The 72,089-nt window shown below is 36.7% G+C and overlaps 1 long non-coding RNA gene across 1 annotated transcript; it reads right to left on the bottom strand.

Moving 5' to 3' along the window:
- Window positions 1–28,056: 28,056 nt before the first annotated feature.
- LOC116569411 lies at window positions 28,057–41,945 on the bottom strand. Its single transcript, XR_004277014.1, has 3 exons — window positions 41,865–41,945; window positions 28,266–28,413; window positions 28,057–28,183 (listed from the first exon to the last, which is right to left on the bottom strand). It is a non-coding gene; the product is annotated as an uncharacterized LOC116569411 (long non-coding RNA).
- Between the last annotated feature and the right edge of the window lie 30,144 nt (window positions 41,946–72,089).

The following is a 72,089-nucleotide window of genomic DNA, read 5'->3' as shown; positions in this document are numbered from 1 at the left end:
TTCTCATAAATTACAATATTGCAGAGGTCAATTTAAAATATGTTAAATTTAATATGTCACATGACATATGCAAGACTTAAAATATGCAAAAGCGCTCAAAGGGTAGTTATATTTTCATAGCTATAGATAGTGTTATTAACTACTATATAGGGGCAAGTTAAACTTGACAATGTGAAGTAATGGTAAAGCACAAAGAATAATAATGGGTGTTGATTTTACAATATTCTTGATTTTAATAACAGAGACTGACAATAAATTGAGTGAAGTTTTTATTGGTGGTAATATAAAGATAACTTTGCATTTAGACTCAGTTGCATTCCAGATTTAAAGTAATCTAGTATTTCATGTATTGGAACTGATACCTCCAGTGATCTCTACACATAAGAGAAAATCTTTGGGTTTAAACATAGCCTTTATGGTTATTTCCTGACTTTAGATTGAATACACATGCAGTTGTGTTTGACTTCTTAGCTTATAATTATTATGTTATATCTTCTTTCCCAGAAAATCATGTAAAAATATTCTGGCTAGGATGACTCAGGAGGTAAGGACTGTTGTAGGGATGAAAAACCAACCATTCCATCTAATGATGTTTCTGTATATAAGTTCCCTGTATCCCTAAAAATCAAACTACCACACAAAATTTAACTTCTTAAATATTCTACATTCCTCTATTTTTCAGAATTGCATATTCTGCCTAGTAGGAAAAGGGTGGGAAGCTTAGATGACTATCTACTAACTAAATAGTTACTCTCTAGTATGACTGGGTTTAGATGGTGAGTGAGGATATATGTTAAGATGACAGCGGAACAAAACACTTGTGAATGCATGGATCGTGCATCTCTTCTTTCTCTTTATAAGTAAGTGCTTTAAATATATAAAACTGAAAAATTGTATCTCCATACTTTCCTTCTTACTGGTTATACTGTTTGCAAATTTGATTTATTAAGAAGATTCCCCAAGAGATATAGGAAAGTGGGAAAAATAAGCATTTATTATATTGAAATAACATGCACTAAATCTTCTGACATCAAATCCGGAAGCAAACTTAGCAGAGGAACAATTTAGAGTCTAACTGTGGTCAGTTAGCTGTTGTTACAAATTGCAGCAACACAAACCATGCTCAAACTTAGTAGCTCACAACATTTGATTTTGATCTTACATTGGCAAAATAGCTGTGTTTCCATCGATCTAGTCTGGGTGTGAATGTGTAGCTCTGTTTTAGGTTGTGGTGGCAGAGATGTCTGGGTCCCACCTCATTCTCCTTCTCTTATTTTTTCTGTGAACACAAACCTATGTGCTTCCTATTGCAATGCTAGAGAGCAAGAGTGGGTATAAACGCACGAGGGCTTTTAGCTAGGCTTGTAACCAGCCTACTGGTGTTTTTGCCCACCTGCCCTTGGTTAAAGAAGCCACAGGCTACTACGGGTTGAATTGCATCTTTCCAAAACACGTCAATATCCTAACTCTCAGGACCTAAAATATGACCTTAATTAGAAATGGGGTGTTTGCACATGATCCCGTTAAGCTGAAGTCATTAGGATGGGCCTTAATCCAATATAAAGCACTTAATTCTTACAAATTAAGAAAAACCTGAAGGTATCAGAAGCAAGGAGAGAGGCATACAACTAATTCTCCCTCACGGCCTCAGAAGGAACCAGCTCTCCCAACTTTTTGACTTCAGAATTCTGGATTCTAGCCTTGTGAGAAAATCATGTTTCTTTGGGATTTAGCAGGACATATTTTCTGTGTGTATATGCTCACATACAGATAAATTATTTCTATTTCCCTGCCATTCACTTTTCGTAATTTTGTATCCTGAATGAGAAACCCGCAGTGACATTCTGCACACCTAAGCAAGGTCGGCATCGTAACCTAAACCTTCTTCTATGTTTTTATCCAACTTCATAGATGACAACATTTAAGATATGATATTTCTCTAAAGAGTAGAAACCATTTTCTTCAGCTATACTTAGCTTTCAAGAAGGTTAAAAAAGGGGAGAGTGAGTTGAGGACCCAAAAAAACAAAAGCTTTTCCAATTCATTTAAAAAAAAAAAAAAAAGGAACTAGCATTATTCACAAAGTTCCACAAATAGTTCTGAAGCTAGCTCTCTAAATGAATAGCATGTACACTGGGCAAAGGGAACCAATGAGTTCAATAAAGCAGAAAAATCTATTAAAAATCTGCTACAAACAACAGCTTGTTATGGATGATACAGAAATTTCTTTCGAAAATTTCCTTCCAATTGCTTTTTCCATTTAGTTACTCTGTCAGTATTTATTGCATACTCGTTGGATACATACTGCAAAAAACCTACGGAATACCACCTTCTAAGTGTGGAAACTTAGAAAATACACACTTAATATTCTGTGCATGTGAGAATTTAAACTCTGGAGTATATATAAAATAAATACTTAAAACTAAATAATTATTTGTCTTGTAAATATATGTTCCAGGTATAATAAAAATATTAAAACAAATCAGCAGTAAAGTTTTTATTACAGAATACAAACAATAGAACTCATACCTAGAAAATATTACCAACACTTTCTTTATTCAGGAATAAGAATATAGATATAATAATATAATATAATATAATAATATATAATATATATTAATATAATATAAAATATAAATCCTTAATGTCAGGACCCCTCAGCTATATGCGCCCTTCTGAAGGCCCCAGGAAGGTGTCTGTCAATGTGGTTACATGATCATATATATTTGGAAAATTTCACAAGTGAAAAAAGAAAACGTTAGCCAAAATTATGTAAATCATTCTCCCTTTACGATCTGAATTGCTTGCTCTCACCATTCCCCTCCTGAAGCATTGCTCTGGAGTGGTCATGCACATCTTTGGAATATTGCTAAAGAGATGTTGACTTGAGACATGTTCCTTTGGGGTTGAATAGAACATTTTTGTGTATTCACTTGCACATATAGGTAAGTTATTGCTATTTTCCTGCCACTCGCTTTCATTCCTAAGGTCATATTCTGAATTTCGTATTGTATAAGTTTCAATACAGACTGCTTAGAGTTTCCAACATTTTTTCCTAATTCACTTAAAAAAAAAATCAGTTTCTCTGATAAACTATAGTTGCTAATCAACAAGGCAGAGAAACCCTTTATTTCCTCTCCTCCTCTTACCTGAAGTTAATGATAGAATCCTTCAAACCCCTGAAGGAAGTTTGTCTATTTTCCTGTCACACTGCTCGAACAATTATAGTAGCCAACCCAGAGCTGAGAAGGGTATGAAATTGATTAAACTGGTTTCCTTCCAGGTCGACCGTGCATATGATTATTAACATTAGCATAAGCTGTTATAAACATAATATGTATATGTGGAAGGGCAACTTTAATCCATACCTTAGGGCAACTCAGCATTTGAAAAAACTTTAGAATCCACAATGCAAAACATGGGGAGACATTTGAAATATTATCCTTGAAATGTGTACCAGAGTTCTGGGGAGTGAATTTGATTTTGATTTTGTTTTTAGTTAGCATACAGATGTCAGAATTAATTTTCTTTAGCAAAACAAGTGGCATCCAGAAGCTATATTTACTCAGGAGCACTGTGTAGGTACCACCAACTTTGCATCGTCTGATGGCTGGGATCACCCGAACAGTACTTTTATTCTGTTTGGGCTTGCGTATCCCTATGTGGCTGAGTGCAGTTCCTTTTGTGGAGAACTGTTACCTGACCCATGTTGGCTGAACCCGCCCTCAGATCAAGCACAAGTCTTGAGGTGCACCTCCTCATAGTGTCTGTGGAAAGACAGTGGGTAAATTAGAAGATTAGTTTATAAATGAGTGTATGCTGCCAATGTTTGGCAGGACCACCAAGTAGTGAAGCTGTTGCATGGAGATGCAAATCCTCCATTTACATCTAGCTATCAGAGGCTACTGAGATTTACTAGACAACAGCGATGATGAAAATTTCCTGGGTTCAGCTTACACAGGACCCACCCATCTGACAATTATTTGAAAGACAGTCAAGGGCGCCTGGGTGGCTCAGTGGGTTAAGCCCGCTGCCTTCGGCTCAGGTCATGATCTCAGGGTCCTGGGATCGAGTCCCGCATCGGGCTCTCTGCTCAGTGGGGAACCTGCTTCCTCCTCTCTCTCTCTCTGCCTGCCTCTCTGCCTACTTGTGATCTCTCTCTGTCAAATAAATAAATAAAATCTTTAAAAAAAAAAAAAAGAAAGAAAGACAGTCAAAAAAGGGTGTATGTTTGTGGGGGAGGGAGACAGAGAAAGAGAGAGAGGGAAAAGGGGAGGAAGAGAGACAGACAGGTGAACTTCCTCTGAAATCTGACAAAGGAAGGGAGGTGAAGGAGCAAATCATATCGCGGTCCTGCCTTCTCACTGCAATTCCCATTCCCAACAACCCTCGTAAATCAAAGCAGTAGCCTCCAGTTTACATTCTTTCTGTATGCTCTCTAATGCTGGGAATGCTTTTATATTACTCTCATATCTGTAGGGCCTAGCACAATTCTGGGCACATAGTGAGTACTCAATAAATGTCTGGTACATTAAAAGGTAAATAAATGAATCATATTTCCCAGTTTTCAAAAAAAATCAATAACATATCTTATTTCTCCATTTATCTCTAAGTAGCTCTCTATCTTAGCAAGAAACAATAAGTGCTACGATCATTACATTTTTTTAATATTCTACAACAACCATGCTTAACCTCTGTGCCTCATTCTTTTTCATCTTTAAAACAGGACTAATATTAGTACTTAGCTCAAAGATGTGTGTTACGCATGGATTCAGTGCATGGGAATCCCACTGAGCTATGCTTGTCACATAGTAAACACTCAATAAATCTTTGCAGTTATTACAATCCCGTTTTGTCAATATAGGATATTGCTCAAATGTCATGGTAAAGGTACAGTTATTAAAGGTGATATATTTTATGTTGTTTTCAATCCTTTCATCTTTTTAAATGCACTGCCAAATTTTCTGGCATATAAACAGTGCCACAAACACAAAAAATGTTTAAATCTAATTCAGAAGATCAGAAACACAAAAAATATTTAAATCTAATTCAGAAGATCAGAATAACATAATTAACATTATTAATTTAATAGTAATATACTCAAGTTTGTATTCTATAAGGTGAGGATATTCTTTATTCCCCAGTGTTTATAAAACATCTGCGAAATTATATTATTTTGCAAGCCACAAAGAAATTCTCAACAAATTTTGAAAGTAGAAATAGCAGAGGTCACATTTTATTACCATCGAACTATAAAACTAGAAATTAACATTTTAAAATGTAAAACTTGAAAAATAAAGAACATTGCCTTAAATCCTGGGTTAAAATGGAAATAAACGTGTGATGTGATTATAATCTATTTAGAAAGTAATTATAGGGGTGCCTGGGTGGCTCAGTTGTTAAGTGTCTGCTTTCAGCTCAGGTCATGATCCTGGGGTCCTGGGATCAAGCCCCACAGCGGGCTCCCTGCTCAGTGGCAAGCCTGCTTCTCCCTCTTCCACTCCCCCTCCTTGTGTTCCCTCTCGCTCTGTGTCTCTCTCTGTCAAATAAATATACAAAATATTTTTTTATTTTATTTTTATTTTATTTTTTTTTATTTCCAGCATAACAGTATTCATTATTTTTGCACCACACCCCGTGCTCCATGCAATCCGTGCCCTCTATAATACCCACCACCTGGTACCCCAACCTCCCACCCCCCGTCCCTTCAAAACCTTCAGATTGTTTTTCAGAGTCCATAGTCTCTCATGGTTCACCTCCCCTTCCAATTTCCCCCAACTCCCTTCTCCACTCTAAGTCCCCATGTCCTCCATGCTATTTGTTATGCTCCACAAATAAAATATAGTGTTTGTACTGTAATAATTTTCTTTTTTAAAAAAATATTTTGGATGCCTCCAAAATATTTTTTTAAAAAAGAAAATTATTACAGTACAAACACTATATTTTATTTGATGATGATCAGCCGGAACTGTACTTGGCAGAAAAGGTGGTGTGTCTTAGATGTTGCCACAGATTTGCACATAAAAGGAAAATAATAAATTGTGTAATTAACTCAAGAAATTAGAAATATAATGTCAAACAAAACAAAATAGCAAAAAGAGTAGGAATTAAGACTCTGAATAGCAGAAACTAAGCAGTTAGGAAATAGGGATGCCTAAGTACTTACTGATGGAAGACATTTAATATTGTCTCTGAAGAGAGTAATACCATCCACATATACCTAGCAGGTGTAATCAAAACAAAAATAAACTGTAAAAAGGTAATATTGGAAATAATGAAGTTTTTTAAAAGAAAAATGAGAAAAAGATAAGCATATTTGAAAGATTTTTAAAATATAAAATAAAAATCTTCAGACCTATATGTAAATACATCTAAAAATCTAGAAAAGAAGGATTTTGGTATGAAATACGAATGAACAACATCAGTTTGTGAAGTAGAACACCTGAGGAATCAAATAAAGAAGAACTAACAATTCTATCAAAGAACTACTTCCAAAACAATGTTAGTTTTCTTTCAAAGGTTCAAGAGCCAACTAACTTCTATTTTATTGAAATGTTTGAAAGCATAGAAAATAGAATTGTTTTTTCAGATTCATGTTTTAAGCCAACAATACTTAACAGAGTTAGCACAAATAGTAGAAAGTGGAGAAAACAGAAGAAAGTGAAATCATAGTCAATCTCACTTAAAAATAAACATGAAAAAATTAAAAATATATATATTATTGGGTATTCATAATTATTATGTTCTATTTCCTTCATAAAGAATCTGATGAAACATAATTTTTCCTTTTAATTAGGTGAGTGATGAGTGCACAAGTCTTCCTTTTGATCATTCTATGTTCCTGTGTCTTACATCTTTTATAATACAATATTTGGGAGAAAAAAATCTATAATGTTGAGAACAGATTCTGAAAGCAGAAAACCAGAGGATAACATGGTGGTCCAGGTATAAGATAATAATGGACTCTGGCAGAAGTCACCAAGTAAAAAATTATTTGATTGAGAGTATTTCTTAATGGTATAGTTAACAGAATTTTCTGATAAGAACTGAAAAATGAAAAACAGCTCCTTTGTTTTTGGCTGGGGCAATACAGTCGATGGTGGGAATGTCGAGGAAGACTTCGATCTAGTTAGGAATGCAACTAAGAGTTAATATTTTGGATATTTCAATACTTCAATGTATCTATTAGGTCTCCAAGAGAATATTTCAAGTAGGCAATTGGATATGGAAGTTACAGTTCAAGTGAGCGGTCAGATCTGAAAATACAAATTGAGAAATACAATGATATGTAAACCCATGAGGCTCAACGATATGCCTTCAGGAGAGAATGTAAATGAAGAAAAGAGACAACTCAAGGACTGTTCCCTGAGGCTTTTCAGAAGTACAGTGTCTGAAGAAGGTCTGCAAAGAAGAGGAGTCAGGAGAGTGCGTAAGAAAGAGTGACCATTTCATGAAGAAAAACACTAGGAGAGAACAAGTCTAAAAATTAAATTGAGAGAGGCTTGCATGAAATAAAACACATGATGCAAATGTTGTAGGTAGTTGATTAATATGAGACCTAGGGGTTGAATTAAAGTGATAAAAAAAATAGGCAAAACAGAGGAGAATTATTTTTATGTTGGAACTTCTTACAGGAAATGCATATTCTAGTGGGAACTCCTCAATAGAGAAGAATATATAGATGCTGAAGATTAAAGGTGGCATACATATTGGAGCAAAAGCCCTGAAGGAAGATGTGAATGGATCAAGAACACAAGTAGAGGAGCTGTCCATGGCCTAGTCGCCCATCATAGCAGTAGATCTGGACATGAAAAGATGATTGGGTTCTCATCCCGTTGCTTTTGATAGTCGACTGAAAGTGGGAATGGAGACGGTGGCAGTGGAGATTTATGAAGAGAAGAACTGAGGTAGAGATCTCAGAAGGTGGGATAGTGAATTGGGCAGGGAAATTCACTCTGATCTGCTTACTGTTTAATAAAGAGTGGTGGGGCCAATGGATTGGAGGGAAGTGAAGGAAAGAATTGGAACAAGAACTCGGCAAGTGAGACTGGAGGTAGCACAATCAAGGTGGCTGAGATGCACTAGATGGGTAGAGAAGCAGCGGATTAAATGTCTGAGTGGGAAGGGTGACTTGAAAGGCTTGGAGCTCTGCTCAACACTGAAGAAAGAAATATATATTTTATATGGGGATATGTACTAATGGTCACTTAGTGGAAGGTGACTATCATCCTGAATTATGAATTGCCTATTCTGGGGGTGAGGACGTGGGAAACGAACAGTGGTTTTACCAGTACACATGAAACTTTAGTACTTCTTTTAAATACTGCTGTGGGGTTAGGGTTCTATATTCAAACTTATGTAGAAACAGCTCCTGATCTTTCAGTGCTTATAGTCTAAATCATAGTTCACATCACAATGTTTATTTAACTTAGAAATAAACATTTTAAAAATAGTAACTCTCACAAATATTTTGTATGCATTAATTTGTGCCAGGCTAGAGGAGGACGATTTTCATATCTGCTGGGCTGCTTCCTCCTTAGCTTTTGTATTTTTTTCTTAATGATCCACTCCAAATGGGCATTTTGAAACTCATCATTCATTGAGGTAATTCAGTTGCATATGATTTAAAGTGGATATTAGTTTAGGAAAAATACAAGTTCTTTTCTGTTGCCTATCAATAGTCCATGTCAGATTTCTTCAACTAGAAGTTTATGCAAGTGGATTATTCTGGTTTCTAGTAGAAATATGTCGAGAAATATGACCACCTACTTCATTATAATCACAACCACATAAGAACTGGATAGCAAAATCATCTCTGCTTATTTGTCACAGATTCCGTCTAGAAATGGACCAGTATTTTTTTCTGCCCTCTAATATTTCTATAATATATATATAGAAATAGAATATTTCAATTTTGCTTTATATTTCTGTATGTATCTTGGTATTCAGTGTTCAGGGTGGGGTAATCTCTCGTTATTAAACAATGAAGTCATATTTCCCCTTTAGCTAAGGTACTAGGAAACTCAAGCTAATTCAGATGTCACCATGTGACAATTTATCATGAACTACTCCTTTGTTTTTGTGTGTAACCATTTTTAGCCAGCGTTGGCTCTTGCTTATTCTTTTGGCCTTAGTTCATTGGGTCACTTGTACTGATCCTATTTATTATAAGCTTCTTGTGGTCCTCTTGGATATAGTTAGGGAAAAAATGCTCAGCATTTATTTTTATTTTCACATTAGTTACAATTTCTTACTATATTAGCTCTACTTCATCTCTTGACTTACCTAGAAAATGGCAACCTTGAAAAGATCCCCTTCCTCTCCCACACCCAATTCTCCTAACTGAGCTCTTACCCATTCAAATCTAAATTCACCTCCCCTTTGTCAGGTCCTTGAATGCACTGAACTTACCTTGAGCCTTTCTTTTGTTTTCAGTATTCTCTCCACTTCCTCCTCCTCTATTTAATTACTGCTCTTCCTTCAAATATCCTTTCTAGAGATCAGTTATTGACCCGTTGGCCAAATGCTTCCCTGTGTTCCCTGTGCTCTTATTCTCCAACCAGATCTGACTAAGTGCTCCCTTCTATCTTCCCAAAGTCCTCCCCATCACAGTCTCCACAAAGCTGTATTTTAATTACTTGTGTATATAGCAGTATTCCTCATTATTTCAGCAGTTCCATGGGACTAAAGACTCTACTTTCTGCTTATAGCTACATCCTCCAAAACTGTATATGCTCAATGAACATCCTTGAATGCATGTATATGTATTTCTTCTGACTTAGTATATTAGAAATATTTTAACTTAGATCTTGAAATATATACTTTTTATATTTTTATTTGAATATGAATCTCAGTAATTAAAAATTGCATCAAAATAACATGGATGGTTATGAAATTATTCATTGAACATTTTCTTTTACCTTTATTGTGGAGATAATTGCCTACCTTTCTGTTATGTTTTAATTGCATGGATTTGAAGGCCAGTAATATATGGGAAATTTTATTGGTCAGATTACTATGCTGGATTTATTCAATTTTGTTTTACTTAACTGTGATATAAAGAGTTTCAATTAGCACACGGGCAGCAATAAAATCCTTTGTCAATACATTATAGCAATATTCTAAGCATGAATAAGCTTTAGTAGGGACACAAATCATTAGTAATGAAGTGGTCCTTTGACAGATTAGAAAAATCTAACTAAGCAGAATGACCTAACATGCATTTTGCTTATCAAGTGAAGATTGAAGATGAGTTGCACCACTAGGCAGGCTACAGATGATAGAAGTCAGTAGTTTCCCTAAACTTATCTGAATATAAAAATTTGAATTCTATGGTGACGTTATTCTTTTTTCCTAGCTTATGAATTAACATCAACATTTTCACTTTTAAAAACTGACAAACGGACAAAATTATAGAAAAACAAAATATGTACTTTTAGTTTGATGCTTTTGTTTATTAGATAAAATAAAAAAGCTAAAAACTCGGTTGATGAAGCAATTTATCCAAGGTGCGATAGCTTGTAAATAACACAAATGTACGTAGTGTACCAGTGTTCCGACCTACCGTGATTTCTGTCTACGTACAAGTCTCTGTCTGGATTATGGGCTCCAGAGTGTATCTTTCAGACTACTGAGTGGAAGTTTACAAAATTATTCTCCCTCTGCTTGCTTGCTTTCATCCTTTCCTGTAGAAATACCTGTACGTGGACCGCTATTCTTGATATATGTCTGCTGAGGCCATGTAGGCATCAAAAATACACCATACTATGCTGCATTGAAACAGAATTGATCCTTAAATAAAATCTTCATAACATGAGCACTGTTTCCTTGCAGAGAGACAAGAATTATTGCATGCTAATCTCATTGTAGAATATAAAATGCTTGTAATTAAATTTTTCTGAGTCAATAAAAACCTTGGATTACATATTGCCAAGGAGACAAGGTTGTTTGCTTCACTATTACATACGCAGAGGGATTTAAACAAATGGAGAGACACAAAGAAGTTATAGAGTAGTAGAGGTTCTGACATAGCAGCTATCATGACCAGATAATCCATTTAGTATTATTTTACTTTAAAAATGATATTCAAGTACTTGAAAATAGTCTATTAAGTGGAGCACTGTGAAGTGCTACAAGTTTATTCAAAAGTTAATTGGCTCAGCAATTCCTATAATTTAAAAATAAAGATGAATTTTAATAAAGTCCATATGAAAATCATTAAGAAATCTGGATTATTTTGAATTAATGAGATTTTTACTGTAATACGAGCTTAAAGTCCTTGTCTTCCATTGTTGTATTTACTTAATTCTTTCTTAATTTTCCACTTACCTAAAGAAGCAAATTTATGCTATAATTTTTCTACCTGTGTAAATAGCAGATTTGTGTTAGAGATTTCCTCTATGAACTCCAGAGGGATGAAATATAAATGAGGACTCACTCATTTCTGATTTGGTTAATCTCATTAACAGTGAATTGTTTGAAGGAGTCAGGGACATAACTATGGGGGATATGAGGCTAATGCGGGGATGGTCAGTTTGAATTTTGCTGTATCTGTATCCTAGTCCTCCAAAAGTCTTTTTCAAATTAATTTAAATTAATTTAAATTATTATTTGAGATTGGAGAATGTCTGTCTAAGTTAAGGCAATTATAGATATACTTCCTTGAATTAAACAAATGACAATATAAGATTGAGGTTGGAATATAATCTAAACAGTAGCACCATCAAAGTTCTAAACATAGCTAATCTCCAAGCCTGCAATTTCCACTAAATCATCACATCACCTTCACATTTTTGTGGATGTGAAATGAGTACAATGATGCTATTGTTAAAGATTAAATGAGATAATGCAGGTAAAACAGTTAATATGATGACTGGCATACAGCACCAAATAAACCTAGCTATTAACATAGTTTTTTACTGTTACTTGATATTTGCAGATACTGGCTGAGACAATATTGCCCTTTGAAAATGAATTAAGGCATAAAAATGTATCAAATAAAGCCCTAAAATTTAAAGACTCTAGCTTTGAATGATGACAGATATTTTTAATCCACTCTCGTCCCCCTGAGCCTCATTAAATACAACAAAATAAGAATATGATGAAAAGTATCTGTAGTCAAAGGGAAAGAAGAGAAATTATCAAAATCTAAACCACTGATCATGAAGAATATCTACCCAACAAGGAAACAGAGGTAAAACAAGAAGCTGACACAGAGTTCCACAAAACTAGGAAGGCTATAGATGCATCTAAAAGAAATGTTCCGCCTTGAACTGCTCTTATAATGAACTTTGATGACAGTGATAAGATGGAAAAGGATGGGCAGGACATTCCCTGATTGGGATTTGCTCCTCCACCTCCCCCATTGGATCCTGTGATAAGGCAGATGATGTGGAGCTAAAAGGAGGGGTGGTTGGGGGTAGGATTGGGGGTGGGGCTGGGGGAGAGCATAATCACCAGCAATGTTTTTAGTTACTACCATAGAGTCTACAAACCGAAGAGATGTGGGAGAATGGAACAGGGAGAACAGGGAGGGAGCATGGTATGGTGATCCTGAGACTCAAAAAGTTGTACTGTCATTAAATGATGGCTTCTTGCTGAGAGAGTACATCAGCGGGTTCTGGTGAGACTGTCTTCTGGGTTGCAAATGGCTGGCTCCTCATTGTATCTTCACATGACAGAAAGAAGGTGAGAGAGAGCTCTCCGGGGTTTTACAGAAACACTATAACCCATTCATGTGGGCTCCACCTTCACCACCTAATCACCTCCCAAAGATCTTACCTTCTTATACCAGTACGTTTGGGGGTAGAATTTCAGTCAGTGTAAGAATTGGGCGTAAGGGGACATACATCTTCAGTCACTGCACAAAATAATCAGAAGGAAGGAAATAATAAAGATTAAAGAGGAAATCAAGGAACAAGAAAATGGAACAACAGAAAAAGTCCCTTGAAACTAAGAAACTAGTCCTTTGAGAAGTTGGATAAACTTAAAACTTAAGCCAAACTTGTCAAGAGAGAAAGAGAGAGGGAGGGTGGGTGGGAGGAAGAAAGAAAAAGAGAAAGAGAGAAGGAAGGAAAGATAGAAGAAAGGACAATATGAGGAATGACAGAAGTGTCATCACTAGGGATTCCACAAATATTAACAGTATAATAGGAAAATATGATTAACACTTTCAAGCAAATAACTTTGATATCTTAGATGAAATGCACAAATTTATTGAAAGACGCAGACTACCAAAGCTCACTCAAGAAGAAACAGATAAGCTATGAAAGGAATTGAATTGGTAGTGAAAAACATTCTCACAAATAGAAAGCCAAGCTCAAATGGCTTCTTTACTGAATCCTATCCAATATTTAAGGAAGAGATAGCACAAATTCTATCAAACATGTACAGAATATTGAAGAGGAAGAAATGCTTTCCAGATCAGTTTCTGAGGCAAACATCACCCTTATTTAAAACAGCAACAACAACAACAACAAACAGATGCTACAAAAATAGAATACTATCAAGCTGCTTCTGTCATGAATATAGACATAAAACTTCTAAACAAAATTTAAGCAAATTAAGTAATATATATGTAAAGACTAATGCATCATAATCAAGGTTTATCCTAGAAATGCAAGGTTGTTTTCACATTTAAAAATCAGTATAATAAATGACAATTTATTTAATTTGTTAATAGTTCACAAATTAAATTTAATTTAATTAAAAAGAAAAATTATATGATTATTTCAAAGACACAGAAAAAGAATTTGAAAAAATCCATCATCCATATTTAATGAATAATCATAATATAGTAAGAATCAGTAGGAACATGGACAATTTGATAAAGGCCATATATGAAAAAAAGACAGTTAACATCTACTTAATGGGTGAAAGATGAATTGTTTCCTTTTAAGATCAGAACAAGTTAAAGGTATCCATTCTCACCACTTGTATTTATCGTTCTACTGGAGATACGAACTGGTTCAATAAAACAAAAAAAGACATGGAAGGCATGCTTGGAGGAAATTTTTGGTAAGGAAATGGAGCAATTGGACCTCACACACCCTGCTGGTGGGAACATAAAGTGAAACAATCTTTTTTGAAAACATGTTGACCATTTCTGAAAAAGTTCCTGGTTAAACCTGCCATGTGAGCAAACCATTCCATTTCTAGTTATTTGCCCAATAGGAATGAAACTCTATGTATACAAAGACACATACCGAGAGTAGTTCCGTTTGTAACAGCCAACCACTCGAAAACTACCTAACTGCATTGAGAGGCAGATGGACTAAACTGTGTACTTTTATGAAAGCAAGTATAACACAACAATGAAAGGAAATAAAATACTTACATATGCAACAATGTGCGTGAATCTGAAAATAATTAAGCTGAGTGAAAGGACACAAAAAGAATACATGGTATATGATTCTATATATATAAACAATAAAATGCAACTTTACCTCTAGTGACAGAAGATCAGCAGTTGCCCAGGAATAGAGAAGGAGAGGGAAGTTAGAATGGCAGTGGTTGTAATAAGGCATAAACTTTTGGTGATGATAAAAATGTTCTTTATGTTGATTATGATATGCTTTCCAAGGTTATACATATATAAAAAATTATCAAGTTTTATACTTTAATGTATATCAATTATATTCCAGTGAAGTAACTTTTAAAAACTACTATTCTGAAAAATATTTATGTTAATTGGAGGTTTCTCTTAGTTAGATCTGAGTGTTCCTCTGAAGGTACTAGAACCCTGTGTAAAATGCCAGAAAGAATAGAGAGAACTGGAAAATGCAAACTTAAGTTGTGGTGGTAATTAAATTTTAACTTGAGAACTGGAAAACAACAGACGGTAAATAGTCTATGCTCACATATGAAAATTGTTTATGAATACCATGGTGGAGATTTAGAAAAGCACTATGGCTCTCCTAAGAGTTTTGTGTTTCTGCCAGAGGCCCTTATGGCTCTAGAGGAGATTTGGGGAAAATAAATCTAGTGAGGGGAATAAATGAAATGGTGTCCCATTCTTCTCAGCTGCTTGATTCTTACCATCCATTTTCATTGAATCATTGGAAACTGCTGCACAGTGTGCAGAGAAGAATCACATTCATCTGATAAGAATCCAAAGCAGAAAATGATAAAGGAATGAAAAGGATATACATATAGGGCTTAAATTTTTTTCCCCTGAGGAAATTCTTTGTTAAAAATAAGAGGGGGGGGTGGGGGCTGATAGGGTATCCTCACCCCTGTATTTTTGGGGCAGTCTCCATCACTCTGCAATTTGATGCTAAAAGATCCTTTTAGACTCATAATTTGAACGAAGTAGTTTTTGTTTTTCATTTTTATTTGTGCTTTAGAAACTGCCACATTAAAAGAAAAAGAATACCTAGCAATGGTGAATGAGGGCTTTTGTAAATCTTATATGATTTGTATTTGTAGAACACAGTTAAACTGTTTCTTCTGTCTCAAAACATCCTAATACTGTTATCAAGTTTTGGAGAAAAAGATACATAATGAAAGGTTAAAAACCCGGAAGTAGAAGGCAGCAGGGTACCTCAAGTAGTCTTCAACTATATGATCAGTTGTCATCTGTCTTTACCAAAGACAGAAGAATAGAAAATAGGCCCAAGTGAAACTACACAATGAAGAATATATAATACATACAAGGATAACTTCCTGGTTCTCGGGATTATTATCTTATGAAATGTATTCCTGAGGCACGTATTGGTAGGATAAAATCTTCCTTGTCTGAGTTATTTTTGGTGCAGTCTATTCTGAAGATTTGTGAGAATGATTCCTCTTCCCTTCACTGTATGAAAGCCAATCAAAATATAGGGGGGAATCCATTTATGAAATAGCTTATTATGTGACATTTTTATGCTTTTATCTAAGGACAAGATTACATAGATGAGGTTAAGAACAAGAGTTCCAAGATATATCTACATGTATTTCTTTCTATTGACTCACTCTAGAATGTAATGAACCTTTTAACTTTATACATTCAGAATTGTGTTACCTCAAGAAAGTTCTCTTATGTCTTAGCTTTGATAAGTTTGTATTTTATTCAATTGTGTCCTTTCCTTAGTAATATAAATGGCCACATTTTAATTCCATTTTTTATTCTTTTTTTAAGATTTTATTTGACAGAGAGAGAGAATTCAAGCAGGGGGGCAGCAAAGGGAGAGGGAGAATCAGGCTCCCTGCTGAGCATTCTCCCTGAGAAAGCAGGGCTTTATTGCAAGACCTGGGATTATGACCTGAGCTAAAGGCAGATGCCACCCAGGACCCAAATTGCATTTATTTTTTATGCCTCTTAAGTCTTCCTTTCTCTAAAACTGTTTCCTTGACTTTCTTGATTTATTCTTAAGAGAATAGGACAAATGTTTAGAAAATGTTCCTCTGTTTTTGTCTGATTATTTTGTCAGGATTAGATTCAGGTCAAGCATTTTTGGCAGGAATACCACAAAAGTGTCATTGTATCTTTAGAGCATCAGATCACCTTCATTTTGTTCCATTATTGTTCATTAAAACGTTGATCACTTGATTAACGTGATGTCTACCAAGTGTGACACTGTAAAAGCACTTTTTCTCTTTTTACTTTTATGAGGAAGTACTTTGAAGTTATCTAGCTATCTTTTTAACCCAGTAGTTTTAATACCCATTGTCTGAACCAATTAATTACTATAGAGATAGTTATATTTTAATTTTTTTAAAGATTTATTCATTTATTTGGGGAGGGTGGGGCAAAGGGAGAGAAAGAGAAAATTTTCAAGCAGACTCCCTTTTGAGCATGGAACTCCATCCCTAGGCTGGATCTAATGACCATGAGATCATGACCTGAGCCAAAACCAAGGTGTTTAACCAATGGAACCACCCAAGTGCCCCCCCCAAAAAAACCTTATTTATTACAGAGAGTTATATTTTAATTTTTAATTTTTTAATTTAATTTTTATGTGCTTTCACCTTGCCATGAACTTCTGAAAGGAAGACTGAAATCTTGGATCTTTTACAAAATCTCTTTTACCTTCCTTTTGATTTCTCCACCTCTCAGATGTGGCCTCAATATGTCCCCTGCTGCTTTCTCTCTACTAGGGGTGATGTTTATCTGCATTCCCCTACGGCTCAGTAATGGCTGCATTCTTCTCTTCACTCAGTTTCTGCTTGATATTTTGTTCTGGCATGGGTTCCAGAGCTGGCTGTACGGATTTGAGCTCTACCTTTCCCCCTTGCATGTGAACTAAATCTTGCGCTATTCTGTTTCCTCGTAATCTTGTACGTCTGAGGCGTGGATGGTTTTCTTTTTTATCAAAAGGAGGATCTGTGGACGCGATTCCATTTGAGGTAACTGCCATTTTCCTACTAGAATTAGAAAATTTCTTTTGTTTACAATGTAAAATAACCAAGAATAAGAAAAAACATCTTAAGTGAGATGTCCTAGCTAAAGGACATGGAATACTTCCTGAGGGTGTGATTGGATTTGAAAATATTTTTCTATGGAAAATGGGGATGGTGGGAGGAGTCACACAGAGACAGATATAAATTAGGGGCAGATACAGAAAATATGAACGAATTTGAAAGATAAAGTAACAGAAAAACAGAGAAACGGAGAAACAGAGAGACATAGTATTTAAGAGATGAACAAAAGATCAAAGGGAAATAAAAGGAGCATATAGAAGATATATATTATTTTTATTTTACTTCCTGTTTAGATCAGAATTTACTGAGTATCTGACAATTTTACCAGCTTAATTTGGCAAAAATATCACCACAAACAACCATGGCTATTTCTATAGGTCATAGATGATTTTTTTTTTTTTGCCATCTTAACACACAGATCTTTATTTGATAAATTGTACAAAGATCCAGAATTTAAAATTGTTGATGAATGTGAGTATATGAAGGAAAAAATTTTATATCAAGTAATTTACATTAACACACTGCCAGAAATTTGGAATGGACAGAAAATAAAAAAAACAAAAACAAACCCACAAATCCTTACTTTGATTTCAAGGTGTTTCCCAATTGCTATATAAAACTAAAAATGTTGTTTATAGCCAATACATGGAGTTTTAGGGGCTTCTCAAGAGGGGCATTTAGGCTCCTCTGATCTTTACTCACCCTTACACTCACACACTTAAGGAATTTTTCTGTATATATTAAACTTAATATTTTATCCAATGCATAGAATCCAACTTGTTTAAATGGTTCAATGACATAAAAATATTAAGAGTGTGGGAGTTGATGCTTTTCTCTTAAAATCTTCTGCAATAAATGAACTGTGACAATCAAGTTTCCAAATTCTGTTAAGCATAAGATGTAAAGCTTGACTATTTTAACCTAGGCAATAAGTTTAGGCTTTTTTTATTTTACAATGGTGAGATAGTATCAAAATTGCCCAGTATAACAGTTCACTTAATTTGCCATGTGAAAAATACATTTAATATCTCTGATGAAAAGCAGCTCTATTAAACTGAATGGCCGTTTTCCTATTTTAAAATGTCTCAGGATCTTACATGAACTTCTAAAAATATCCCCATGCTACTGAATTGCTAGTGCATTAAGTGAACATTTCATTTACCATTCCACAGATAAATATACACATAAACTATGTTTTATTTAAGACACTTAGCTGGAGTGTGAAACATGGCTAAATGAGAAATATTTAATGACCCAATTTCAAAAGGTCAGCTTTCTATTTTAATTCCTTAGAATACATAAATTCTTGACATTGCCAGTATTTAATGAAAACTTTATTGAATACTGTGAATAAATTAATGAATGATCTTGTTACTACAGCACATTAAGGCATCAATTGTCTCTCAGGCAAACCCTGAAATTAGAGTCTATATTATGTTAGACAGTGCTGTAGCTCTGGCCCTCAAAGAAATTTTAATCACTATTTGAATAATTCCTTGCCCTGTCTCTCTGTTTTTACTCTCCCCTGAGTTCAAAACATTCTGCATGTTTTGGCAAGTTAAGTAATTAATCAGATTGCTTTGGTTATTTACAAATAAAAGCTTTGTACTTGCTCTAGACTACCTTCCTTATGATAAATTTTATTGAGATACCCAGTCATAGAGCTGTCCCCTCTTTCTGATAGCCCTGATCTAGAGTAAACTGTTACTTCCATAAGCCCTCAAAATTGCCTAACCAAAGCCCAATCCTATTATAGGCTTTTTATAACCCCTCTTACTGAGATGGCCATGGGTCCCCATGGTTTGTGTCACCCCACTCCCATTGCAACAACACACCTAGCTTGTCCACTACAGGTGTTTTCCTGGCATTCTTTGGCTGGAGGGCATTGATGTTCCTTCATTGATTGTCTTCTGTCTGAGTTGATGCAGTCCTTTGAGCATGGCTTGCAAGATCCTTCATGAATGAGGCTCTTCCTGTTGGACAAGCTCATTTGTTGCTTCTTTCTTCCATAATCTACTCTCCCCATCACCTTTTCTATTCCCCAAATGGCCATGCTCAATATTGATTAAAAAAAAAAAAAAAAACGAAGTAACAAGAAAGAGTAAAGATTTTGGAAGACAAAAGAGAGGTTAAAAAGATATATAGGAATCCAGATTCATCATGCAGTCTTGTTTGAAAAAGGAGAAGGAGATTGGGACTGAATGCATCATGGCCTTGGTATTATTTTTTTCATAATGGAATCTGAGGAGAGTCAAGTCAGAGAATCTTACAGTGTTTGTCTGTTCCTTACATACATCTCTCATGAACTAAAGCTTTGTGTGAAATGATATTATCCCATCAGTTAGCCACCGAATATGAAGGCTGTACTCTAAACCAATAAAATGAGAGGCTCTGAGGGTGAATCCCAAGCATCATCATTATTTTTAGAGCTCCCCAGGTAATCTCAATGTATAGCTACATTTACTACTGTAAAGAGAAGCAAGAGAATAAGAATATTCAGTTTAGTAGTTGCTTCTGGTAGAGAGAGAGAGAGAGAGATGCATCCAAACAAGGACAGTCAGAAACATTTAATACCTTGGCAATGTTCCAGTGCAAAGGTAGGCAATGATATGTTAAGTTTTATTAATCTTACTATTTTAATTGTCTTCATTGTGGTTTATATACATTCTATTTTTGAATGAGATGGTGACTTAAAAAATAATTGATCAAATCTGAAGAATACAGATGTGTATTTTATTTTCAGTAATCTACTTGAGAGCAGTTGTCTCAGCCATACCTACATACAATCACTTAAATGTCACTAGCCCAATATATGCCCTGGATATAAATAGCAAAATTCTAAAAAACAAAACAAACAAAAACAAAAAATAAAAAACAAAACAAAACAAAAATCCAGCAACAACAAACTCCTCAGTATAACACAAAATGAGTTTTCTTTTTAAGATAACTAAGATAAATAAATAAATTGCCATAATGAATATGATGGTCTTAAAAAAAAAAAACTTTATGCAATAAGCAGCATCTTATGTTTTCTTGAAATGAAAGCAAATTTAGCATTTCAGGAATTTAGAAATTCTACTGTTTCTGAGTGGCTTTGATTACACCAGGTAAAGATTCATTCATCAAGCTACTGGAGACCCTGCTAAGGAATAATTGGGATTTCATTCTTTACCCACAGGATACCAATATAAGCAAACACAGGGAACATGAATTCCCTGGTTCCTCTACCGCGTGAAAAGTGCTGTTAAAAATTTGCAGCCAAACCTTATGTTTACCTCGTCATGATCAGGGGAACACTGAGTCCCTTTTTATGTCTCGCAGAAAGTACTTCAAATTAAAAAAAGGCAGGTTATATGAGGGAAAATTTTGAGGGATTTTCTGACTATGTCCAAACATTTTGAGTAATTGAGATAAATTTAGTGACCCTGAAGTGATTTTATTTGTATTTTGACAGTGATGGCTGGGAAAATTATTCCTAACATAGAAGTTACCACTTACTTACTTAAACTGCCGTATTATTCCAATAAAGTAAAGTATTTAAAAGATTATATGTAATTGCCACAAGGATGATATTGCTGTTGTTATGTTATGCTGTTCTGTTTTTTAACGGGAAAATAATAATAAAGAAAGGCAATAGTAACCAGGACACGAAAGAGAACAGAATGCTATGATTGTCACTCCAGGGTTGGTTGAACTGATGGATCTGGCTTGATTTGAGCATGAGAATTGGAGCTCAATATCAAGATAAGATTCCAAGAGAGAGGGACACTTGGGTGGCTCAGTCAGTTGGGCATCTGCCTTCAGCTAGGGTCATGATTCCAGAATCCTGGGATCAGGTCAACGCATCGGGTTCCTTGCTCCGAGGGGAGCCTCCTTCTCCCTCGCCCTCCGCCTGCTGCTCCTTACACGTGCCCATTCTCTCTCTCTGACAAATAAATAAATACATCTTAAAAAAAAAAAAGATTCCAACAGAGAAATTCTTTTCTACATTCAAGGGCTTGCAGCTGCCTGTGTCCCAGCAAAAACATATAGACAGCCTCTCAGTAGTAAATAGAAATAAAAAAGAAGTCTGAGGTGAATATGCTTAATGTTATCTGAATTTTAGTCTAAGGAGGCATCACTAGGCAGTATAGGGTTCCTCACACTGCACTTCCATCTGGTTTATGGTGTATTTTTTTTTTTTTTCAAGATTTCTATTTATTTATTTATTTATTTGACAGAGAGAGATCACAAGTAGGCAGAGAGGCAGGCAGAGAGGGAGGAAGGGAAGCAGGCTCCCTGCTGAGCAGAGAGCCCGATGCAGGACTCGATCCCAGGACCCTGAGATCATGACCTGAGCCCAAGGCAGCGGCTTAACCCACTGAGCCACCCAGGTGCCCCTATGGTGCATGTTTATAAATAAAGTTTTATTACAACACAGCCATGACCATTTGTTTATGTAATATGTATGTCAGCTTTCATGCTCCAAGTGTGGGCAGAATTAAGTAGTTGCAACAGAGAACTTTATGCCCTGTAAGCCTAGAATAATTACTATCTAACCCTTTATAGGAAACATTTACCAATCTCTAAAGTAGTAGATGAGCGCAAAGATTGGATTTGAATTCTGGCAGCATTTCTTGTAACTGTTTAACTTTGAACAAGCTGCTTATCTCTCCCTGCCTAAGCTTTCTCTTCTTGATTACTCTAAGGCATATGGTATAGTGCCTGGTACATAGTAAACTCTATGTAAGTGTTTGATCTTATTACAATTTTTGAAATTTGGGTAACATGATCTATAATAGCCTGAAAAATTTACCAAGTTTATTTTAAGAATGAAAATACAAAGTGTCACTTGCTAATGCAATTTTATTTATGTATTTTATTAACCACCATTATTTTTATACATTTTCTGGAAATGTCTGTTTTAAAACAAAACAAAAAACAGCATTTTTACATTTTAATACAGACCACCTATGTATGGGTTCAACAAATCTAATTTACCAGGAAGACAGGTTTTATAGATCACATTTTATTAATCTTGTCCTTCTCTTACAGATACCTTCTCATGCTTTTCAGCTAATACGATTCTTCCGTAGCCCTCAAAGGTCCAACTGAATCTTTCGTAGTATTTTCCTGTGTTATATTTTTGCTTTATTTGTGGGGGAAAAAAAAAAAAGAGTATCGATGTACCAAGGATTATGGTGTTTATTCCTCAGGCTTTTTTTCTTTTTCACCTTGTCCCTCTCTAGATAGAGAAGAAATATGTCATGAACTTTACTGTTTAGATAGGGCCACATTTATATGATGGACTGATTCAGCCAGTGGAAGTTAATGGCGCAGGACTGTCCACACACTCCTTTCCACTGGACCCGTTCTCTATGGCCCTCCTTGCTGATAAAAGAACACTTGGCAATGACACAGTAAATGGCAAGATTTTAACAGTGCCAAGGGGACTGTGTGAGTGCTTAATGAGCCATTTCACTTTGTTAATGTCTTACTCTTTGCTCTGTGGCTTTAGGTCAGTGGGCAAGTTGGAACTATAAAGTCCAAGGCTGCCACACACATCTCTGGTAGCAGAGTGTGGGGTTTTGTCTCTGTGTCCTTAGTTTGGAAAGTATTTCCCGTATCAGTTTTCAGGAGACAGTGCACTATCCTATCAGAATGGTGAACACTGTCTTAAAGTTAATGGTTTAGCTGACCCATTACTGGGATTTGGGCACTGAATTACTTTTCATTTTGCGGCTTTACTTTGTACTCAAGTTCCATTATTCCTCATATCCCCAGCTCTTTATGAATAGCTTGTGGTTTTCATATGTCAACTGTGTAACAGTATTAGCAAAAATGAGATCCACTGTTTCTATCTTCTGGCCTACACTAGTAATAATTTGAACAGAAAGGGGTGTTGGGGTGGCTCAGTTGGTTAGGTGTCGCCAGGTGTCTGCCTTCCGCCCCGGTCATGTCAGGCTACTTGTTCAGCAGGGAGTCTGCTCTCTCTCCCCTGCCCCTCCACCCTGCTCTTTCTCTCTCTCTGGCTCACCTCTCTCAAATAAATAAATACAATCTTTTTTTGTTTGCATATTTATACATTTAATTTAATTTAATTTTTCAGTGTTCCAAAATTCATTGTTTATGCACCACCCCCAGTGTTCCATGCAATATATGCCTTCCATAATACCCACCACGAGGCTCACTCACCCCCCCACCCCCCCTACCCTCTAAAACCCTCAGTTTGTTTCTCAGAGTCCACAGTATTTCATGGCTCATCTCCCCCTCCGATTTTCCCCAACTCCCTTCTCCTCTCCTTCTCCCAATGTCCTCTGTGTTAAACAAAATCTTAAAAAAATAATAATAATTTGAACATATAATAATAAAAAGGGAAGATCGCAGATTTTCAAACCTGATGAAGTTGTAACAAAAATAAGGATCAAACCATATGATCCAATATCAGAATCTAATTATAGTGCTTGCAATTTTTCCATTGTCATCTAACATACACAAAAAAGCATCAGTCTATAGTTCCTTCCTGTCTCTTAGCTATTTCATTATCTTCACAGAGTATAATAGATTTCATCCTGAGGCAGTATGGTATATTGATTAAGAACAATAGACTTCAGAGTCAGACTTCCTGGTTTGAAATATTTAGACTATTTAATAGCAGTGTTAACCTAAGACATGCTCTTAGTTTCTATGAACAAAAGTTCTGTAAAATAAAGACAACACTGGCATGTACTTCATAGAATGACATGAATATTAAGTGAGATGAAGCATACACACCTTGAACATAAGAAGTAATACCATAATTATCATTTACAATATAAAGGGAGAGTTTGAACTAAAGCAAATCAACATATTATCCCTCTTTCAACCTACTTCTATTTCTTCTACACATGGTCAGTCCACGGTCAATAAACAGAAGTCTAGCTGCTTGGATGAATGCTTCACTTGAGAAATCTTCTCATATTCTCCTTAAAAGTCAAACCCTTCACAAAATATTTCTTTAATACCTATCATCAATATCCAGATACATCCTTCCCCAAATACATAAAACATATTTGAGAGTAATTTCTCTAAAATTAAAAATAGGGGCACCTGAGTGGTTCAGTCATTAAGCATCTGCCTTCCACTCAGGTCATGATTCCAGGGTCCTGGGATCAGAGTCCCCCTCCGGCTCCCTGCTCAGTGGGAAACCTGCTTCTCCCTCACCCTCTGCCTGCTACTCCCCCTGCTCCTATTTCCTTTCTCTTTCTCTCTGTCAAATAAATAAATAAAATATTTTTTATTTAAAAAAATAATGATAAAAGTAAAAATAGATGAGGGGTGCCTGGGTGACTCAGTAGATTAAGGGTCCTACTCTTGATTGCAACTCAGGTCATGATATCAGAGTCATAAAATCCAGCCCAGAGAATGGATCCACACTGGGGGTGGAGTCTGCTGGGCTTCTCTTTCACCTGCTTGTTCTGCCCCTTCCCTCTTCTCCCTACCCACCCATACACTCTCTCTCAATCAATTAAAAAAAAGAAAAAGGATTCTCAAGGGACACCTGGGTGGCTCAGTCAGTTAAGCTTCTGCCTCTGTCTCAGGTCATGATCCCAGAGTCCTGGGTCTAGTCCTGCATTGGGCTCCTTGCCCAGCAGGGAGCCTGCTTCTCCCTCTACCTGCTGCTCCCTGCTGCTCTCTCTCTCTGACAAACAAATACATAAAATCTTTTAAAAATTAAAATATATATATATATATTTTTTTTTTAAAAGAGATTTTCTCTGTTCCTCCCCCCGAGTGTGTATACTCTCTCTCAAAACACACACACACACACACATACTTTAAAAACAGATGAAAAGTGGAGAGAAACGTACTTAATCTGACCATCCAGGAACAGTTATCAGTATAAATTCATCACTGTTCTCTTTTGAATTTTCAGTAAGTCCTGTCATTTTCTACATAAATCCTACTTCTTTTTTAGTCGTCATTTGTTTTGTTGCAACCGTGAATAGAAATCTTATGAGAATTTCAAATATATAGGAAAGCTCTTCATTCTTGCTTCTTTATTTGTTCTAGGAACATTTTCCTTTTCTCATTAAGATTCTTTTTTGTTGTCTAGACGTGTAAACATTACCAGGCATAATGATTTTTTCCCATTTTATTTCTAATACATTTTTTCTTATTTCTGTTTCATATGTAATAGATACTGCTATGAAAATACAGGGAAATGTTAAATAAAAATGAAGATTGCCTTTATCTACTTCAAGTCTATAACTGTGTCTGTTTCATATTTTAACACTATCCACACTTATTGGATTAAGAAGCCTTCTTTTGGTTATGTAAGACAAATTCTTTTACTGTGAACTGTCTTGGATTTTCATCAATAATGGTAGCTAAATTTAATGAAACCATTTTTTAAGTTTTCTAAATAATAATAGGCTAAATTACATTTTCATCAATAATTATGTAGGAAAGTATTTTAATAGATTAATAAGTGTTTGGTTTGGTTTTTGATATTTCAACTTGTACTGGATAATGACTACTAAATTTAATGTGTATATTTACTACTTTTATGAGATATTTTTCCTTTCAGTTTATTGTATCATTTTTATTAATGCTACTTTACCTTTTCAACCAAAGTCTGATTCAGTTATTGAACTTCCCTATAACAACATTGGCTTTATAGTATTTCTACAATTGTATTTTGTGGCGTTTCTGGCGTAACATTAATTTTGTTACTTAGTAAAAGTTTATGATTGTTACATGTACATTATAGATCTTACATGTTCAGAATATGAAATAACCCATGGAATTTTTTTTTACCCTTTAATGCTTTTCATATAAATTGACATGGGGATTTGTTTTGTTTTTTGTTTGTTTGCTAGTATTTGCCTGGTAAATTTTTTCTACTATTTGTATTTAACATTAATTGTTAATTACAGGCAGTGATTAAAGGAGTCAAACTTCTTCAAATTTTTTTGCTTTGTGGCCCTCATCATACCGAGTTTCCTGTGAACACTGATGTCTGGCTGGCAAAAGAGGAAAAAGAATAAGGTTTGCCCTTGGAAAGGTTTTATGCACCAGGCCTTACAGGGGCAAGCAACTTTTCCCCTTTCATTCTGTTGGCCAGAACACAGGATCTTGATGAAACCTAACTACAAGGATGGGGGGAAGTATGCTGTCAGGAAGGCAAAATCAGTTTGATTAGTGGCCAGCCATCTTTACCAGTAACGTTTTTAAGTATCTCTTTGAGGCACTATGTTAAGAGGTTTTATGTATCTCTTCATCTTTATTCTTTTTTTTTTCTTTATCCAGGAAAATACAGTTTGATTATATTCATTTTCACTTCTGACATACTTAGCTTTACTTCTATCAGCTGGTTTTATGCTTTTGTTTTCTAAGCTTTTCTTTGTTTTGATTTTTTTTTTGCTGATTTAAAAATACATTCCAGTTGTTCCCATGTGCTTCTTTTAAGTTTTAAACAACAAGACATATTAATGAATGAAAAAATATAGAAAACACAAATATAGTACTTAATACACAAAAAAATCTCCAGAGAAAGTCAAGTGTATTAATTCATTTAATCCTCACAATAGCCTTATGATGTGGGTAATATTTAAAGTCCTATTTTAAGCATGAGGAAACTAAAAAAAATACTAATTTCCCTATTAGATCGCAAATTTATATGCATGTAAAATATAGTTTCAAAATGTATAAAACAAAATTGAAGGAATGTAAAAGAGAGACCAATACACCATTACCATTGGGAGATGATAAAATACCTCTTAACAAGTAATAGAAAAAGCAACACCACAAAAAAATCAGTTAATATATGTGAATAGGAGAAAAATCTTTAGCAAAATTGACCTAGCTAGTATAAACACAACAATGTACCCAACAAATGTGGAATGCCCACTTTTCACAAGTGCATAAGAGTGATTTACAAAAAGTAAGGGTGTGGTTAGAGGTCGGTCAGGATGATGACAGTGGAGGCTCCTGAATTTTCCTCTTTCCACAGATGCAGTGATTGTACAGCTATACACCAGTAATTCAGTAGAATATAATAAAGGAATGAAAATAAAGCAATTTGTGCACAAGTGCAGGAAAAGATATATATACATGATTGTACAGCTATACAGCTAATTTCCTCGGAAAGAAATCCAGAAGCTGGCTGAGAAATCCCTACATGTTAGTAGAATGAGAAAATACCCACACTGAAATGGATCAGAAGGACTGAGACACACTTGCCATAAAGCTAACCTCAGGCACACTGCCTAACAATGGGGAGGGAAATTTTAACTCCCAGCATCTCCTTGAGGAGCAGACATTTTCGACCACACATCTTGTGTGGCAAATTAAGACACACCTGAGAAATGGAGCCCTAAAACACCTAGCTCTGAAAGCCAATGGTCCCTGAGACCTCCCAAGGCCAAGGCAAACAGAGAAATGGTGCTTGCTCCCTCCCTGCCCCCCAAGGGCTCAGCACAGGGAAAGCAGACAAAAAAATGTCCACCTCCCGGGTTTTCCCTGGAATGGATTTAACCAGATTATAAAGTGAGGCCTGAGGGTCCAGCTTCTAATTTAGGGCACATCTGAAGCCTGGTTGTAATCCTCCCTCAGAGACTAGGGAAGCCAATAGACATTACCCCTGCCTTCTCCCCCTTGCTCACTCCAACAGTAAAACCAGGTTACCTGTATCTCCATAAAAGCAATTTGTACACATTTCTGGTGTTCCAACTTCTGCGGCTGCTAGCCAACACGGTTTGCATTCAAAATCACTTAGCTCTGGTAGGCAACAGGGTTTGCATTCACAAGTTCCCCAGGACTGTAACAAAGAAGGAAGTAGTTTTTCAGTGGGCACAGGGGAACCTGAGTCCAGCACAGAGAGAGCAGGTAAAAATGCCCACCTCTGTTGGTCCCTGGAAGGGACTTTACAGTTTTCCTATCTGGTGACTGAGGGTTAGTCTTCTAATCCATCTCCATCTAGGTACTAACTGTAATCCTCTTCTTCGTGACGCTGATGGATCTTGGCACACTCTCAACTCTTGGAAGCCACTGGAACAGAGAAGTCAGACTGGAAAATCACAAAGGTTTGAGAGACAATCAGAAGCAACTTATACTAGCATAGAAGATCATTTTCATTTCCACAGCATAGACATTGATTGTTCAAGGAGGAAGAACTATACTGTTCATGAAGGAAAAGTTTCTCAAATTGGACTATATTCAAATCAATACATTTTGGTCAACTAAAGTTGTAACAAGGAATGGAAAAGCAACTCACAGAATAAGAGAAGATATTTGACACATGGCTATATCCACAAGCTATTAAAAAATATTGATTTCTGAAGAAAGGAAAAAGGAAATTAAACAACAGATTTGAATTAGCATTAAGCTATAGTATTATATAACCAAGTTGCCAATACACGTATGATTACCCGTGTTCACCTTATCATTATCAGGGACATGAAGATGAAAAACACGAGATAGCACTTACAGATCCACCAAAATAGCTAAGTAAAAAAGACAAATATCTGTGAAGATACAGAGCAAGAGCAGTGTAAACTTGTAAGTTTAGAAAACTGTTTGACGTTCAAGCTGAGCATATACATTACGTACCTAGCAATTCTATTACGTATTTATGCACCCAACAGAAATTTGTGCATAAGTGCTGGAAGAGACACATACACAAGAATGTTCCTGGCAGCATTATCTGTAATAGCCAGTAACTGGAAACAACCTGAGTATTTATCACCATTACAAGCCATCACTAAATGGTAATTCAGTGGAATATAAATGAAGCAATGAGAATGAACAAAGAACAGCTACGTAACATGGGTGATTATCTTAAATATGGGCTGAAGAACCCAGACGGATAAGAATGCATTTTAGGGTTCCCAGACCCAATTTCTAATGCATAGCCCCCCCTCCCCCAAATACACACACAACACGAAACAATTCTCGGACAGCAGCAGGGTATCCAAGAATTCAACCAAATTCTGGCACTATATATCTGGAGAGAGTATCAGATTTTACTTGCTAGGGGCACTTGGGTGGCTCAGTCGGTTAAGTGCCTGCCTTCAGCTCAGGTTGTGAGCGCAGGGTCCTGGGATTGAGCCCAGTATCAGGCTTCTCTGATCAACAGGGAGTCTGTTTCCCCCTCTCTTTCTGCCCCTCCCCCTGCTTGTGCATACACATACGCTCTCTCTCAAATAAATAAATTAAATCTTTAAAAAAAAAAAAAAAGGATTTTACCTGTTAATGGTTTAGTCTCACAAGACAGCCCTCCATCCCTCACTTCAGAAACTAGTTGCAAACCCCAGGCTGTACCTATGCTTCTAACTCACTAGCTACAGATTAGAGGTTACAATGAACTCCTTCTCAGGTTCAATTAATTTACTAAAGCTGCTTACAGAACTCAGAAAAACACTTAAGTTTATTAGTTTATTAAAGGATCTGATAAAAGTTACGAAACAACAGCCAGATGAAGAGATACAAAGCAAAGCATGGGATGAGGGAGAGAAACGTCTGTGCCCTCTACAGGAGCACCACCTTCCCAAATCCCAAGTGTTCAGCAATGTGGTAGTTCTCTGAACCTTGTCCTTTGAGTTTTCATGGAACCTTCATTGCATAGTCATGATTGACTAAGTAATCCTCCATTGGCTAATTCAACCTCTAACCCCTTCCCCCTCCCAGAGGTCAGGGGATAGAATGGGGAAGTTCCAACTCTCTGATCATAGAGTTGGTTCTCCTGGCAACCAGCCTCCACCCTTGGGTGGAGTTCAAAAATGCCTCATTAACATAACAAAAGGCACCTTGATTGTCCTGATTGCAGGAAATACCAAGGATTTAGTTAGATGTGGAGCCAGGAACTGTGGAGAACCAAATATATATTCTTATAAATCACAATATTGCAATAACATATTCTGTTATTCCGCTTATATGAAGTTCAAGCATAGGCAAGAATAAAACCATCATTATAAAGACAGGTTAATTTTAAAAACTAATGTTTTACTTTAAGAGTAAAGAGGAAAAAGTGCGTTTGTGTTGTACCAATTTATTGAATATATTTGTTTGTGTCTGACTGTATTATAGATCAATTGCAATCTGTATTATAGATCAATTTAAAAAATGTTTTGCTAATTTTTAGTGTCTCATTTTGGATTGCAAGAATGAAAGTGAGACCGAACAGTGTAAGAAGTCTTCCATACACTGAGAAAGAGGGTATGATGGAAAACAATGATATATTTTCCTTTATCCATATTCATATGTAGTTCTGCCAGAGGGTATAAACTATTAAGAAAGGAAAAAAGAAAGAATCTCAGAGAGATGATATGGAAATAATATCCCAAGGTTAAACCCAGTTGGCCATGTTAAAGCTGAGGTCACATGTGGGCTGGAAGTAAGTCTGATTAAAAAAAAAAATGAGTTGTGTGCAGAGAGGGCTAAACTTACTGTCAAAAGTCTCAGCACCAGGGTGCCTGAGTGGCTCAGTGGGTTAAGCCTCTCCCTTCAGCTCAGGTCATGATCTTGGGGTCCTGGGATGGAGCCCCGCATCAGGGTCTCTGCTCAGCGGGGAGCCTTCTTCCCCCCACCCATGCCTGCCTCTCTGCCAACTTGTGATCTCCATCTGTCTAATAAACAAATAAATAAATAAATAAATAAAATCTTAAAAAAAAAAAATCTCAGCACCAAGAAGTAAATAAAAAATATAAAGTCAGAAAAATAGAACTGATGAGGCAGATATGAAAGTTCAGAGTAGATAATAGGTAACATGTTGGAAATTGACATCCACGTGAATAAAAGTCATAAAAAATAAATATGACTAAGAAGGTGTGAGAAAATTAAGTAGGTAACATAACAGCAGGTTCAAGACAACAAAGTCTTATGTAGGAGCAAGCTTCTAAATACAGGCAAAGTAAACAGTCAGGAGGAGCAAGTTACATATAAAAGGGAATATAAAGCAAAACAAAAATAAACTTCTAGTGAGTGAGGTTCTATCAAAGTCATTAAGCATCTTTCTAAAGGAATAACTCACTTTATAAATGTCACTTGGTGGATTATGACTAGAGGAATAAGCATTGGGGAGTAATTTGTTGAGGAGAGGGTATGGGGGTGTGTGGTATGTGTGCGCCGTGGTGAGCACTTGCGTGTGCTTGTGTACCTGCAAAAGGCACCCAGCCCCAACAACCTGGGCTCCTGCCTCAAGTATGAGAGTGAGTAATTATTTTAAGTTGGCTTAATACATAAAAAGTTCCTACTTCATTCCTTCCTCCTTACCACTGCTTGGGGAAAAAGGGAGAGAGAGAGAGAGAGAGGAAGAACAAGAAACAATAAAGAGGAAAAAAGCCTCAAACATGAATCTGAGAATAGTCTTTCCATAACATGAAGACGTTGTGCGAGGACTTTTGAGGGTACCTGAGAATTAACTTTGTCTAATCTGGAAAATGGATGAAACTGTAAGGGTCTATTGAGCCAGAGCAGCTCCATCCACTTAAAAAGTGATTTTGTTGTTTATGCAGTAAAACTTAAACTGACCCTGCCCCGCCCCTTCAGGGAACTTACTTAAAAAAAAATCCCGGGGGCGCCTGGGTGGCTCAGTGGGTTAAGCCGCTGCCTTCGGCTCAGGTCATGATCTCAGGATCCTGGGATCGAGTCCTGCATTGGGCTCTCTGCTCAGCAGGGAGCCTGCTTCCCTCTCACTCTCTCTCTCTGCCTCTCTGCCTACTTGTGATCTCTGTCAAATAAATAAATAAAATCTTAAAAAAAAAAAAAAAATCCCGGAAACCAGTCCCAGGTAACAAAGCCCAAATACAAGGGTGGGTCAGCCCAGGTGGAGGTATCCAATCAGTGGGGGAACATAGTGTCTCCCTAGTTACCAAGGAGTATGGGCCCCGCCCTTTGGGTGCCTTTTGGGCGCCATGCTGACCAAGGTAATAGGCTAGTTCAAATATCTACTATAGCGTAAATTGTAATTCAGTTGATTCAATTGGTCACTTATGTATGACCTAGCATGACTGTGCAGCTTTCTCTGTGGGTTACAATCTCATTGGCCACCTGTGCGTGGCCAGGCCCAACCACATGGCCTTTGCCCTTAAAAGCTAGTTTGTAAGGCAGAGAGAGGCCGCCTCTTTGCAAGAGATGGCTCTGGCCGGTCAGTTTGATTCTTGACGCTTGGCGCGAAATAAGCTTTGCTTGACCTTCGCTTTGTATCAGTCTCGCTCCTTTGATTATGGACCCAACAAAACATTAATATCATCTACTCTGAAAAGTAGATGAAATATTCTTTACTTGTCTATACTACAATTTCCAAAATCCTAAATTGTAACATGACATCTCTTATGAGTACGGAAGAAGGAAAAACGAAAAACAAATAGACAAAAACTCAAAACAAGAAAGTAATTTTCCATGGGTACTTGAGAAAAAAATAAGAATCCTGTGTTTCTTTGTAAGTTTAATAGAGTGCATGACCAGAAACGAATAAAAGAGAAATTCAGTGTAGAAAAAAAAACTTTTTTTCTAAATGAAAATTTTATTAAAGAGCAATTATTGCAGGAAGCACCGTGAAAAGCTTTGTATTAACCGGAGCTGAATAACAATAAAAGTGTGGTGTAGAGAACAACGTCTCTGCCCTGAGCCCAAACCCTGGCGTACACAGACCATCTTCAGCCAAAGGGTTTTTCTCGCAGAGCGTCTGAAATATTCATAGGTCCCACACTAGAATAAATTTATTGCTACTATAAGATATATAAAAGGTTGATAAACTGCTTCCCTGACCTTGGAGAACTTTGTGGGCATATTAAGAGACTTTGATACATAGCAGAATGCAGGCGTGCTTTGTGATTTGTTGGCCACATGGTGCTGGGCCTGCACTATTAGGCGCTTGCAAAACCAGGGGGAATCTGGCGAAGGCAGCCGGAGCGTGCGAATGAGCCGCGCTCTTGCCGGCAAATGCAGCTTGTGAAAACTCAGGGGATTTGAATGTTAAACAACTCCGTTTAAACCCCACACAAACCCAAACTTTATGACATATATATTGTTCCCTGCAGTATGTATCTTTGGTTTTCTGCTGTGTCTTTGCTTTCCTGACTGGTAGCATAGCATTTGACCCCAAGCACCTTGTTTACAAAGTGTTGCTTCATTCAGCACACTGGGGCTCTAATGAGTGACAGGAACAGCCAGGAGAGGCTACGTGGAAAAAAGTAAAACCAAGCAGAGTTTTAATAACCGGAGTGCTGAGCCCTGTTAGCTCTACAAAAATGTCCTTGAAATAGAAAGACTTGAATGACCAACTGGGGGATGAAAAGTGGGAAATGCTGGAAGGAAGGAAGCACCGGGAACATAAATTGTTAACATTCATTTTTGGTTTATAAACCAGAAGACTCTTGTTAAAGCCCAAAGCGTGACTACAAAATTCATAAGAAAAAGTTGTAAATTGTATTGTTTGTTCTATATTTAACAGAACTTTCATCTGTTTTATTCAAAGGGTGAGTTTAAGGTTAAAAAGTATATCGACAACAAAAATGTAATTAGATTCGTAGGAGCTGTAAGACAATTTTAGTTTTTCTGACCCAGTCTAATGTATCATTTATCATCTACAGATTAGATCAGATTTTTCAATGCTTTCCAATGTAAACCTTTCCTATCTTAGTGACAGTGGAACATACAACCCAAAATTAATTTTTTCCTGTTTCCAGAAGAGATAATTAGGGGCATTCAAAGAAATCTGTGTTGAAGCAAAGGAGCCTCGCTTCCAGGTGGTCTGAGTACCATCAGACCACACCTCCAGGTTTCTTAGCCCGTAAGCAGCAAAATAACAGGAGATAAAATTCCCTCCCTTGTTTCTTGCTTTAACTTTAGCAAGGATTACCCTTCAACTGTGTAGCATCTGCCAACAAACGCATTATACGCTCTCCCCGTTTACCAGATAGGAGCCCTGCCATGATCTTGATTATCTGTGGATGCTCTAGAAGAGACTAGAGCTGTGAGTTTCTCTCCACTCTGGTGCCATTAGCCGGTGGATTCTTGGTGTGGAGTAGGAGGAGAACATAGGGGACCTCCCATTCTGATGTCTAGAGCAAGGGTGTGGGCATTGATGTTGGCCAGACCAGTTGTGAACTAGTTCATTATTTGGCTTAAAAAAGAAGTCATCTATAACCCTGTTTAGACAAACTTGAGACATTCTTTCTGAATATTCGGAGGTTGATAGATTTATCTTTGTCTAGCAAGTTGAATGTTTTATAGACACAATACCTCTATAAATTTTAAAGTTTAGAATGTTGGATGGTAGAACTTTTCACCGTGGTTCATCAACCACAATAAATCCTCTTATTTCACATTGAATAAAACCACAAAATTTGAAAAAAGTTATTTGTTGTTACACATATCAATGTGTGATGTCACTTAAAGTAATTACTTCGGAAGATTTCATTGCTTAAATGTGGTCTTGTCTAGAAAGATTTACGTGTGAGCTCATTTGTTCATGTTACTCCAGTTCCTTGTTTTTGATACAAAATGTGATCTCTACTTTATTACTTCTTTTATTCAGTAAGCTTGGCTCTAAAAATAGACTTCTAGAAATCAGACTCTTGAATTTTTACTGTATACTGAATATTTTGCATTTGCCTCTTCACATCCACCTTTCACTCTCCACCCAGCCCAGGAGGCTGACCTTTATGGACTGGCCAGCTAGTTCCCTTGCCCTCTAGCTTTTGGTTATGCTATGCCAATGGGAGACACCTGTAGGAAATTTGGAGAGTAAAGAAAAAAAAGCTTTGTTTGCTAAGTCTTTCTACTCAAGACCGAAGCATCTTTCAGTGAGTTCTCTCTATGCAACTGCAACTACACTTTAGTTAACCGAGACCTCTCTTTTTTAGCCTTAGGGTTCTTAATTGCCCCCTACTGTCCTACCATAGACAGGAATGGTATTCTGGAAGATTGCTTATCAGTATCCCTAAACACTTTTCAAAACATTGTAAATAATCTCTTAATTACACTCTTTAATCACCCACTATGAATGTGCAATTGGTTTCCTACTGGGTCCCTGACCAATAGGGGTAACTTTTTAAAAATTGTTACTTATTTGAGAGAAAGAGAGGGAGCACAAGCAGGGGGAGAAGCAGACTCCCCCTGAGCAGAAAGCCTGACACAGATGTGTCTCCATCCCAGGTTCCCAGGACCCCAGGACCCCAGGACCCCAGGATCATGACCCGAGCTGAAGACAGATGTTTAACCAGCTGAGCTACTCAGGTGCCCCTAGATGTAACTTTTTGGAGTTCGCCAGAAAACATGTTTCTGTTTGATTGATTTTTATGGTAAAGCTTTCATTTTTAGAACATTTTGAAAAAGAGTGGTTTTAAAAAAGAGTTAAGAAAAACTGACAATGGTAGTATCTTTAGAATCAATTTTTACAACTCTAAAGTGGCTATTTAAATTAAAATGGCTCTCATTTTTACGTCAAAGATCTGGCTTTTTGGATCAACCACAATAGTTAGTGGTCAAATCTTATATTGGCTGCAGAGTTTATCTGGTAGTGTCTTAATATAGTCACCTCTTAACTGCCCTGAGCATTAGATATTTTTTGGCATTCTTTATAAGTTAACTTAATTACAAATTGTAATTGCGACTACTTTTCTTTTGTCCTTCTGGAAATACTTTCATTTTCTATAACTGAGATGTAAAATTATAGGTTCTGTTCTCCAAGCACTTAAATTTTTATTCAGTTAAATAAACTATATATGTACAGAAAATTTCATACACCAAGTAAAACATTACACAGGTATTGTATTAAATGGTTGCTGTGGGTATTACATGATGCAAGTGTTCACGGGAGGAAGACAGGAATATATATAGTGGTAGATTAAAGTAGTCAAGAAAATTTATCTCAAAGGAGGGTATTTATCTTAACGAATTGAACCTTATTCAGCAGGATCTGCATAGTTAAACAGTAAGTGTTAATACATACCCTGAGATGAACTCAGTGATACTGTCAAGGTCAAGTTAAGAAGGTTTGGAAAAAGCAAAGCACCAGCTAGGTTGTGCATGTTGTATTTGTGGACAATGAGAGAGAAGGTTTCAATAGTAACTTAGAAACCACTGAAATATTTCTAGTAGGGAAATTATTTTTTGAAAGCTGCAATTTAGAAAGATTAATCCAGGGGACTGAACAGTAGTACACCATGAACAGCTGGAATCATAACTGACCCAAAGCTGCTTTATACATAAAACAAATTCTTCTATTACTTGAACGCTTTACACTTTAAACAATGCATTCTTCATTTTAAGTAGTTCATATTCACTGTAAAAAATTTAAAAACATGCACACTAACACAAAAAAGCAAAGAAAACATAAATTCTCCCATAGTTTTACCACTCATTTTGAAATGTACATTTTTCTGTTTTTTTATCAATGCTTACATACAGAGCAACTGAGTAGGCTATGTGCACAGACATGCAAAAACACTGAGATGGTCTTTTGCGACTCTCGCTGGCGTTCAATAGCATCTAAGGACATATGGCTCTCCCAACAATGACTACACTAATTCAATCTTTTAGTCTCAGAATTTCCAAGCCCAGCCCTCTGGTCTCCTGCTCACATCTGTTTGTTCCTTGGTTTTTGTTCTTACCTCTCCACTCTTTATTGAAAGCAGAGGAAGAAAGACCAGAAGCAAGTTATGTCTCATAAGTCTCATCCCAGTTAGAGAAGCATTTACAAAATGTTTGCAACCAGTTCTTGAAGTGATTTTTTTTTTAATTTTTTATTTTTTATAAACATATATTTTTATCCCCAGGGGTACAGGACTGTGAATCACCAGGTTTACACACTTCACAGCACTCACCAAAGCACATACCCTCCCCAATGTCCATAATCCCACCCCCTTCTCCCAAACTATTATTTTTAAAGAAATATGGAAACAGTTATACGAGATGGACTAGAACTGATTTAAATTACTCATTTATATCACTGCAATCAATACCAAGTGGAATAACATAAATAGATGAACAATTATTCCCAAAGTACTGCGAACACGTCAGTGGAGATTGTGACAAATACGTTGCTTCTTTAATGGAAGTAGCCATTCTTCCTTCATATTCATGGTAACATCCATTCAAGCGTCTTTCATAGTTTCCTGTCCTATTTTGAAATCTACTTAAATACAGAATTCTTTGTGTTGTAAGCCCATTCTATGTGGATTTACATTTGCAGCAACTCACTTGAAGCTCAGTTACACGTTAAGTTTGTCTCAAATCTTTTATTTTTGTTTATACCCATAAACGCTGATTCCATGGTCACTCTTCTGAAGTTATTTTTTTCTGAAGGACAGCGTCTGGGTTATATGTCATCAGGACAGGCAGCCAGTGTCTCAGGAGCAGAAATGCTCTGGCCCTGTTGCGGGGTTACAGTTCATAGACTGGGTCCCCGTGGAAGATATATGAGGGCTCCGGCCATTGTTCAGTGTTCACTCCAGGAGTTGAACAGAAGAAATCAATGAGCCGCAACTGTGTAAAATAGGGGTCAAATATGTCCAGGTGTGGTTCCACATCTATCAGAGAGCACTGTTTGATTTTCCTCTAGACAGTATTCATTATCAAAATGGGCTTCAGAAGCCTTTTATTAAAAACAAATTGATGTTAATTAATTCAGATTGCACTGGCCATTAGTCAGCTATCTCATTGCTGGAAACTGGATCAAATCAAGACTGTTTCTTGCAATCTCTGATGGTTTACTATCTCCAAATCCAATTATACATTGAGATTTGAATTTTTTAAGTTAGAGTAAGCTGTTCTACTCTGGCCTTCTCCTGATTATCAGTTGTCTTATTCTTTTATTACTTAACCTTCTTTGGAGGATCTGTATTATCTTATCTACTGTTTATGTGCCTATAATATTATATGATTTGTATTTTCTAATTGATCCGATGTTTCTGGAATCAAAGAAATTATATTTATTTTTAATTAAATACTAGGGATTTTGAAATCTACATGCATTTTTTTAAAGGTATAGTTTTTTAGTTTGGGGTTTTTTATTATTATTATTTTTTTTTTGGTTGTTTTCATTTTACAAGAAAAATATCCCCCAAATTCTAACAAGTTATTTTCATGATGTCTTAACTATCCACATTCTATAATTCGTTTTCGTGTATATTATTTTTTTGTATGCCTTATCTCTTTCTAACAAACGCACACATGCATCAACAAAAGGGACGAAAAACTAGCTTTCAAAAAACCTTTATTTTTTCCTTTTTCCTGTAATTAGTCTGAATAAGAACCAGTTCAATTGCCCTTTTCCTCATTGTCTTGGCCATTTGTCTCTGGGACTGACAAACAAATTAGGCACAGGCAGATATGAAATATGCTTACTTTTTTTCTCACCTTCTTTAGACAGACGGAGAGTGAAAAGCCAGAAGTAGAAAGCCGAATCTCTAGAAATAGTACATTAGACAGAAAGAAAAGTTGTATATGAAGTGTTTGTGTGAGGGAGGGGTATGGGGTTTCAGAGAAGGATTTTCAAATGGTATGTAACAGAAGAGGTAATTATGGAAAGATGAAAGCATGGTGATGAAATTTGCAAAAGGAAAAAATTAGAGATGATACAGAATTTGTAGAGAACTCTTCTCTTAGACCGCAGCAAGCAGAACCTCTATTGTTCAGGTGGCCCCCACTCTTTGGAATGCCTTCTTCAAAATTTTCTACCTCCTATTCCACTGTCTGAGAAACTGTGCTGGGGTCATGCCAAGAATCCTGACTGGGTAGAATACTCCAAGTCCAGACAGGGACATGCAAAGGCCCTGGACTCTATTTTTATCTTATGGGTATCTCTGACCCTTTATATCCACAAAAACTGAAGTCATCAAAATAGCCTGAGGAGCTCTACAATTTGCAACTATGGGATCATTCCAGGGTGTTCTGGCCAGATCACCAAGTCCTGGTTCCAAGAAGGCGGGTTGGATGTGAATTGTTCCCTTTGGCTAGTGAGGTATTCCTGTAATGGGATCTCTTGAGATTAGGCTGTGATATTGGTACTGACATGCTTTTTTGAGATGACTATCAATCTCATTGAAGAATGAGTTCAGGACTCTGAACTGCCACCATAAAACCTTGGTCATATGGGTCCATGTATTGGATTTGCCCATGTGCTTCTAGAATAATGTCACCTTGGACTTAGAGTATCCAAGGGTGGTAGAAATGCTCATAGGCACCCTTTATTTGTGCCCTTCCCACCCTCAGACCAACACTGGCATCTGTCCTTCATCAGACTTTGTACCATGGTTTGGTCGGTCTTCCAGGGGTGTCACTTCTATTTCTTCCAATGACTTTCCAGACCATTGTTAACGTCAGTGGAGCCTTTTGATCAATATCCACTCTTGACTTCAGTTTATATGGTGACTTTGTGCTCTCCTGGGTCATTCTTAAGCTGTGCCAGATAAGGGAAGGCCATTCCCTGTGTGGATAGGTCCACTCTTCTCACTCTACCCACCGACTCCTTTCCTATACTCTCCACTGATGCTGGTATATGATAAAAATGATAATATTTTAAGAATGACATGATCACTTCCTCAAGATTTTATGGTTGGAAAACATGTTATTCTACTTTAATGCAATAAAATCCCATATGCTGAATTTAACTTGCTCACTCACAATTTCCTGCATACTCTACATGAGACTTGCATTTTTGGTCTTCTTCAAAACAGCACAGTAACATTCCCTTAGAGATTCATTGGAAGCCACTTCCATGGGCAGCATGATGGATGGTGCAGCGTTATGAGTAATGATGTAACCAGAGCTAAATAAATGGTATTAGGGAACTGTAGTAGCAAGAAGATCTATATTGTTTCAATACAAACAGGTTCTGTAGAGTATGCCATTGTGAGTCATAACAGCGTTGCTACCTTTTCCTCATGATGGGAGATATGGAATTACTTAGCTCTGACACATTTAAAAGGAAGAGATGGCTCCTGGATCAGCACACAGAAAACCTGGCCCTGGACCCTTCAAAGAATCTTCATGGGCACCGATGGAACAGTAAGCAGATACCTAACATCTCTTCCCAACCCACTAAATCTTCACCAGTAAATCACTAAGCCTCACATGGGCCCATGAATTTTTTTTTAAAGATTTTATTTATTTATTTGACAGAGAGAGATCACAAGTAGGTGGAGAGGCAGGCAGAGAGAGAGCAGGAAGCAGGCTCCCCGCAGAGCAGAGAGCCCAATGTGGGGCTCGATCCCAGAACCCTGGGATCATGACCTGAGCCAAAGGCAGAGGCTTTAACCCACTGAGCCACCCAGGCACCCTGGGTGAATGAATTTTTAAATACATTTTAAATCAAAATGTCTATAGGGATATAGATATATATCTCTATCTATCTATCTATCTATCTATATCTATCTATATCTATAGAGATATATATCTATATCTATATATAGGTATATCTATCTATCTATATCTATCTCTATCTATAGATAGATAGATAGATAGTAGAGATATATATCTCTACTATCTATATAGGGATATAGATATATAGGCAAGAGAAAATTGCCCCAGGAATGCACATACTCTAGGGGCAGCCCCACTTCACTGGGCTCTCTCCGGTGATCCATTCAGATACCAGAGGTGTGCGCAATACATTTGTACTTTGAAAATGGCAAGAGTACTTGAAATTTATACTATTGATAGAAATCATTGTTTTCCTGAAAGAGGAGAGCACCTCTTTTCTTGATTATGGAGAAGGATGTGTAAGAGAGACAAGAGATCGCCAAAAAGGAAAATCATCACAGTGTATTTGTTTGGCTATTTCTCTCTTATTTTAAACATTCATTCAAATATGGTTAGAAAACTACCCATAATTCTTAACTTTGAATATATTTGCTTCTTATAGACCGAGTTACCGTGTTTAAATTGATGGAATTTAATGTATTCATTCAAACTACAGATATTATTGACAGATCATGTAATGTACCAGGCATAGAAATTAAAAAAAAAAAAAATTGAGCTTGTTCTCTGCTTTGAGCTGCTAGTGGAAGAGAAAGCCATGTAAACAAGTAAGTACACAATGTGTTTTGAGAACAAACAGAAAGGAGAAACTAATCTGTATGGAGAAACAGGAGCAAGCTTTATATGAGGCCTTTTTGAAGAGTCTTAAAGGATTACTAGGTGTTTCCAGGGACATAAGCAGTACAAGTCTCACACAGGCTGATGGATATATATGCAAATATTAACATTGACGCCAACCTCCTGTTTCTCTTACTCTGCCACTTAGATTCCTAAGATAGGAAGTATTTCTCAGTAACATTTAATTAACCTCTGTAGTTTAACATCTCTAAAGGAGTGTAAATTGGGTATTTTGAGGGATATTTTTCAAATTACCTAACTGTTGCACAGGGTACTATACACAGTGTATATAGCAGCTAGCCCTCTATATTTTGAGAAATTATTTCTGAGCCCTAATTCCACATTCTACAGGAGCCAAACTTCCTTTGTAAAGTTGATGTGAATTACCAGACGTTTACCTTTTGGGGTCTCTGACCTTGGATCCTGCTTCCATGTGTGTATCCCTTAAGTTTCATATTCAGGAGGCTGCAAAACAGCCCATTCCAGTGCTTTAAGACAACCCACCCTTCTCCCTGTTCCCATGGAATTACCAAGAAAGAAAGAAAAGAAGAAAAGAAAAGAAACTTCTATTGTGAAGTCAGCATAATCGTTTTCTTATTTCCTCACTCAAGACAGAGATGATTTGGATTCTCTAAACAGGGAAAGTTTTTTATTGTTTTTTTTTTATATTTAAATAGGCTATATATTATTGAAGTATGTGGAAGTGTGCGTTGTGTGTGTGTGCGTGTGTGTGTGTAGTGTGTTTTCTCTATAAGACTCCCACAGTGAGATCTCAAATCCCTGTGCAGGAACATTTAAGTAACTTCTTTAATAATACAGAAAAAAATAATTCCTCAATTAGAATATTTTTAGCACATTGTTCCACTATGTACACTATAAATGTAAAGCAGGCACCAGTGCTGTCTCCCCACAGGGAGAATTTATGACATGGTACTATTATAAACCCAAAGATTTTATAGTGTTTCGTTTTATGGTCTGCTCTGCCTAAAATGACCTAAGGTATAATTTTCCTCCCACTGATAGATGCCATCTACCAAGTGCCACTGCTATTGAAAGGTTGGGCTAAACCAGTAAGGAAATAATTCTCACCTTCATGTCGTTTGCTTCTAAGCCCAGGTGGTAATGAAAGGGTGGTGCATCAGTAAAAGGTTATTCATTAAGTACCCTTAAGCGTGTTTATAAGTACAGGGAACTAGAAAGACTCTAAGAACAGTTCTGACTGCAACTTTTGGTCATTTGAAGCAATTACCAGAGGGGATCTCTGTGAATGCTCCCAGAACAAGTGAATTGTCTAAGGGGGGGGGGAGTGAATTTCTAAGTACCTTTTATAGCCTACGTGGTCTCTGAACCCATTAAACACATTATCATTCATGAGGCCAAGTGCCTGCTTATCTCCCCCAAAGACAGTGCATCTGTACTGGGTGTGTGGACTCTCTCAATGTCCTGCTCAAGGTAAAACAGTTTCTTACTGCATGTCTTCGGTAATCCCTATTAAAGGATTCTGAGGGAGAATTCTGATGAATTAAAAAAAAACGGACTTATATCTGCTTGAACAAAATAAACCACTGGTGATACAGTCACTGTATCCCTATTCAGTGTATTTGAATTTCAATTTGATCTCTATGATAATAGATCAAGACTCATCAATTTTTAGTTAGGCCTGACAGTCATTATCAGATGTCTCACCACTACTGATCTGATGTACTTAACCACAGGCAAATATGATATTAACTGCAAGTTAGTCAATCCCACTGTTAGAAAAGAGAAAACAAGGGCTCCTGGATGGCTGAGCTGGTTAAGTGTTTGCTTTGGCTCGGGTCATAGTCTTGGGGTCCTGGAATCAAGCCCCAAGCCCCACGACAGACTCCCTGCTCAGCAGGAAGTCTGCTTCTCCCTCTCCCTCTTCCTCTCCCTCTGAGCACCCACTCTCTTTCTCTCATAAATAAATAAAATCTTAAACAAAACAAAACAAAAGAAAGAAAAGAGAAAACAGCCCCCAAATGGATTCACTTGTGCTAAGCCCACATCACCAAACCAAGACTTAACACCTAAAATTACTGTTTCAAACTTTCCCAGGAGTGGAATCTTAAACCAGGCAATCAGGAATTATCTGGTCAGCGGTAGTGAACTAACCAGCTTGCTAGATCACTGCTATCCCCCACAGAAAGGTGACCTTGCCTGAAAAAAATCCACTCTTTGCTAGAAACTTCCTTCTCCTGCCCCCTTCTGCCTACGAAAGCTCTTCAGAGCTCCTTTCTATCTGCTAAGTGAATGCTGCCTGATTCATGAATCATTAAATAAAACCAGTAAGATCTCTAAAATTTACTCAGTTGAATTCTGTTTTTTAACATCACCCATAAATGAAAGCCATTCCTCATTCCTCTCACTTTTTTAAAAAAACATTTTATTTATTTATTTATCTATCAGAGAGTGAGACAGAGAGAGAGAGCGAGCACACAAGCAGGCAGAGTGGCAGGAAGAGGCAGAGAGAGAAGCAGACTCTGCTGAGCACGGAGCCGGATGTGGGACTCCATCCCAGAACCCTGGGATCATGACCTGAGCTAAAGGCAGATGCTTAACCGACTGAGCCACCTAGGCATCCCCTCTTCTCACTTCTTTAGTCATTTAGTATTTCTCTTCTGTTTTACTTGTTTTAATGCTTCTGCTATTTGTCCCTGATTCCATCTCACTTTTTTTTTTTTTTAAACAGTGATTATGCTCATACTGAAAGTATCCCCTTAACTTGTTATGACCTCCTGGATAGGGACTGTGCCTTCCTCTTTGGATAACCTCACTGGGCCTTAGGGAAGAGTTCTGTGCTCTCGAGGGGCAAAACTGATACTGAGAAACAGTGGTCTTAAGCCTCATATCAAATAAAAGTAATATTTACAGAACTAAAAAGCTGAAAATTTTGCCCTAATCAAAAACCTGAAAAATTTGCCCAAATCCACCACTAATTCAGTCTCAAAAGAAGTTATGAAAAATAAAAAGGGAAGTTTACTTTAAGTGAACAACCCATTTTTTCCTATAAGCCACGGGCACTGGAAACTATGACTTGATGCATGTAATCCTCTCTCGTTGGAACAGATGTTTACTCCTCAGAGAAGAGGGGAATATAAGCCAACTGGTCACTTTATTTGTATGTTATCGAAAAGTGGAGGGCAGCACGAGAGAGCTGGTAGTTCAAGTGTCAGGGGCCAACCAGCAGATATCGCTGGCTCTGCAGTCACCTGCGAAGTATTTCGGAGAGCTGCCTTGTAAGGAGACAGTGGGGAGAACATAAAGTCTCCTTAGATAAAGTACGGGCTGACTGATAACTGACCCAAGAGGAATAAAGCTACAGGCTGACTGATAACTGACCCAAGAGGAATAAAGCTTTCATTTTTATTTTGATTGTTTTCTGAGATAGGAGTAGACATTAACCCAAAATTGAATTCCATACGATAAGACAAAGAATAAGCGCGGTAATTTACTCATCATATGACTAGGACGGTGAAGCTTAAAAAAGCCTGTTCTCCCAAGTACCCAGTCATGCACACTCAGCCTTTCTGAATCATTTTAACAAGTGACATTTTAACCAGATTATTCAGCTCAAATGAAGAGAAAACTATTCTGCCAGGCAGTCCTCTCTACCAGTATATTGACTGATGCAATAAAAATGCATAAAATGTCCTCAGTGATGCTCTAGCCCTCAACCTCATAGGTCCTTCTTGCTTCTGAGTACCTCTTCAGTTGGATTACCCAAAAAAGAAGCTGGAAATGAAGAGATTTCTTAGCTCTGATAAATTTGTATTTTTCTGATAAGCACAGAGGAATGCATTAACATTATTCTGCTCTCAACCACTTGTAGTTCTCAGCTATTCTAGAACAGTGGGACACTGTCCCCTGCTGAGCAGTGGGACACTTTAGCAACAGTAAAGTATATAGCATACCACAATGATTAAATTCTCAGACTTTGAAAGAGGCAAAAATGGCCTTCAAGCACACAATTCACCTGTTTTCTACAAAAAGAGAAAACTATGTATCTCACAAAATAATACAAATTTTAACTGAGTACAAGTGTCTGATGTGTAGAAGGTGCTTAGCCAATGTTAATTTTTCCAATTGTATTATCTTAACATAGAAATATATACGAAAATTCCTATTAGGTTCTGTGCTTTTATGCAGGAGAGAGAGTGGCGCATTTGTTGGTTCGTGGCAAGCTACTACTTTTCTTCTCAATATGCCTTTCTGTCTTTGGTAAGAAGAAATCTGATTTGTTTTGTTTAGGATTTTTTTTTATCTATTTGAGAGAGCGAAGAGAGAGCAGGAATAAAGGGGAGAGACAGAGGGGGAGTGAGAAGCAGACTCCCTGCTGAGCAGAGAGCCTGACTCGATGTCCCATTCTAGGACCCTGGGATCACAATCTGGGCTGAAAGCAGATGCTTAATGGACTGGGCCAACCCAGCTGCCCCCAAACCTGATTTTAAACTGGGTGTATTTTATTTTATTTTATTTTTTAAAGATTTTATTCCTTTATTTGACAGAGAGAGATCACAAGTAGGCAGAGAGGCAGGCAGAGAGAAAGGAAGGGAAACAGGCTCCCCGCTGAGCAGAGAGCCTGATGCGGGGCTTGATCCCAGGGTCCTGGGATCATGTCCTAAGCCGAAGGCAGAAGCTTTAACCCACTGAGCCACCCAGGCACCCCTAAACTGGGTGTATTTTAAAGCGAAGTTTCCATCCTTTCTCATTGTTAGGGCTGGCCATTGAATTTTGGGTGGGAGAGTCAGGTGACACCATCAGGAATTATTCTTAGAGGAAAAGAATAATTCTGCATTCTCTTTTCCCATCCTCTTTCTTGAAGCTTTGCCATAATGGCTGGTGCTCTAGCCACGATTTTGGATCATGAGAATGAGTTACTGTAGATCAGTAAACCACAGGTGTCTATGACAATTTTGTTGAGATGCCATACAAACCCTGGACTGCTTCATTATAAATTTATTTTATATAATAGAAAAATAAAATTTAATCTTTACTATTATTTGGTAAAAAAGGAACATCTGTGTTTTCTAAGTTATTCATATCTTGTTCTTTTTGTTATTCATTATATCCAAACTTAATCCTAAATATTGTCTATACATTCTCAAATTACCCTCTCCTGAGAGTGACTGTATACCAGAACCTGGTAGACTGATAAACATTCAATAAAAAATTTCAGAGAGAAAAAAAGTCTGTAGGGATGCCTGGGTGGCTCAGTCAGTTAAGTGTCTGTGTTTGGCTCAGCTCATGATCACAGGTCCTGAGATTGAGCCCCACATCTGGCTCCATGCTCAGCAGGGAGCCTGCCTCTGCCTGCCCTTCCCCTTGCTTGTGCTCTTTCTCTGACAAATAAATAAACAAAATCTTAAAAAATAAAATAAAATAAAATAAGAACACTGAAAATCTGTAATTTCTAGTGATTTTTGATAATTTTTAAACATTAAAATAGGAGCACCTAGGGGTCTCAGTGGGTTAGAGCCTCTGCCTTCGCTCGGATCATGATCCCAGGGACCTGGGATCGAGCCCCAAATCGAGCTCTCTGCTCAGCAGGGAGCCTTCTTCCTCCTCTCTCGGCCTATCTCTCTGCCTATTTGCGATCTCTATCTGTCAAATAAATAAATAAAATCTTAAAAAAAAACATTAAAATAAATATATCAAAAGTATAAACGGAAGTTTTAATGAAGATAACATTTTGCTCTTTTGAAATAGTAATACATGTTAACTACAGATTTTAAAACAAAGCGGAAAAAAAGAAATAGAAAAAGAAAAAGCAGAATCAACCATAAGCCCATCATCTTTTGATATATTTATTGATTTTTCTCTGTTTGCTCATCTTTAGAGAAGATGTGAGTCTGAACAGGATTAGAAGTTGAGACATGTTTTATCAGAGATCACAAAGGTACTTGTTCAACTTTTTTCAAGCCCAGAAAAAAGGACAAGAAAACATATTAAATTTAGTTTTGTTGAGTTAGATAGCCAGGAGTATTTAGAGAATAGAAAAGGACAATAATCAGAAGCAATCTTTTGGGAAGTTTTACTTCTATTTCTAAAAAATTAATCCTCTTTGCTTGCTATGGCAGCCTGAAGTTAGATAGGATAATTACCTCTTCTTCAACTGACTTTTTAAATAGTTAATTTGTCCAAGCATTCTAAGCATACAGTAATATTATATTATATGCTTAAAATGCTTTCCATAACAACTGGAAGTCAAAAGTTAGCCATGGAAGCCAGGGACCAACTCAATAGACCAAAATTTCCATTGCCAGGCATTTGTCCTGAATTTAGCCTTTACATCAACTTAAAGTGTTTTCCTTGATTCCTTCCCACTTCTCACCAGAAAAGTTTCATTTCACACACAGAAAGTCACAAGCTTATATTCTATTCAGTAGAAATTTCCCAAAATCTCTGATATAATTTTTTTTAAGATTTTATTTATTTATTTGACACAGAGAAATCACAAGCAGGCAGAGAGGCAGGCAGAGAGAGGGGGAAGCTGGCTCCCTGCTGAGCAGAGAGCCCAATGCGGGGCTGGATCCCAGGTCAGATCATGACCTGAGCCGTAGGCAGAGGCTTGACCCACTGAGCCACCCAGGTGCCCCTGATATAAACGGTTTAAAATTTTTCCAAGTTATCAAGGGATGATCAGGATCTTTTCCTACAATCATACCATTTGATATCAGTCACATAAAACCTTTGAAACATTATAGAAAATATCTTCCCTCACTCTTCATCTTGCCAACTCTTACTCGTAGGTCAAGTCTGTTCCAAATGTAAAATCCCCAGGAAAGCTTTTCCCAGCCTCACAAATGGAGTTATTTTCCTTCATGACACCTTTCCATTATATCTCATAGTTTTCTTTGGTATAACATCACAAATTTAATGAAATTATTGTTTATGAATTCATTTAATGTGTATCTTTCTAATAGAATATACTTTGCACAAGGGTGTGGGCCAAATAAGCTGTTTACTACTGTCTCCTGAGTGCAGTAACTCTAGTGTTTACTGGACAGAGTAGCTGGCATTTTAGAAAGTCCTCTATAAATATTTACTCAGTGGCTAATTGAATTAATAGATGTCAATATATTTGTAATAGTAAATACATTGGAAAATGAATTCAGGCTATCTTCAAAGACCAGAAATTTATGATTTTTTTTAAAAAACGTATTTCCATGAAGTATCTGGGAGTAGAAGGGGAGGGTAGGAAGAATAAACTTTGCAATGTGTAAATAGTTGGCTGTGTATGTGACATATTTTATATTTAATAATTATTCAACCTCAATAATTAAATGAATATTCGTTGGTCACATTTCTCACCAGAACTATGTCCTATTAGCAGAAAACAGAGTGCATAGTACAGGTGAATTTTTGATAGGGGGAGGACTGTTCCTGGGAGATCACCAAGACTGAGTAATGTTGTGTGTGTCCATCTCAGGTTGCCAATAACCAGTGTTATAGCTGGACCTTCCCTTGTAGTTCTTATTATGATTGCAAGACACCCTCACCAATAACCATCAGGAAACTTTAAAAAGTTTGTTATTTACAGATCCCGGAAAGTATACGGCATACCGGGTTACCCAGTGAGGTCTCAGGTAGAGAAAGAGAGAGGTAGGCCTGGGGTTCTGCTTTTATTGGGGTCCAGAGTAGGGGCCTAGGGTTTCATGGGTTCACTCTTTTTTAGTAAATTTGAAACAGAAGAGCAGGAATGTAGGGTGGGAAAAGAAAAAAACAAGTGGCTCCAAAGGGTCAGTTTTCAGAATCTACTAAGATCTATAAAGCTAAGGAGGTTTTAGGGAGGGAGTTAGTGAGGAAGGGAGCACCCATGCTCCTGCCCTGTGTGGAACGTGGCTCTTTAGCCCTGTGGTTGGTGACCTGTTTATTGGGGACAGCCGTGTATGAAGTGGATGGCTCAGCAATCAAATCTTAAGTCAGGCACTTGCATTACAAAAACAAAAGCCAACTGTGAGGGCTTTCACTGTAAGTGGACTTCTGTAAGATGCATTAGGTAATTAAAGGGCAATATCAGTATTTAGACACATTAATCTTTGCAGATGGGTAAATAGTAATTCTTAATTGCCAATATGCTTAATGCAAATGTGTACTAAACACTTTATATGTTTTTATCACATTTAAATAATGTATCAGCTTTCTGAAAATTGTGGTTCTGTTCACATATTGTAGATCTGGAAAAATAGCAGAGATGTTAGCAACTTGCCTGAGTCAGACAACTCCTGAGAGTTGGTGTGAGGACTTGAATTAGGGTCTAAATGAAAGATATTTTGCATTCCATCCAAATCATAACAATAATACATATATGCACTTCCATTCATACTAAATGTGCATTGCACAATCTTGACACTAGATCAAGATTGGAGAAGTCATATTCTTCAGTGATTAAAAGCAAAAGCTCTGGAGCCAAATTATTCACGTTCCAATGCCAGCCACAGCCCTCTATCTCTGCAAATTTATATTACTTAATCTCTCTGTCCCTCAGGTAATTCATCTGCTAGAAGTAGATAATAGGAAATACCTAATTCATAAGGGTTTCTTGGGACTTGCTCCTTTTTGAGATAAAGCTAACTGACCACACTTGCAGTGTAAATTCCTGATTAAGGAGTTGAAGTCACCTAGGTAAGACTAACTAAGATGTACAGTTGTCTTTCTGAAATACATTAGAGTAAATGAAAGACACCATATGTTGCCCAGTGTTTCTGGTCATATCAACATTTGCCACTGCTAATTGACATGTCTCAAGTTTTGTATGCCTTGAAGATTAAGTTGCCAAGACCTTCATTACACGGGTTCTTTAACCTCTTTGCAACTCAGACTGCAGTGTGCCCAAATATATAGAATAATTAGTATAGGGGAGCCTGAGTACCTCAGTTGCTTAAGGGTCTGCCTTCAGCTCAGGTCCTGGGATCGAGTTCTGCATCAGGCTCTCTGCTCAGTGGAGAGTCTGCTTCTCCCTCTGCCTTTCCTCCTGGCTCATGCTCTCTTTCTCTCTCTCTGTCTGTCTCTCTCTCAAATGAACAAATAAATACTTTTTAAAAAAAATTAGTGTAAAACTGTAAACTAGAATTACTGTAAAAACTCTGATTAAAATGTTTGGAGTCTAATATCAAATTTAATGAATTTTAATTGCTTTAATTTTTATTATAAAGGAAATTTTAAAAATGTCATTCACAACTCATTTGCTTCAGAAGAAACATCATTTTTAATGGTTGCATCAAAATATTGGAATAATATTAGTTGAGAGGTGGTTTGGTTCTTTTTTTCACACAGTCTCAAAGACTATACTTAAGAATTCTGATACAGGGACGCCTGGGTGGCTCAGTTGGTTAAGCAGCTGCCTTCGGCTCAGGTCATGATCCCAGCGTCCTGGGATCGAGTCCCACATTGGGCTCCTTGCTCAGCAGGGAGCCTGCTTCTCCCTCTGCCTCTGCCTGCCATTCTGTCTGCCTGTGCTCGCTCTCTCCCCCCTCTCTCTCTGATAAATAAATAAAATCCTAAAAAAAAAAAAAAAAAAAAAAGAATTCTGATACAGAATTTCGGTTCTTCTGGTAACTTTATTTTAACAATACAAAACCACACATATAATATGTATGGGTTCAGCTGCTCATGCTGTACTAGCTTCAACCAATTCTTAGCCAAATATACTTTCTACTGTCCTAGAAGAACAAATACAGCCTTTTATGTGCCAAAGTCACTCCTTGTAAACATCTTTCCCATGTCTTATTATATAAGACTAGCTGAAACATGGCAGATGATATATTATATATATTATATTATATATATATTACATATTATATAATATAAAATATAAGCAATACATAATATATATTAGACATATATGAGGTTTTCTCCTATTAATGACAGCCTCATTAACCGAATCAATAGAATCAAATTCTTGTATTGTTTGGTTTAATTGCTCATCTATTTCTCATACTCTGTCATAAATCTTGCCAAGTATTCTGTGAGGTATCAGTGGTATTTATTCTTTTCTTTGCAGTTTTGCCACTATCAAACTTTCCCAGACCCATATCAACTCATGCCTAGCTATCTGCATTAAACCAGCTAGCTGAGTTCCCAGAATCCAGGTTGAATTGCCATATTTCCCTCTCCCCGCCCCCTACCCCAATGACTTCTGCATATCACTGACAAATAAAACTAATGGTCTTTCCCAATATTGAAGTTATTTCTAATTTTTAAAAACTTTTCCAAGTTTACTTTTTTTTTTTAATTTTCAAGTGCTTTACTCTTCAAACATCTTCCAACTATGAGTTTAAAACTCATATAACAAGTGCTTCTAGATGTGAGAAGATAACAACAGGTCAAGATGGCATCAGAGTGGATGTCTCTATCCTACTCTCCCACTCCCTCACCCACGTGTGGTTCTGTAGAGTGAATTCTGAGTTCTTAGAATTTTTTTCCTGCAGATATCTGTATACCAGATAGACAAATGATCTCATCAATTCCCCTGCAGTACAGGCCCTCTCTCTCTGGGCAATCTTCAAGCTCTGCTACGGAAACATTTGGCTTGGTTTCCTACTGGCCATCTCCATGAGGTGAGCAAAGTCACATTTACAGAATTTAACATGTGGGAAATGAATGGATGATACTGATTGACCTTTAGCATTCTTGTTAACCTGGGTAACACTTTGAAGTATTACTAGCTATTTGTTCCCATTTTGCTGCTCATTTTATGCCACAAAAAACACAATCTCAGGATGGAAGTATTAGCAATGCTGTATGTCAACTTTCAGTACATCAATATGCTTGTTGTGATTTTGAAAGGCAATTTCTTCAAGTTCATTTGAGATCAAGTGTTGGTATTAACTACTGGTTAGAATTTATGAAAATTAGTATTTATGCCTCAAGTATTTCTAGGCAAAATCAAGAGGTTTATTTAGATTATTTTTATATTTCCAGAGTTGATCTTTCTACTGCTTTCAAAACTTACTTACTCAATTTGACAGTTCAGATTTAAGGATTTAATAGGCAGTGTAGTGGGCAGACTCTAAGCACCCTGTGTAATCACAGCCTCTTGGTGTTCAAGTATTTTGATATCTTTTCTTGAGTGTGAGTAGGACTATGACTTGTTTCCAGCTAAAAGAATATAGTAAAGGCAATTGTATGTGTTGCTTCACTCTTTTTTTTTTTTCTTCAACATTTTATTTATTTGAGAGAGAGCGAGCCTGGGGGGTGGGGGTGGGGGTGCATGTCGGGGGGAGAAGCAGACTTGATCCGGGGACTCTGGGATCATGACCTGAGCTGAAGGCAGTCGCTTAACCAACTGAATCACCCAGGCACGCCAGTGTTGCTTTACCTTTTAAAAGAGTTGCTCTAGAGGGGTGCCTGGATGGCTCAGTCGGTTAAGCATCGAACTCTTGATTTCAGCTCAAGTCATGCTCTCCAGGTCCTGGGATTGAGCCCTGAGAGTCAGGCTCTGTGCTCAGCAGGGGAGTCTATTTGTCTCCCTTTCCCCCTGCCCTTCCCCCTGCTCACTCTCTCTCTCCCAAATAAGTAAGTAAATCTTAAAAAAAAAAGAAAAGAGAGAGAGAGAGAGAGAGAGTTGCTTGAGATATAGGCATGTTGGGAAATCCTACAAAACTAAGAACCGCAGATGATTCTAGCAAGTATAAGCAGTCACTAGGAGACATCTAGGAGCTAAGCTGGCTCCCAGTGGAAAGCCAGAAGCTGGAGCTTCCACTTCCACAATATAAGGAAATGTCAACAACCTGAGTGAGCTTGGAAGTGGATTCTTCTCCAGACAACTGCCCAGTTGAGAATGCAGTCTAGCTGGTATCTCCCAGAGAACCCGGTTAAACTGTGAGCTGACCCATGGACTCTGTGAGGTGATAAATATGTGTTCTCTCAGCTGCTAAATTAGTGGTAAATATTTACACAGTAATAGAAGAGAAAAAAGATAACAATTTTAAAAATAGAGATAATAAGAAATAGAGACAAAAGATGTCTTGATTATTTTCATGCCTTTCACATGTTAGTATTTGGCATCTACCAACCTTCAAGCTGCTCAAGGCATCCTTTTCCTTACCCTGAACATCTAAGCACGAGAAAGGATTTTTCAACTCCACTTGCAATGTAATATCCATCCCACTCTCATTGTCTCAAATCCTCCTGTCATACTTCTAGCCCAAGCCACTAGCATCTCCCACCTGGACTATTAACTGGTCTCCCTTTTTCACTCTTGCCCTGTTGGAAGCTATTTTCCAAAAGTGAGTCAGAATGATGTGTTTCAAAAAGGGAGTCAGACTGTGTCACTTCCCAACATTCTTCTAAGGGCTTCCTCCCATTGTATTTCTAACGAAATCTTAAATCTAGTATTGTCTACGGATCTTGAACAAGCCCTTAAGTTGCTACTGCATCTCATATCACTCTCTATTCATTGATTAAGCTCCAGCTACTGCCTATCTTTCTGGTCTTCCAAAAAACCAAGTTTGTTGTTGCCTTAGAGCTTTTACACTTGATTATCAATCTCTCTAGACTGTTCTGGTGACTGGCAGTTTCTTCTCATCCTAGTCTCAGTTCTAAATATCACTTTCTCCGTGTGACCTTCCCTTACCGCACAATCTAAGTACCTCAGCAATACCTTTAACAGTACCCTATTTTATTCTTTCTTTTTTTTTTTAAGATTTTATTTCTTTATTTAACAGACAGAGATCACAAGTAGGCAGAGAGGCAGGCAGAGAGAGAGAGGAGGAAGCAGGTTCCCCGCTGAGCAGAGAGCCCAATGCGGGGCTCCATCCCAGGACTCTGAGATCATGACCTGAGCAGAAAGCAGAAGCTTAACCCACTGAACCAACCAGGCAGCACACCACCACCCCCCCCCATTTTATTCTTTTGGCACATAGTACTGGCTGAAATTATCTTAATTCTTATTTTGTTTACAAGCTTACTGCCTGCCTTTCCCACCAGAATATAAACTCTCTGTGAGCACGGATTTTCTCTTACTCATCATTGATTACTTACCACCCACTATATTATCTACTTAAACAAGTATTTAAGTGTACAAAAATACCATTAATTTATTAACTTTTTTGGCATAATCTTCAAGATACATCAGTGAAACAGATATAGATAAATTAGCTCAGCTTGAAGCTGGATAGAATCCTAAAGCTCCATCAACCCAAAAAGAAGTTGGGCAATTATTGGTTTAGACAAATAAAATAAACCTGTTTTAGACTAGGTTCTCTAGAAAGTCATTCCTGAGGCAAGGCTTTAAAAAACTGAACTTCATTTAAGAAATGCAAGCCCAGAGCAGCCAGAGTGAGGATTAAAGGAAATGAGAGAGGAAAAAATATAAGGCGATATAAAGTGATGTATCCCTATGTTCTTCACTTGTTCAGGAAAAACCATGAAAAACACAAGGGATTCCTCATCACGTATATCCATGCAACATGTAGGAATTTCTGTCAGTCTCTAAGGAGAAATCCTGACTTAGGGCAATTCTGGAGAAGAAAAGAAGAAAGAACTTATTACTCTAATTTCCCTACTTTTTCCTCTTTCTACCAGTCAAAATTCACCTCATGGGTTTTTAATTCCTTTATCACTCTGAATGGCAGAAGTTTTTTCCTGCCTCTTAGCAATGATAGATACCTTGTCTGGTGGTTTGGCATTTTATTCCAGCCTGGGCGTGACACCGGAAGCCATAAACCCTGCACCTGCAGCTGGTCAGTCTAGCTAAGTGGCAGTAGCCAACGAGGAGGAGCAGACACTCACAGGGTTGATTCTTCTCAATGCATCATCATGAATTGATTCCTTGAGCAGAGTTTTGCAGTTCAATTTGTTATGAGTACATCTTTGCTCATTACTTCTTTTCAATTTCAAATCATTCTCTCCTGTACTGCCATTCTTAGTTAATCATGCCATTGTAATCATACCATTGTCTTCTCAAAAATCTGATGGAAAATGGATCTCATCCCCTCATCCAGTATGTTACTAATTCCTGGTGATTATATCATTTAAATATCTCTCAAATTCTTCTCTGCCAATATCCTCAATTACTTCCATAGCTGGCTAAGCTTCTCTTACTTTGATTAAGGCAATAATTTCTTAAGTGTTGTGGCCTGAAGTATATCCCCAAAATGATATGTGGAAGTCCTAATTCCCAGGACCAGTGAATGTGACATATATGGAAATAGGGTATTTACAGATGTAATCAATTGAAAACTAAATCATATTGGATTAAGGTGTTTTAACCCAGTATGATTGGTGTCTTCATAAGAAGAGAAGCGATACACGACTGCATAGGGATTATGTCGTATGGAGACAGAAGTAGAGATTGGAATAATACAGCTGGTAGCCAAGGAATGAATGCGCAGGATTGATGGTCAGCTCCTCTAGACCTTTCATAAAGAGCATGGCCCTGGTGACACCTTGCTTCCAGACTTCTAACTTACAGAACTGTAACAGAATAAATTTCTGTTGTTTTAAGGCACCAAGTTTGTGATACTTTGTTATCCTAGCCCTGGGAAACTAATGCGCTGACCAAACTCTAGACTTTCTGTCTTATAGATCTTGCGGTCATTTACTACTCTCCAAATGGCTACTATGTCTCAATGGCTCTTCTGTGATCTGGCTCCTTGCCTACTTCTGAAATCTAACATCCTGGATGAGACGATACATTGTGTAGGTGAACCATGTGAAATGGAGAAGAGCTTTGACTGAAATTGTTTGTATTCACCAGACAAAATAGTCAAACTAAACAGTCACTAGCCTTGTTTCTTTCTTTCTTGTTTTCCTGCTTAGACATTTTTAGAAGAGCTGAAATAAATGACCACTAGCACAATCATGAAAATCAGGAACAGACTCTATTACATGAATAATCATGTAAAATGAGAAAACACAAGACAATGCAGAAGACCAGAGCATACTACTGTAATCAAATATAATTTATTTTAAAAATCTGACATGTTAATAATATGCATAATTGCTATTTTGCATATTGTAATCAGCAATAAATGGCAAACACTGTTTTAAAATAAATTGTAATTAGTAACCAGGAAGTTATGAAATTTATATATGTACATGATATTGTGTGATTCTGTCAGTAATTTTGATTCCCCTTTAGGGGCATCAATTAGCCACCATCCTTTGAATAATTTATTAAGTGTAAACTCAGATCATTAGAGATATTTAAGAATATTTTCTGTTCTAAGCTGACTTCAAAAGCACTTGACAGAACCATGATAGACAAATCATGGCTATTGGGCTCAGTAAGATCTCATCTCAAAGTGTCTGGGGTTAGATAGTGGTAGACTGGCGTCCTAGCAAAAGACATTACAGAGAGTATGATAAAGATGAGTACGAACTAATGTTGGATTGCCAGAATATGGGGTTCTCCAGTTAAAGATAGTGAAATAATACTTGAACATGGAAGTGAGAAAGAAAAATAGGTAAGAAGACCGGGGCTTAAAAATGAAAAGTTGCTTATCTTAGGCACAGGAATCTTTATCTTAGAAATAGTCTCTGGCATCCAGTCTGCATGGCAAAACACATTAGAGCATTTAACATGATTAATACAAAATTCTATTTTAATGTGATAGTTAACAAGGGAAAAAGAATGACTACATTGGGAAAATTAGTGGATTTCTTAGCTAAAGAATTAAAAATAATTTATCTTTATTTTTTAGTTTACTGTTCTCAGGAGTTACACTACCAAACTCCTGTCTGACTGTCCACATTCTCTGGCTATGTACACTTTTTTAAAAATGTTTTATTAAAATGTCAAGTATATAACTTTTAAGAAGGCTTTTGCAAAGCATAAATCTGTGCCCTTGTCTTCCCTGCTCTAAGTCCCACTAGAAGCAGTCCCTTTTAATAATTTCTATTGTTAGGACATTCTAATGGTTTATCCCCATATCTCCAATATACTTTTAAAAGCCAATTTTACTAATTGTAAAAATATTATACATTTATAGACTCTTTATAAAACACAAGAATTTTAAATGAGAGACTAAAATCAGTCTCTATCACATGAGAATAATTATTATAATTATTATAATAATTATAATAATGTATAATGTTTATAATGTATAAACATGGTGGTTTGTTATTTTTTTTCATTTGAACTGTATATGTGTGAACATATATTTCATGCCCAAGTACTACATACACACAGTTTATGATGTTCATGTTTTACAATTATTTTAATATTTGCATAATATTCAACCAAATGAAGACATTAAATGAATTTAATTGTCTATAGTTTCTCTACTCCACATATATTATGTGGTCACACATTCTTTTCCTTTCATTATCCTTTCCTAGTATCCTTAAATTATTGTTATCTTTCCTGTCAATCATTCAGTTTTCCATGATGCCAAATCTTTTCTGTCTCTGTTGTAAGTTGTAAAACTTTGAGTGCATTTTATTTACTTTATAGTTTCATATTAATTTGCCCAACCCTTTCTTCTTCTAGAAATAATTTCTTTGAAATTCATTTTTTTATCCTTTAATTTTTGTTTTATTTTCTTTTGTATCTGGTTTATTTTCTAGAAGGTAATTCTTAAGGCCTATTAGGGACATGAAGTAATTTTATAAATTTTACTATGCTTCTCATAATAAATACTTTCCAAGCAGAACTCTTCCCTTTGCTATTTTTCTTTTCTAAAAATATTTCCACAGAAGGATACTATTGATCTTATTTTTACCTTTGCTGAAGGTGAAATGAAGACATTTATCCAAACTTCATGTTGTCTTTGGACAATGGACAATCTCATTCCTTTCCTACTTGTCTACATTCCCTCCTTCTTAGATGGCTGTCAAAGGACCTTATCACATCGTAGTTCACAAATTGGTTACTTCTCAACCCTTTGTTCAGGGTCACTGGGGATTGATCTAGCATGATTCTGCTGGACTGAAGTGAGATTATTTCCTCCTTCCATTCCTTGGTTTTATGACACTCTGAGATAATTGAATGCCCAAAACATATGTCCCTATTATGTAGTATCTCTAAAGCTCTTCTTGTCTTTGCTGTGCACAAAAATTATTCTCACATAGTGTTTAGTGCTCACAGTGTAAAATTTCCACTGACAATCCAATGCCACTTAATAGTTACTGTAATTTCCCAGGAACTACAAAATAAGCATTACTCAAACCATTATATAATACAGTGTGTCCATAGCAGTCATTTGGATGTACTGAGTTAATTATAATAAGTAATTATTTTTATGTAATTTTAGTCTAGAGTATTGTCATTTGTGTTGATTTTTTTTTTTTTTTTGAGCAGCCACTATATATAGGGCACTGTCCCATACAAGTTGGACTTGGTTTTAAAGTCAAAATCAGTCATGTAATAATATTTGTTAGATCACATATTTATTTTATGTATGCTTGTGGTTGAATGTATTTTGGAACCACAGCTCAAATGTTCCACTTCCTCACCAACCTAAAGCAAATCTAGAGGTCTGCTTTCCATTAACTGAGCTGCTGTTTGCCTGTCCACTGAGGAAGGATGTGGCATTTATGTAAAGTGACACAACTACATGCTATTACCATTACACTGCCCAGTGAGCTGTGGCACTAGCTAGTGCCCACCAGACAACTAATTACTATATGCATGTGGGGAAGTGTAGAACACTCATTCCAGAGATTGCTTGGAAAGAAAAATAAATTATAGCACATGGTTTATATTGAAAATCATTTGATGTAGTTAGAAAATAAATTTAACTGCATTCCAGAGTCACTGGACTTTGAATAAAATATAAGACTGGCCCATTATGCCATGTATTTATTTTAAGTTGTTTAATTAAACATCCCTCAGTTGTTTAGATGACAAAACTTAGATTACAAAAAGAGTATTTCTTTTCCCTTAAATATAACCAAATGTCAACAAATTTGTGATATTGGGAATTAATTTTATCTTTAATAGAATTCATTCATTAGTGTTCTTAATTCCCTTAAACAATCCAAATACTTCTATTTTAAGAAATAAGTTAATAAAAATAAGTAAATAATAAATATAATTATATATTTGTATATCTATATAATTCTATATTATATATTATATAATATATTTAAAAATAAATAAAAAATAAAATAGTTTGGAGCTCTTGGTAAATCTCTTTTATTGCTTCAAACTTTTATCTATTATTCATTGAAATAAAGTCATGAAAATGTTATGAGGTGATGTTGTTTAAATTTATCAAGTCTTAAATTAACTAAATGTTTGAAATAATAGCCAAATTGTTTCATATTGGTAAAACACTGTGTAGAACTTGTTCTTTGAAAAAAGAAAAATAAACAAACATACTTAGATATTCCATTATGACTATACTGAACATTAGCAGAAATTTAACCAGTACTTTTTATTGTTGTCATTGGCTGATGATATCAAATTCAGAAATTTCAAATCCAGATCACAAATTCCCCAAATATCTGGGAGTATTTCCCTCAAGTGGTAATTGACTTATATCCAATTTCTCTGAATTCTTCTGGAAACAGAAGTGTTACTCTTATGTCAGCAACCTCAATACAATCTATTAATACCATAAATATTCCTATTTTTTAAAACATTAGCAGCTTTTATGAACTCAACAAGACTTTCTCAGGCCTCTGTTATGTGCCATACTCTGTTGCATAGAAAATAACTTCATGTCCATGCTACTTCTGATCATCAACAAGTTTAAAATTTTCCAATATCAAAAAGTAAGAAATGTGCTTTTTAGAAAATATAGTTTTGAATATGAACTAATATGAGGCTTTATCTCCTTTTGCTTCACTTATATATGACTCCTATTAATAAGATGATGCTGGAAAATGTTGCAAGGTACATGTTACAGGTTTTTGTTGGTAAGCAGCAGATATTGCCTCTGGCAAAACTAAGAAAGAGGTAATTAATGGAAAGGGTACAGAATACAGTGCTCACAGGCTTGAGAAGAAGCCTAAAGGACAGGGTTTCGAAAACAGAAAATCCACACTTTCACCTCAGTAACAGGAACTGAGTGAGAATCTGGGATAACCCAGTGAGAAGGAACTAATTTCATCTATTTCTTTCATCTTTACAGCACCCAGTTCAAGATTTAAAGTTCTAGGTGACAGAATCCCGTTGGCTAAGCTTAGGTTGCTTAGACTTGGTTACTGAGCTATTGAATGGAAAGACATAGTAGAAGGAAACCTCAGATATTCTGGTAAAATGGCAGGTGTTACAATCCCATTTTAGTAGCACACAGTGGAGGAGGGTTAATTCATCAGAAGGAAACAAGGATTCTGTTTAGCAGGTGGAAGAATGGGAGCTGAACTGCTAAAAGTAATTAAAAATAGGGGCGCCTGGGTGGCTCAGATGGTTAAGCCTCTGCCTTTGGCTCAGGTCATTATCCTGGGGTCCTGGGATCAAGCATCGGGCTCTCTGCTCAGCAGGGAGTCTGCTTCCCCGTCTCTCTCTGTCGGCCTTTCTGCCTGTTTGTGATCTCTTTCTCTCTATGTCAAATAAATAAATAAAATCTTTTTAAAAATAAATAAATAAAAGTAAGCAAAAACATTTATTATGGTTCCTGAATCTTTCTGTTTTACCCACCCCCATTTAAAACCCACACCAACCACATAACATATATGGCATACCCAGGTCTTTAATGAATTGCTTAACTATCTTCAGAGAGAAGTGAACCTCTGATTTAGAAAGTTCCTGAGTATACAAGTGGCAGTGCCTGTACCTGTACATGTGACTATCAGTAGGGGTTTAAATGCCAATCCAACATTAACTTCACAGCAGTTGACAATGAAATTAACTATCGACAGCCTAAAACATTATAATGGCACACGTTTGCTATGGTGAAGTTAATATACTGAAGTAGCCAACAGGTGATTGTGGTGTAGAATTGTGTAAGTACCTGTACCTGCCTTTTTAAGAGGACATTATGCAGGGAGCAAGAGCATGCCACCAAATAATGGAACAGTTTTCTTTGGCTTTTTAAGTATGCAAGCTACTTGATGGAGATTCTGTGACACAGCACATCTATCACTGCACATGTAAATGATGACCAGCTGATGCAGAAGTAAGGTTGGGAAGAAACTGGGCTAAAGAGGGAAACACAGTTGAGACTCTAGGAACAAACACTAGTTTTTTCTTTGATTTTCTTACTAAAGAAATTCTGGGAACTTTAAGAAACTCATCAAAGAATAAACTAATGTTTAGGAAAGCAGAAGTAAAGGGGTAATAAAATGTTCTGAAGACATGTAATCATACCAGAAGTACTCTTTGTCTCTGAATTCAGTAAGTCCTAGCATCAATCCTAGAGCTGAGGTCTCTTGGGTGTCAAAGCATCTAATGAATGCTAAAGTAGGCACTTGATTGGGACTAAGTGCCTTTGTCCAAAGCTCCAGTAATCACTGAAGGACAGGTCAGAAAATTAGTGCATGTTTGCAAATTTACTTATATGAGTTTGGTTTTTTCCAAAGCCCTGCAGAGATTTAAACTTACTGTTTTTTGTTTTGTTTTAAGATTTATTTATTTCAGAGACAGCATGTGCTAGAGTGAGCATGAGTATGGGGAGGGACAGAAGGAGAGGGAGAGAATCCCGAGCAGACTTCCTACTGAGTGCCGAGCTAACTCAGGCAAGATCTCACCACCCTGAGATCAGTATCAGAGCTGAAACCAAGAGTGTGATCCTTAACTGACCAAACCACCCAGGCACCCCTAAACTTACTGTTTTAAAGTAGTAAAGACAGGGCACCTGGATAGCTCAGTTGGTTAAGCAACTGCCTTCAGCTCAGGTCATGATCCTGGAGTTCCAGGATGGAATCCCACATCAGGCTCCCTGCTCAGCAGGGAAATCTGCTTCTCCCACTGACCTCTCTCCTCTCCTGCTCTCTCTCTCATTCTCTCTCAAATAAATAAATAAAATCTTAAAAAAAATAATAAAGTAGTAAAGACAGATGCACTAACTTTTAAAAATGAATTGGCGATGACATGCTACAATGGAACACAAGTTTTAGAAAATAGTTGCTAATATTATTTTCATGGTTCTGTGTTTTCTCAAATTATCTAATGATGATTGATTATGAGACATTGAACATAATGCAGAATCTAACATGATTAAAGGTTCTTATTTATGAAAGAGATGACATGTCATTGGCATTTTTACACAAGCTTTAATGAATAGTCATAAATATTTTTCTTCAAATAAAATACCCATGACTATTTCAGGTAAATCATCTCTTGTAGACCAGTAAAAGCAGAAATTACTATTCTGGAAAGGCTCAGTTTGAATTTTAAAGACAGTATCCATAAGTGGCTATAGTTCTGACTAGATTTTTATAATGAAAAATGTTGGGATAGACTTTATCTCACTAGAGAGAGAAAATTAATCAGGAAAACCAGTTTCAAAATGGCTTAGGCATTTTTGACATTCAAGTATATTTTCTTTCTGTAAACACCTCTTTTTCATGCCACAATTACATGATTTGGAGGTCCCAGGTGGTTCAATGGCAGGTAGGACAAGACTTATTAAAATCGAAAAAGGATGGTTCCTATGCATTTCTTCTCAGAGATTAAAAAAAGAAGAAGAAGACAACGAATACTAAAAGCTGAAAACTGGGAAAGGAAAATTCTAGATATTTTAAGTGTTTAACTCAGTTTGTTAGAGTACCTTCAGTGACTTCTTCTTTTTTTTTTTTTTTTTTACTATTTCACCAATAAAATAAAGTGACTGCAATGAATAAAAATGATATCTTAGTGAAAGCCTACTGATAATGTTTTCCTAGGAAGTACAAAATAATTAGGAAATAATGAATCCATGCTCAAAGGATATCAGCATCCTTCTGTTAAAAAATGGTATATGAGAGGCTTTAATTTCTAATCCAGAGACACGTAGAGACCCCAAAGTAATGGATGCTTAGGATACTAGACAAATTGTTATTCAAACAACAGGTTCTCAAATTCCTTATATAATAATGTATTGTAAATATAGGATAAATTCATCAGAAATATACAGACAGGGGCACCTGGGTGGCTCAGTGGGTTAAGCCTCTGCCTTCAGCCCAGGTCATGATATCAGGGTCCTAGGATTGAGCCCCGCATCAGGCCGTCTGTTCAGCAGGGAGCCTGCTTCCCCCTCTCTCTTTGCCTGTCTCTGCCTACTTGTGATCTCTCTCTCTCTGTCAAATAAAATCTTAATTAAAAAAAAAGAAGAAAAAATACACAGACAAAAAAATCTATAAAAAATAAGTTTGTGTTACGTATACTGAGCTGAAAGGATCTTGACAATTTTTCCTTGAAACTTGAGTTTTAATTGCCTTAGCCCCAGGGCAGCCATAAACTTGAGAAGTGACAATTTATATGGATTTTATGAGCCGGTTTACTCTGTTATTCATGAAAAAGTTACTTCAGCAACTGCTGTGCCTCATGTTACTTACACTACCCATGAATTAACTAGTACATTCTTAAAGAAGCAAAAAGAGCTTGCATTAGCAAAGCAGTATAATAGCAATGTATGTTTGAAATCAGTATCATTGCACAATTAAGAGTTAACTTAAAGACTTTCTACTAAAGATTTGTGAGAAGGCTGTGGTCCTTGGGAAGCTCATCTGCTCTAATTTGATTTGCTCACCTAGTCAACATTTATAGAACATTCAACACATAATAGAATAGGTACTGGCTTACAAAAGATTAAAAGCCCATCTTCTTACCTGAGATGCTCACATTCTAAAGGAAACATTTCAAATCATTCTCCAGCTGAGAATAATAGTGACATTTTTTTTTAATTCCCAGAAATCTAAACTTCCTATTGAATAATTAAAGTTGCAATTCAAATTTATATCCCACGTTAAAGATGAAATTGAATTTCAATCACAAAACAGAATAAAAATTTCTCTAAATATTAATCAAGTGCAATATACATTTTTTTTTTGATGATTAACCATGTCACCAGCTAGTGAAAATTTTTTAACTGCCAACCCTTTTGATTCTAGTAACGTTTTTGGGCATTGCAAAAACTGCAAAAGGTTTTTTGTTGTTGTTGTTTGTTTGTTTGTTTGTTTTGGCTTTTGACATGAAAAAGTTTGAGTAAATACACAATGAGGCAGAGAATAATGCAATACGATTCTTGCAGGGAAGGGAAAAAACTAGGTTTAAACTCTAGATCCGCTGCATCCAGCTAGTTGAACTAGGGGTTGGGGTGAAGGTGGACACTTTATTTACTTAAGAGTTTCTTCATGTTTAGAGTGATAATGATAGTAAGTGAATCTTTGACTTAGAGTCCTGTAGTTATTGTAAGGATTAAATAAAGGTAATGTATGTAATATACTGAAATAATAATTAAAATTTTATTAGTATATATACTTAAAAGTTCACCAGAATGTAAGAGCTGGAGAACAGGGATGATAGCCCAATACTCTGGAGAGAAGCAATATCTACTCTCTGTAGCAGCACTTACTCTCCAGAGACAAACACCACCAGTATTACTTGGCCCAGACTCTAGACACTTTGGAGCAGAATCTCTGTGTGAGACCCAGGAATCTGCTTTAACAAGGTTGACATGTAATTTTATGCATGCTAAATTATGAAAAGCACTGCTCCAGTCTGCTTTCAGGTATATTTCTAGTGTCCAGAATTAACAGCAGGCAATAAATGATAGCTCAATTAATATTTGTTTAACCATTCTATTTTTTTTCTTTAAGTCATCTTTTGTGACTCCTTCCCAAAATTTGGGAAGCACCTTCTGATGAAAGCTGGCCATTTTCTTTGTCTTTTTGCAGAAAAAAAAATAAGGAACCAAAATTATATTTACAGATATTTTGCATCATTGGAAATTCCTTTTGGGATGACAATAATTGTGATGTCCACATCATAGGGCAGTTGTGAAAAAATGCATGCAAAACATTTAGCAAAATTCCTGCTATTATATTGTATGTATACAAAAATAACATCATGTTCTGTAGGTCTTTTTTCCCTTACTGAGCTTAAAAAAATAAATTTTATTAGAAACATGAATATCTAGAAACTTAACAAAAGGAATTCATTTTGCAAGAATGAAATAGAATATTGCCTTTCTTTACTATTCTTTTGTTTGCCTCAAGTTAACAAACAGTATTGTGATTTTAAAAACCTCTTTCCTATTGTAAAAGATAGGACAGTTTGAGCTGTGTTTAACTCTTTTATTATACTAAAAGATACGGTTAAAAATAAGGAATAATAACTTAAGCAAACTACTACTGCAGATCTCAACTCAGAGATTTTGCATGCAGTGTGCAAAGAAATGGCTATCTTTGGAAAGGAAAGTCTTGTGGAAATTTAAATGCAGTGATGATCATGAAAATGAAGAGTAAGTTACCCATTCTATAAACATTTGATTCTCTCAACTAATTATGTCTATAATGAAATACATGCTCATTAGCGAAGCACTGGGACTTGGAGTCTGTCTGTTTTCTTTTGGTCACTGGTAAGGTGGAGACACAAAGCATTTGATGACTTCCTGCTGAAAGAAGAAATAGAATAATGTGCAGTTATGCCTGCACTTACAAAAACGGTGAGAAGCTTTTTGTAGCTTAAAAAGGTTTTCCCCTGGGAAATATACTTTTAAAAGCTTCAAAGAATGTTAAAAATTTTCAAATAAGCTATAAATGGACATCTGCAGTCTATGCTGTACTTCAATAAGATGAGAATGGTTGTCATGTCAAATCTCTACAGGCTGTCTTTGCTCGTGTTTTCCTGGATGAGAAATTCCACTCAAGCAGAATGAAACCTAACCTTTAATATTACATTCTGTAGAACAGGCCCCAGTGACACGTAAGAGGATCTTATCACTGGATCTCAATGGATTTGGTTTAAAACAGCTTCTTTTCTGCAAGACAGATATTTCTTCAAGAGAAAGAGCCCATTTCCTCTTTAAAGTACAATCTGAAAAATGAAAAGTTGTTCAAAATAATCACAAGAAAGCAGACAAGAATATTAGCATCACAAAATGCTTCATGCAATATGCAAGGCCCAAAACCTGTATTGATCTGTGAACAAAATATGTATTTGAAAGATGCCCTACTCTATTTCAGGTTGTAACTACTAAGCTATAAAACTCACAAGTCACCAAAAGTGAAAAAATCTAGTGTCAATGCAATGTAAAAATACATATATGTGTAAAATTCAATGAGCTAAATAATTTATTTTATTTTATTTTTTTAAAGATTTTATTTATTTATTTGACAGAGATCACAAGTAGGCAGAGAGGCAGGCAGAGAGAGAGGGAAGCAGGCTCCCTGCCGAGCAGAGAGCCCGATGTGGGACTCGATCCCAGGACCCTGAGATCATGACCTGAGCCGAAGGCAGCAGCTTAATCCACTGAGCCACCCAGGCGCCCTCAATGAGCTAAATAATTTAAAATTAAATATTATAATATAAAATAAAACTAAGGCTGACCTCAAACACAATAGTGTATTCAAATTGAAATTGATGATGAGTTTGATTAATTTATTAATATGATTTCTATTATATTTATAAGATATAATATATATATTTTATTTCTACTTTATTTCCCCTGGAAATCAAGATGGAAGATTTTAAGTCCTGAGGGAAAATATTTCTTCTTTGATCAGAAGAAAATAGATGTGACCTTGATTTTAAATCTAAGCATTAGAACTTTAACAAAGTATTTTTGGCTATATACATCACTAATGTCTCACCAAAAAAAAAAAAAAAAAACTAAATTTGAGCAGAAATTATTTTGGGTATTACTAACATTAACTACAAATATTATTTTTTTTAAATGTGGATTTTGGTATCTAGAGGTATCATGTGATAACAATTAAAATAGATCTTTGGATATAAGATTTCTTTTGAGGAGCACCATATCTCCATAGAAAAATGAAACGGAGATAAAATTCAGCTGTTATTTTGATGCCTGTAGACTTGAAAAAAAAAAGGAAATTCAATTCTCTATCTTTGATTCTCAAATCCATTGGCTGTATTGATTGCATGAATAGGATATTTCAAAACTTTTAAGAAGTTTAACAAATACGTACATAACAGTTACTATGCATTCAGGTACAGAACTTTAAGCACTTTGAAAATATTAGCTCATTTAATCCGGTAAACAACTCTATGAAATAGATGTTACTGTAATCGCCACTTTTGATTAAGGAAACGGGGGTGGGGGTGGGCATTGATCCACCAAGTAACCTGCCCTAAGGTCACAAAGTCATGGAGGTGGTGTGAATCCAGCCAATGTGCTGCCAGAGCATTTTGTATTTCTTATTTAATTTAACAAAGGGTGAAATGGCTGAGCTGAGGCCTGCAATGAGGTGTGCGGATGGCCTGGCCAACCGTCCAGCTCTGGGTGACTGCTGCAGGGCATCAGTGGGATCCCATCATGTTAGCTGCTGCTTCAGTGTGGCCTTAGGCAGCAATTTGCTGGTTAATACTAAATTTTCTTAAATGATACATTTTAATTGAAGGGGTTAGAATTTAGGGATTTTTCAGAAACTTGTCCAGTTGACACTTTTTTTTTTTTTTAAAACTGAAGCAGCATATCATCTGTCTAAAACTCAGGGGGGAAATGAACATGTTGGTAACAATTCAAAATCAAGTTTATAGAAAGAGGAAGTAGGAGTTCAATCAATATAAAGACAGAGGAATATTTTCCACATACAGAATATAGGCCCGAGTTCTCATGGGTTCCAATTTGAGGTTTGTGACTGAAATACCAATTTTGACATAAAATCTATGTGGAGTTTGAACTAGACTGTAATATAAAACCTTAGGGAACATGGATGTACTTTTAAAATGTTCTTTTTAAAGACTGGTAAATGATCATAATGGATACTGGTAGAGGCCCGAATTGTTATTTGTGTGCGGTGAAAGACTGAGGCTTCTCATGCTGACAAGGAAACCTGAGAAAAGTTTTAATTAAACACTGCTAAAAAAATTAAAAAATGAAAAACAAATAAACAAACACCACAATATTGGGCCAGGAGCATTTTGTATTTCTTATTTAATTTAACAAAGGGTGAAATGGCTGAGCTGAGGCCTGCAATGAGGTGTGCGGATGGCCTGGCCAACCGTCCAGCTCTGGGTGACTGCTGCAGGGCATCAGTGGGATCCCATAGTTGGCAGATCTTCCAAATTTCAAGAGAAGTTGAAAAGCCAACTCATTTCAAAAATAACGCAAATTTTAAACAGTAGTTACAGACCAGGTTGTGACCCCATGTAAAATAAGACCTTATTTTGAGGGGTGCCCGGGTGGCTCAGTGTGTTAAAGCCTCTGCCTTCAGCTTGGGTCATGATCCCAGGGTCCTGGGATCGAGCCCCACATTGGGCTCTCTGCTCAGCAGGGAGCCTGCTTCCCTCTCTCTCTTTGCCTGCCTCTCTGCCTACTTGTGATCTCTGTCTGTCAAATAAATAAAATCTTAAAAAAAAAATCAAATTCCTTTGTTGAATATTTGCTGTGTACATATAATTAAAGACAGGTAGAGGAGGAAAAGCTGGGAGAATAAACATCACTGATGGGAGAAATAAAAGGATAGCAAAGAGAGTAGTGTCTTGAGAGCAAGGAAAAGGAGTATTTCTAAGCAGGACCAGGTCGCAGTGCAAACGCAGGGAAGAGATCTTATAGATCCCTCTGAGAAATGGTCAATCACTGGACTTGAAAATTGGAAAGTTCCCAGTAACCATTCAGTAGAGAAACTAAAATAACAGCCAGATTGTGAAACCAAAATTCTTAAACCTACAGTCTATAAACAACCAGCAATCATATGCAAAGTAGATACTTCATTGAGTGATAAGAGTGAAATAATATTCCTAAGAACAAAGTTGGTGCTTGCTTGAGGAGAAATTTCCTATGCTTTTAAGTAACTTGGAAGGAGCCATAGAAAGAAAGGGACTGGCAATAAAGGAGAGGATTAATTTATGGAGAAACAGTCTCAGAAGGCACTGAGAAATGAGATCTTTTTTTTTTTAAATTTTATTTATTTATTCATTCATTCATTCATTTATTTATTTATTTGGAGAAATGAGATCTTGATCACAGAAAACAGGTGAGCTTTGGAAAAGCACCAGAGGAACGGATAAGCTTGACACATGATATTCTCTTCCTCCCTATTTATAACTCCCTGAGGGCACAGTTCATATCTATCTTATTTGCTCCACACCATATTCTTAAGTGGGAGGCACAGAGATAGATCCAGGATGAAATGTTGATGGGAATGATTACTTGGATTTGTTTAAGGTCACTTACAAGTTTGCAACCAGAACAGCAAATAAGCTGTGCGTGGGTAAGCCTGTAACAGGGTAGATGCTTCCTTCCAATGCCTCCATTACACAAATTCATGCAATCACTTTGTTCCCAAAGTTTGGTCATCAATTTGCCTTTTTAGTACAAGAAACTTTTCAGATCATGATAGCTCCAGACTATAAGATCACTACCTTTGTTTTTGTCTTTGTTTTCATCACGGTAGGCTGGGGAAGGGTAAAGAGTAGGTATAAGATGGCGTGATGCGTCAGCAACAACAAACAGCTCTTATCATGTAAGGAAGTGTTCATAGAACCACCGTTCTATATTTTTGAGGGTGTTCCTCGTGTGTTCTTGGGTTTATTCTACACTTAGGACTAATGCGCTTTTGGGAAAAAAAGAGCATATTAAAGGGTTTTGAAGGTTCCGCCACAATTAGAAGTCATCTCTATTTAGAAGTGCCAATCAGGATGGTGTTTATTTTCTCTGCCAATGCTAAGAAGCCTGCCATTAGGCTTAGGGTTTAACAAAGCAGATTAGAGAATTTAAAATATTGGTGAGAATACAGTTGTAATAGCTGGGCAGCTATTGGGAAGAAAGTGAAATTCAGAGCAGGCTGATGGATTTGAAAAATAAAAAGCAGTCAAAGAACTGCATGTTGAGAAAAACAGAACAAGTTCAGTAGGTGACATTGTCAGAAAGGATATTCCCACTAGACACTGAACACAGGGTAACAGTGCTAATATATCATATCCAGATAGTGTACTAAAGACCATAAGTGCTTTGAATTTTCACTGCATTCCATCAATAGTCTAATAAGATAGTTACTGTTCTCATCTTATGGTGGAAGTAATGGGGGATTAGAGAATTTAAATAACTTGTAACATAGGACATGAGAAGGAACACAAGCAGGGGGAGTGGGAAAGGGAGAGGCAGGCTTCCTGCCGAGCAGGGAGCTAAATCTGGGGCTCCATCCCAGGACCCTGGCATCATGACCTGAACCGAAGGCTGACACGTAACAACTGAGCTACCCAGGTGCCCCCTCTGAATCACTTTAATAGTATCATCTGAATTAGAACGCTTTTGTTTGACAAGAGGTGGCCACGTAGAGGACCACTAGAGTGGAGTGTAGAAATGGCCTTTGTAGATGAATAGACCGAGGTTACAATAAACACCTTGAACATAAATGGTGGCCAGAATGATGGCAAATGAAATGACAAAGAGGACAGTAGTGAGTTACACGCCTAGATCCAGAGAATATGAACAGGGCTGATACAGAAATTTATAAAAACAGATAAAAGGGAATTAGAATTGGAAAGCAAAACCGCCACAGAAGATAGTTGGTTTTAAAATAATGGTTTTGGGGAGTTAAATTGTAAAATAGACTCAGTGGTCTCATTTCATGCTACTTACCAGGTTTGTACTATGAAGATTTCCAATTGATTAGTTCTCTATTGCTGTATAACTACCACAAGCCTGTCAGCCTAAAAAAAGCACACACTTAATAACTCACAATTTTAGTGAGTCAGTTATCTGGCTTCAGTTTTGGTGGGTTTTCTGTTTTAGGATGCCCCACAAGGCTGTACTCACTGTGTGGGCCAGGGCTCAAAACTCATCAGAAATGTCAACCAAAGAAGGCTCCATTTCGGGGGTCACATGGCTGTTGGCAGAATTCAATTAATCACTGGTTGTCACACTAAGGACTTCATGTCTTTGCTGGCCATCAGCTGGAAGCTGCTCTTAGTTCCCTGCCGCGTGTGCCACTCCATAGAGCTCCCAACATGGCAGCTGGCTTCAGAAAAACAGAGAGATAAAGAATTTGCTAGCAAGACAGAAGTCAGAATCCCACATAATCCATTTATGGAAATAATACCCCATCACCTTTGCTATATTCCATCAGTTAGAATGAGGTCACTGGTCCAGCCAGCATTCAAGGAGAGGGGAGTATACTGGAGTAGGAATACCGGATACAGGGTTTGTGAGGACCATCTACCACATCTTTCTAATAATAATTCTCTATTCTGACTGACCTATTTTCAGCCCACAGTGGGACGAAAGAAGACAGTAGAGAAAGACTGTAGGCAAATAAGCCCTCTCCTGCAAAAAGAAGGTCACAAAATACAATTTCATGACTCCCAAATAATGATTGTTGTCTCCCCTGAACGCCCACACATTTGTAGAAATGAAGGCTAGTCTCTCAGGGAAATCTTATTTCTTGCTAACTCGACTCTTGGTTTGCCTTTTAATTTATTTCCTCCTTTATTATTGATAAACTGTTTCATTCTCCCCTTTACCATGAGAAATTTTAATCCCTGATCAAAAACCCACCTGTTCCTTGGGAAATCACTTTTGATTCAGAGTTCACATTGCTGATTTCATCGATAATTATAACAACTCCAGCTATAAGGACAATTCTCAAAAAGAAATTATCTA

This window comes from Mustela erminea, chromosome 11 (genome assembly GCF_009829155.1).
Source record: "Mustela erminea isolate mMusErm1 chromosome 11, mMusErm1.Pri, whole genome shotgun sequence".
In the NCBI taxonomy this organism is placed as follows: domain Eukaryota; kingdom Metazoa; phylum Chordata; class Mammalia; order Carnivora; family Mustelidae; genus Mustela; species Mustela erminea.
This window is presented reverse-complemented; position numbering and strand designations above follow the sequence as displayed.